Source organism: Hemitrygon akajei, chromosome 10 (assembly GCF_048418815.1).
Source record: "Hemitrygon akajei chromosome 10, sHemAka1.3, whole genome shotgun sequence".
NCBI classification, from domain to species: Eukaryota; Metazoa; Chordata; class Chondrichthyes; order Myliobatiformes; family Dasyatidae; genus Hemitrygon; species Hemitrygon akajei.
In genome coordinates this window covers 64,669,530-64,741,618 of record NC_133133.1, presented here as the reverse complement: position 1 = coordinate 64,741,618, position 72,089 = coordinate 64,669,530, and the positions used below count along the sequence as shown (strand labels likewise).

Below are 72,089 nucleotides of genomic sequence, written 5' to 3'. Positions count from 1 at the left end.
CTTCTTTGTAGAAGTGGCCCACAGCATGGGATGATTGATAAGTTTGTGGCCTAAGGTGGAAGGAGATGAGTTATTAACTTCAAACTTTCTGCATAATCACTTAAAGAGTTGAACTACATGTGCATGTAACGAGAGCTGCATAACTCATCACCTTGTACGTTAGGCCACAAACTTATCAATCACCCCTGCTGTGGACCACCTGGAGGCTCTCTCGTTGCATGCACGAGCAGCTCAACTCTTCGATAATGCGGAAAGTTTGAAGTTAATAACTCATCTCCTTCTACCTTAGGCCACAAACTTATCAATCACCCGTACTGTGGACCACTTCTACAAAGAAGGGATCCGTATGCTCCATGACCACTGGACTGAGTGTGTAATGTAGGAGGGAACTATGTTGAAAAATAAATGTGTTAGGTTTTCTAAAATTGACTCTTTCTACCTTAGATCACGAACTTATCAATTACCCCTCGTGCAATAAAATCAAATGTGACAAAGTAATTTACTCAGATTTCATATTGATATTACTCACTTCATTCAGGATTTCAAAGTGAAAATTAGTGGTATGTTTGGAATGCTTACATCCACTGGGTCAACATCTGTCATCTAAACCTTCCTTTTTTTGCGGCACTGGTTAAAACATGAGGGGAGGATTTATACAAGTTTGCCATTTATAATGAGATCACTGTCATAATTTGCATAGACACATATACGTGTAGGATTCTGCCCCAACTGGTGAACAGTTGAACTCAGTTCCTTCCTGTGGGTGGTCATAAAATGCAAACTTCTTAAGCATAAAGTTTGTGAGAAAAAATGGTGGCCGATATTGAGCAATTTTTACTTTATTGATGCAAATTGTATGTTACTTCATTAAAACGTTTTTCTATTATTCTTGAGAATAGCTTACTCAGTTCCACAAAAGAGATAATTTTAAAAAATACATTTAAGTGTCTGTTGTTTTTAGCCTTGTTAATATTTGGTATTAACCTACTACATCTTTAATTATAATTGTTAATCACGCATAAATATGCGATAGTGACTGAGTACATGTTTCCAAATGTATTAATTTAGTTTAAGGATATAATTTTGTGTTAATAATTTATGAAGTAGATTTTTCATGAGATTGTTTACCAGCATTTTGTTATTTGAACATAAATGGCTGGGATTTTAGTGATGTATTGATTTCCCTATCTCCCACAAGACCGTGCAATTAACCACAAAGTCGTTGTCCCTCTGCTTCAGCTATGTTGTCTGTGATATTGCTAAAAGAGATGAGTGAGTCCTTGTAAATTATCTTCTGCCTCACGATAGGATTTAGGATACTTTCAATTGCTTTAACTACACCTTGCATTGGATTTAATACTTGTAGCAATGCAGGAAAACATTTCAGGGCACTTGTACAATGTGTTTTGATTTTGAAGGAGATTAGGGCAGGTAACAAAAAACTTGGTTTAAGAAAAAAAAAGATTTGAAGAAGTGGCTTAAAATGAAAGAGAATCTGGAAGTTTTAAAGAGGAAATTCCAGAGCCAGTCACTTAGACAACTGGATGCCTGATAAACAAAGATGGAATGATGGGACTTATGGGTATGTGAAAGGATAGAATGGGAAAACAAAAAAATCCAATAGCAAGCACGAGGAAATCTGCAGATGCTGGAAATTCAAACAACAACACACACAAAATACTGGTGGAACACAGCAGGCCAGGCAGCATCTATAAGGAGAAGCACTGTCGACGCTTCGGGCCGAGACCCTTCGTCAGGACTAACTGAAAGAAAAGATAGTAAGAGATTTGAAAGTAGTGGGGGGAGGGGGAAATGCGAAATGATGGGAGAAGACCGGAGGGGGTGGGATGAAGCTAAGAGCTGGAAAGGTGGTTGGCGATAGTGATACAGAGCTGGAGAAGGGAAAGGATCATGGGACGGGAGGCCTCAGGAGAAAGAAAGGAGGGGGGGGGAGCACCAGAGGGAGATGGAGAACAGGCAAACACCTAAATATGTCAGGGAGGGGGTAAGAAGGGGAGGAGGGGCATTAACGGAAGTTAGAGAAGTCAATGTTCATGCCATCAGGTTGGAGGCTACTCAGCTGGTATATAAGGTGTTGTTCCTCCAACCTGAGTTTGCATTCATTTTGACAATAGAGGAGGCCATGGATAGACATATCAGAATGGGAATGGGATGTGGAATTAAAATATGCGGCCAGTGGGAGATCCTGCTTTTTCTGGCAGACCGAGCGTAGGTGTTCAGCGAAATGGTCTCCCAGTCTGCGTCGGGTCTCACCAATATATAAAAGGCCACACCAGGAGCACGGGACGCAGTATACCACACCAACCGACTCACAGGTGAAGTGTCGTCTCACCTGGAAGGACTGTCTGGGGCACTGAATGGTGGTGAGGGAGGAAGTGTAAGGGCAGGTGTAGCACTTGTTCCGTTTACAAGGATAAGTGCCAGGAGGGAAATCGGTGGGAAGGGATGGGGGGGACCAGTGGACAAGGAAGTCGTGTAGGAAGTGATCCCTGTGAAAAGCAGAAAGAGGGGGAGAAGGAAAAATGTGTTTGGTAGTGGGATCCCGTTGGAGGTGGTGGAAGTTACAGAGAATTATACGTTGGACCTGGAGGCTGGTGGGGTGGTAGGTAAGGACCAGGGAAACCCTATCCCGAGTGGGGTGGCGGGTGGACGGGGTGAGGGCAGATGTGCGGGAAATGGGAGAGATGCGTTTGAGAGCAGAGTTGATGGTGGACGAAGGGAAGCCCCTTTGTTTAAAAAAGGAAGACATCTCCTTCGTCCTGGAATGAAAAGCCTTATCCTGAGAGCAGATGCGGCAGAGACGGAGGAATTGTGAGAAGGGGATGGCATTTTTGCAAGAGACAGGGTGGGAAGAGGAATAGTCCAGGTAGCTGTGAGAGTCTGTAGGCTTATAGTAGATATCAGTAGATAGGTCGTCTCCAGAGATGGAGACAGAAAGATCAAGAAAGGGGAGGGAGGTGTCGGAAATGGACCAGGTAAATTTGAGGGCAGGGTGAAAGTTGGAGGCAAACTTAATGAAGTCGACGAGCTCAGCATGTGTGCAAGAGGCAGCACCAATGCAGTCGTCGATGTAGCGAAGGAAAAGAGGGGGATGGATACCGGTATAGACTTGGAACATGGACTGATCCACAAAGCCAACAAAAAGGCAGGCATTACTGGGACCCATACGGGTGCCCATGGCTACATCTTTGGTTTGGAGAAAGTGGGAGGAACCAAAGGAGAAATTATTGAGAGTAAGAACTAATTCCGCTAGACTGAGGAGAGTGGTGGTAGAGGGGAATTGGTTAGGTCTGGACTCCAAAAAAAAGCGAAGAGCTTCGAGACCATCTCAGTGGGGGATGGAGGTATATAGGGACTGCTCTATGGTCAAAATGAATCCAAACTCAGGTTGGAGGAACAACACCTTATATACCGGCTGAGTAGCCTCCAACCTGATGGCATGAACATTGACTTCTCTAACTTCCGTTAATGCCCCTCCTCCCCTTCTTACCCCCTCCCTGACATATTTAGGTGTTTGCCTGTTCTCCATCTCCCTCTGGTGCTCCCCCCCCCCCCGCCTCCTTTCTTTCTCTTGAGGCCTCCCATCCCATGATCCTTTCTCTTCTCCAGCTCTGTATCACTTTCACCAATCACCTTTCCAGCTCTTAGCTCCATCCCACACCCTCCGGTCTTCTCCTATTATTTCGCATTTCCCCCTCCCCCCACTACTTTCAAATCTCTTAGTATCTTTCCTTTCAGTTAGTCCTGACGAAGGGTCTCGGCCCGAAACGTCGACAGCGCTTCTCCCTATAGGTGCTGCCTGGCCTGCTGTGTTCCACGAAAATCCAATAGCACTATGTCTGAAAGTTTTGATCTGATCAGTAAGAAAGAGTTCTTATTCAGAACCAATTCCAGGATGAGGAAGACTTGCTAGGTATAGGCACAATCAATGTATCAAAGATGAAGTAGTGTCTTGTCTGTGGTTCAGCTGATAGCACAAGTCCAGAGATAAACATAAATATACAATAAATTCAATGCAGTATTGAGGAACTGCTTCACTGTCAAAAATGCTGACCTTCAAATTGAACCAAGAATTTCTGACCTCAGTTGAATATAAGATAACTCACACTGCACTTGTTTTTCTCTTCATTAAACATCAGAGCAAACTACTTATTCAGTGCTGGAAGGATACTGTTTGCCGCCAGATGTTGTTCTCCCTTTTAGCCTCCGACTGGCCATTTCACATTCTTGTAGAAAATCTTCCTATTTACCCAATTGCATTGGCTCTCAACTCCCAAAATCATTTTCCTGTCCTATTTTTGACATACTGTCTTACTGTTTTACTGACAATTTTCAAAGGATTCCCTTCTTATTCTTCTTCTGTGTTCCTGAAGCATTTGTCATCTGGAATACTCTACCTTTGATGCCTCTCCTTTCCATTTCTGTATGTCCACAAGCTGCACTGGCACATCTTTCTAACATTTCCCTGTTACATTGCTGTCTGTTGATTATTGACTGCAAGTAAACCAGCCAACCCTCTCATGATTTGTGGAACTAGCTCTCCTCCAGCTGTTTATTCTTAATTGCTACTTGTTCCACTCCAAAACTAATTTGAGATTATAAAACTCTGGTCCAATATGCTCCATTTGCTCCAATGCATAGCCTTGGATAGATCCAGTAATGTTTCTTCTTTCATTAGACAGAAAAGAAATTGATTTGCATGCATAGACATTCCAGGAATTTCTCCCTTCTCTTTCGTGAGCATCATCATTGCTCCGTTCTGTACTGAGATACTTGAAAAAAATGACTGTCCTTTTCTTTTTATAGATGCTGGTCAGCCTATTGAGTCCCTCAGCAATTTTCTTTTTTGTTCACATTATCATTTGTCCATTGTTCATGAACTTGGCTTGGAAATTTGATTCTCATTGTTTCCTTCACAGAGCTTAGCGGCTCATGAAATATATAAAGTGATCAATTCTCTGTCCTATTCTAACTCCAGTCTATTTTTGATGTCTCAAGAACACCCCATCACTTTAATTGAGTCTGTTCATCCTTTGTCCATTTTAAATCATTCTCTATCATTCCTTAATGTGTAGTACCACACAATATTAAACATTCAAATCTTTCCTTTTGAAGAATATCTTGTGGAATTGTCACTTTTTGCAAGAATCATCAGTGTGAAGAACAGAAGAGATGACAATCATCCGGCAAAATGTGTCTCAGCATTTCAGGGAAACTGGTGGAAGTGAGATCATTTTGAAATTAATTTAGTGGATTGAACAGAAGCAAAAATAATTTAACATACAGCTGTTCATAATAGGATCTCTAAGTGATTGGTAAAAACCGTCCAACATTGCTCATAATTGCTGAGTAAAATAATCTTATTGGCACCATTATTTTCAAAGTAATTTAGAAACTATTTGTTGAGAAAATTGATGTTTCATTATCAGTATCTCAGCTTTTTTTATGGGGGTGAAAGATTTTAGAAACTATTGAACTGCATAAGTGTGAGGTTTAGCATTAACTTTGATAAAGTAAATAATACTTATTGAGAAGGCACATTTCGGAGTACTTTTCTCAGCATTTTACTGTACAAGCAGGATGTTACATTATCAGAATCTCAATTTCTATCCAACTTAAATATGTCTGCCCATTAACCATGTTTAATATTGGAGTACACTTCTCATCATTTGTGTGTTGAAAGCCTAAGCTTTCAGTATCAGTTGCAGGGACAGGGCATCTCTTAGGGGACATCCTCAGATATCTGAAATGACAGAGACACCAGTGTATGATGGACGTTGGAGTGAAGTAAAACTGTTGGGAACAGTCGTACCAACACTAAGACCCACTCATCTGAGGCTGGTTTGCACTTTCCTGTAGGTCAGACCCATTGCCTCCTTTGCAGGGGTAACTATGCTGAATGAGTGGAGGTGAGAGCTCCAGTTAATTTAGCACCAGCTCTTGAGTACCTGATGGCAGAGATCTTGGTAACCCAGCCCACAACAACTGGAAGTCAATTAACTTCTAGTCTGATCTATTGCAGGATCAGAAAGACAACTTTTCAGTACAATGTTGGGGATTTCAGCAGGACTGAGCCTCTTCGTTCTATTCAGTAGCAGAAAAATCTGATAGGCTTTGCTTTCCAATTTCACAGCAAACGAGATTTTTTAGTACATAGCAATATTATTTGATAAGATTGATCTAACATTGGCTTGATATGTACAAAAAATAAATATAGTGTTGAAAGCCTATATAACAAGCCAGCTGGTAAGAATCTAAAATGTTTGTGATAATTTGGTCAATGAATCAACTCTAAAAAGTCTGGAAGTACTGCATTATCATCAGATAGAAAACTGTGGTTCCACTGGGAGTTGCTAACTAAGGTTAGTGTTTTTTTTGGCTCCAAGTCTTCCACTTTTCTTTATATTGGCTGAGGTGGTACATTTTACAAGAGGCAAGAATATAGCTCCATGCTGTTGACAGTGGCGAGTAGAACTTGAAGTTGCCTTCCTCAGGCATAATCAATATTATTGATGAGATGGATGCTTATTGAATATTTTTTGACTTGTTTGCCATTTGTTTCCAACACACAAACTGGCTTGTTGAATAAAAACTTTGCTGAAAGTTAAGGAACACTAAGTGAACATTGATATGATTTTCACAATGATATTCTTGTATAGTTGCAACAAAATTATGCAGCTGCCAATGTATTGTTGTGCTTGCCCTCTTTCAGTTAATTGTGAGGCAAGCCAAATGTGAATTTATTGATTTGATTCAGGAACAGAATGATCACTTATGTTACTAAGATTCTTACCAATACTACTGTACTTGTACCAGAATCCTGGGTTTATATAATATCTAGGAAGGAGTGCACCTCTGGTGAATGGGCTTGTTGTGCCATCCTGGGTCAGCCCACTCATCTTTGGACTCCATTGACACTCAGCTTTAACTTGTGGCTCTATCAAGCTGTTTGCATTTGAAAGTGGCCAAACCTGGTGGACCTTTTCAACTGGCCTCATACCCCACTGAGATGGGGACAAGCCCTAGGATGCAAAGTCAGCTCTGGTGAACTGCACAGATGAGATCAGCAGTGAGATTCAATGGGCAGGAAGGCAGAGCAATTCTTCATTGAGAGCAAAGATCACGGCAAGACACAGAAGAAGTCATGGTCAACCACTGCAACCAAGGAATGCTCCAGTTGTGATGACAACTTGTACGACTGGACCCAGACATCTGAGGTTGAAGGTGTGGAATTGTCCTAGTGCAAAGACTTTTCGGCTTTAAAACTCTCCTGCACAGGTTTCTTTGTAATTGCCACTATCACATGGATAACCAATCACAGGCTTCCAGCATTGCCATGATCAGTCTCATTATATATTATTGTTGCACTCTCAGTGCTTTTGTGTGAAAGATATTATGATCAGTATGGGAAATGCTGAATATATACCCGCAGCTAATGCCATCAGCAGTGTAATAAAATCCAAGGTAGATCAATGGCAGTAAGTTGCTTCCAAATTCTTCTGGTGAAATATCACAAATAGTGATATTTTATCAGTGGATTATCTCTTGCCTTTTAAATATGTGAATATTTCCATTGAAATATTCACATATTTGATAATGGGCATTATCAAGGTGGAAGATATTCATATAAAGGAATACAGCCATTAAGGCAACATGTGCAAATACTGTCCATAGACTAACAATGTAATGAATCGTAATGTCCTCACTTATGTATAGGATTCATTGTCTTCTATATTTGTTATATCTTTAGCTGCTGAACGCCATATTTCCTATCCTTACTGCTCTCATGTTGAAAAGTTTGTTTTTAATGGAAAGCTGATTTTTAATGCTAACTTGCTAAATTAAGCTGAAACATCAAGGCAGTTTTTTGAGATGGCCAAGAATTAAAGGAGCTCAAGGCTGTTCAGAATTAGTTGGATACAAAAGCTCCAAAGATGAGTTAACTTAGCCTGCCATTGTTCTGAGAGGACTAGCATATCTGGTGTTTGCAGAAGAAAATAGCTGCTGAGAATACATTGAAAAATACAAATTTAAAATTGCAATCCAAGTTTAAACTATCTTCATTGACAAAACATCATGATTTCCCCTCGATCTAAGCAGAGATGATCGTGCTGATTTATTTGTATTCCCTAGGGTTTCATTGAATAAGCAGTGAGCATTACACTGGTTTCACTTATAAAGAATTCTAGTACATTGCTTGATCTTATCTCATCCATTGATTCCAATGATTAAAGGGAATATGCAATAGCTTCCAATCTAAGAAATGTCAACACTTTACTCTGTGGAAAACATCTTTCTTCTAGGCTCAGATACTGATTGCCTGATACTGTATGACATGCATCAATTTTGGCCAGATATGTCAAAAATGCAGGCAGAGAAAGAGAAGTAGGGGTGGGGATCAATGTCGAAAGACATTGAACTTCTTTTGAAATATTTGCTCTGCAGGAGGAAGTTTTAATCTTTAGAGGTAACAAGGTGGAAACAAGCAACACACACAAAATGCTGGAGGAACTCAGCAGGGCAGGCAGCATCTATGGAAAAGAGTACAATCAATGTTTCGGGCTGAGACCCTTTATCAGGCTTGGAGAAAAAAGATGAGGAATCAGAGTTAGAAGGTGGGAGAAGAGGAGTAAGAAACAGAAGGTGATACTTCAAAGTGTGAAACTGGGAGGGGGGAGTGGTGGAGTAAAGAGCTGGGAAACTGATCAATGAAAGAGATACGGGGCTGGAGAAGGGGTAATCCAATAGGAGAGAACAGAAGGCCATGGAAGAAAAGGGGGAGGAACACCAAAGGGAGGTGATGGGCAGGGAAGGTGAGAGAGGGAAATGGGAATGAGGAATGGTGAGGGAGAAGGGGTGGGGCATTATCAGAAGTTTGAGAAATTGATACACATTAAGGACTGTTTGGGGTCCTGAATGGTAGTGAGGGAGGAAGTGAAAGGGTAGGTGTAGCACTTGTTCCGCTTGCAAGCAAAAGTGCCAGGAGGCAGTCAGTGTGGAGGAGTGAATAGACAAGGGGGTTATGTAGGGAGCAATCTCTGCAGAAAGCAGAAGGTGCAGGGAAGGGAAAGATGTGTTTGGTAGTGGGATCCCATTAGAGATGGTGGAAGTTATGGAAAATTATGTACTGGATGTGGAATCTGGTGGGGTGGTAGGTGAAGACAAGAGAAACCCTATGCTTGGTGGTGTGGTGGGAGGATGGGGTGAGGGCAAATGTGTGTGAAATAAAAGAGATGCATCATTGATGGCGGAGGAAGAGAAGCCGCTTTTTTCAAAGAAGGAGGACATCTCCTTAGTTCTGGAATAAAAGGACCTCACCCTGAAAGCGGATGCAGAGAAGACAAAGGAATTGAGAAGGGGATGGCATTTTTACAAGTAATAGGCTGTGAAGAGGTATAGTCCAGGGAGCTGTGAAAGTTTATTGATTTACAATAGACATCAGTAGTTAAGCTGTCTCCAGAGCCAGAGACAGAAAGATCTAGAAGAGGGAGGGTGGTGTTAGAAATGAATCAGGTAGATTTGAAGGTAGGAGGGAAGTTGGAGACAAGGTAATGAAGTCGATGAGCTCTGCATGGGTACAGGAAGCAGCACCAATGCAATCGCTGATGTAGTGTAAGAGAAGTGAGGGTGGAACAGTGCTTAATCTGCCTCTGCACCTCCACCCTCACTAACGTTCATGGCTCCAAATAGTCCTTACATGTGAGGCGACCCTTCACCAGTGAGTCTTTTGGGATCATCTACAGCATCTGGTGCTCCTGGTGTGGCCAAATGTACATCAGTGAGACCCGACGTGGATTGGGAGACCAGTTTGCTGAGCACCTATGTTCTGTCCACCAGAAAAAGTGAGATCTCCTAATGGCCACCCATTTTAATTCCTCTTCCCATTCCCATTTCAACATGTCAGTCCATGGCCTCCTTTACTGTCATGATGAGGCCACACTCAGGTTGGAGGAGCAACGCCTTATATTCTGTCTTGGTAGCTTCCAACCTGATAGCATCAACACTGATTTCTCGAATTTCTGGTAATTCCACCACCCACCGCCCTTCACCATTCCCCATTTCTATTTCCCACCTTCTCCTTATCTACTTATGTGCCCATCATCTCCCTCTGGTGCTTCTCCACTATTTTCTTTCTTCCATGGCCTTCTGTCCTCTCCTATCAGATTCCCTCTTCTCCAGCCATGTATCTCTTTCAACAATCAACTTCCCAACTCTTTACTTCACCCCTCCCTCACTCCCGGTTTCACCTATCACCTTGTGTTTCTTCCTTCTCCCTGCCCCCACCCCACCTTCTAACTCTGACTCCTCATCTTTTTTTCTCCAGTCCTGATGAAGGGTCTCAGTCCAAAATATTGACTGTACTCTTTTTTTTGCCATAGATGCTGCTTGGCCTGCTGAGTTCTTCCAGCATTTTGTGTGTATTACTTGGATTTCCAACATCTTCAGATTTTCTCCTGTTTTTGAAAGTGGAAACAAATCTTGGCAACTGTATAAATAAGAAAAAAGATGTAAAACAATTAGAGCTTGAAGAGCTAAAAATGCAGAATGAACATAAGTATAACCATAAGATAAAGGAGCAGAATTATGCCATTTGGCCCATCAAGTGTATCCACCATTTCAAATGGCTGATCCATTTTTCTTCTCAGGCGCATTCTCCTGCCTTCTCTCTATACTATTTCATGGCCCGAGTAATCAAGGATCGATAAACCTCTGCCTTATACAGTATATACCAAATGACTTGGTCTCCACAGCCATAAGTATCAGTTAATTAGCTCAAGTTACAATTTATTTTGAGGGCTGGTTCTTTCTTTGAAATAGCCAAGCTATTAATATCTGCTTCTGTTATGGCTTTTAAAGCAGCCAGGTTTTAAATTTGCTTCTTTTTTTAAATGAAGAAGTATGTCAGTTTCTGCCACCCCAACACTGAAGCAAGTTCCTAAATCTACAGCCTCAACTAAACTTGGGAACACAAAAATAAACAAAATAATAATTTGCATTACTTCATTATAATATCTTCATATTTAGCTTCTTTTATACTTTGTAGCCTCATTGATGGAGTTGTTATAGGCATTAATTTAAACTATCATTCAGTTATCTGATCAAACACAAATAAGTGCAAGTTTCCAGTAACATGAAACATGAACTCTTTTGCCTCACTGCCTGACTTGTTGAGTGCTTTCAGCTGTCCATGTTTTTGCTTCTGGAACTAAATGGACATTGAATCTCTAAAATGAATTAGAATTGCATACTTAGTTGGAAAAACTGAATGATAGATCCATCAAGTAAAATGTCTTTGAGAGACAGTGACAGTCTGGATTCTATCAGTCTCAGTTTGCATCTGCTGAAGCATGCAAGAGTGAAGACAACCTGACTGAATATATAAGATCCTGAATAGTTTTGACAGGATATATGTGGAGAAGATGCTTTCTCTTGAGGAAGAATCTAGAAATAGGTTGTCACTGTTTAAAAATAAGGTGTCATCTTTTTTAAGAGAGAGCTTTCTTTTTCTCTCAGTGAGCCTTTGTAATTCTCATCCACAAAGAGTAGCTAAAGCTTAGTCTTAGAATATTTTCAAGGCATGAAGTAGATTCTTGAAGGTTTCATGGGTAGGTAGGAATGTAACTGATAGTCCTATTCCTGCTCCTAATCCATATGCTTGCATATTTGTGTCCTTGTTATAACTTCTACTGAAAGAAAATGCCCATATTCCAGTGGTTTAAAATAGCTACAGCTTAAATTATTGAAAACATATCTACTTTTAATTTAAGAAATTAAAATCAAAATTAAAACTAATACCAGATAGTTCACCTCCATTTAAGGATTTATTCATGCTCTTTGTCCACTCTGGGGACTTTCAGTACTCGTCAAGGCTCAACTTTTCCTATGGAAAACTGAGACCGGCTGCTTTTCAAGGCTTATTACCAATGATTTTTGATTATATGCTGAACTGACAGGGAGAAAGTCCTGATGAATAAATAATGTTGAAAAGACTATTCCTATCAGGCTGGCAGAGCAGGAGACAGATGTATTAATCATTTGATATACAGGTAGCTTTTGGTCTTCCAGAGCATTATTCTGAATAACAATTTTAAGTTGCTGCACTGAGACATTCAAAAAGATTATTTCAAATAAAATCTGCTGGAGAGAGCCTAATGAAATTTAAAGCCGCATTGAAACTGCTCAATATATGGAGTAAAAAAATCCTACTGAATTTAATTTAGGCAGGTTTATAATTATCAAGGTCTGCATATGAAAAATACTTGTAAAATGGATTGATGTGTCAAAAATTTTAACTAGAAATTTCCGAGTAAAAAAAATGACTAGCAAAAAGAAAATTTTATAATTTATAGGTACTGTAATGATTTTTTCAGAGGTATATGTAAATAATTTTCAACAACCCTTTCTAATGGTAGTGAATAATTAACAGATGCTTTTTTTAAATGAAAAATTCAAGGGGAACCTGGTCAGATTTCAATAATTGAGCATAATGTATCACAGATTAGGACATTATCTAAGAGAACTAGCATTCATTTTATTTTTTTTAAAGGCAGACTGTTACTTCACTGGATCCTTTAATAATAAATATTTCAAAGTGCATGTTATTCTTGAGAGTAAAGGTGATCTCGGTATGAAGTGGACAGCTACAGTCTGTGAAATGTGATCTCAGTGTTGATGGAAGCTTCTGGATGGCTTGTATGGATACAGAATCATCTTTATTATCACTAACATATGACATGAAATATATTGTTTGTGGCTTTCTGTGCTTCATTCTGCTCTGTGGTTGAGCAGAAGCTGAGGACAATGAATGGATCTATGATTACACAGTGGCTGTTTCAGCAAATCGAAGCAAGTCAAAGAGAATACTTGAAATTTAAAACAGTCAACAGCCACAATATATCGCATTTCGCTGTACATATATTCAACAGAGGCAAGTTCTTAATCTTTTTGGAGTTAAGAATGCAAATTGAGAGTTTCAGTCTAGTAGCTTACAAGAATAATGTGTGGAACACTAAAAAACATTCTTTATATTGAATGATCGATGTAACTGCCTTTTGATCCGCTAGCCTGTTCAATGTAGTTAGATGCACCAGAACCAGGAATATTCCCAGTTGAAAAAATGTTATCTATGTGTAATAGCTTGTGTATAAAATGAATAAAACATATAATAGAAAATATTTATTTCCTGATAGTGACATTTCCTGTAACGTTATTACCAGGAAAGTTATGGGAGTCAAAATATTTCATTAATAAGAATTTAAGGAGCCTGAAAAATATGAGGAATTTTGTTACAATACCAGAATGTAAGAATAAAGGAAAAATGGAGGGAAAAATGCTGAATCTATTTGGTTACAATTAAAAAATAAGGAAGTTACTATTATGAAATTGAGTATACACTACTAAGCATTACAAAGAGGCAGAAGAAGTGATGTGGATACAGAAATATAACAGGCCATGATAATGAGCAATGTTCATCATTTAAGTATAGGCCACACTAAAGGATTAGTTAAAGAGGCAGAAATTTCAATATGACTGAAGAGGGAGAAAGTCATTACTAAACATTGTTCTGGGAGATGAACAAGATCGATAGGAATTGAAAAGATCAGGAAGTATCTGGAAAATGAATGCAAGGATACATTTTGGGCCAAGGAACAGAAAGTGCAATTAAATGATAAAAATACTTGCTGTAAAAAGCACTAAAAGATTGTGTCACTGAAAAGGAGTTAAAATGGCAGCAGGTTGTTTTGTGTATCAGTGGCCAATAGATGACAACATTTAAGCTGGAGGTAATTAAGGCACATATTATAGAAATTCCCATAAATGTGTTGGTCCCCAAACACGCCTTGAATTTGTCTCCTATGAAATGCCTGTGGTTGCATTCAATATTGACAGATGTACAGCTCCAAGTCACCTCCTGGCCCCACTGACGAGTGATGTCAAAGGATTTTTCTACTCTTTGAGTGTCCCTGAGAATCAGACAATTAGCAACATTTGAATAAAATTAAATTTTAAAAATGAAAATTAAAATAGTAACGCAAAAATGCATTCAATTTATATCAAGTAATGTTACTTCACTTACTTTTTCAGTGAAGGTTGGTAACATTTGTTGCACCTTAGCAGGGTGCATGTGTTATAGCTGTTGTAGGGCTCAGCAACCAGAAAGAAGTTAAATTCACATGCTGAATACAAGAGTTTTCTGAACTCCTGCTGTATTCAATGCTGAACCTAGGGACACAGCGTTAGACCTGAGTAGATCCCAGCATGATGTCACCTCACAAGAGGAGGAACAATAATGGCTAGAATCTTTTGAATGAAGAGGGAAAGTATATTTAATACTATTTTTATTTAAATTATTTTTAAAACTGGTGAAAGATATTAAAGTGGAAGATTTAAATTGTACAGAAAAACAAAAGAAGGCTACCATAGTAGGAGAATGGTTTGAATAAAGCTTAATTGCTAATACAAAAAGGAAACTGAAGCATTGTACCAACATAAAGGTAGTTAAAGAAAAATGTAGGTCATTTTTGAGAAGTATCTCATACAGAATATCCAGTCTCCTCACTGTCAGCAGGCAAAGTAAGGAAAGATTACATACTTAACAGACTCTGAGAAGTACAGATATTATAAATATGAAATAATGCAGCAAACAGAAAATAAACTGACAATTTAATCAACAATGTCCTTTTCAGAACTGCTGGGTTGTCCCTCTGTGGCCCAGGAATACACAGTATCATTAATTGAAGAGTTGAAGAGTTCTACCCTAGAGTACATACATCTAGGAAAATACCCGCACATTTTACTTATGATAAATTACAATTAAATGGTTCAATTTAATTTCAGAAAATGTATACATGTAGAAATTCTTACTCTGCACAGACATCCACAAAACAAGAAACCCCATAGATATTCAAATCAATAGTCGCAGATGAATCAGGAGGCTCATAGTATGCTGCGGGCTAAATCTGTGGCACTCAGGTCTGATGATCCTGGACTAAAAAAGACGGCCAGGTACGACTTACAGAGGGCTATCTCAAGAGCAAAAGAACAATTTTGAACAAGTTTACTGGCAGAATAGGATGCATGCCAACTTCCAGGCTGTAACTTCCTTTGAAGCAAAACCTAACATCATCAGTGGCAGTGATGCTTTTCTTCTAGGTGAGCTCAATGCACTTTAACCATGTTTTGAAAAGGAGAATAAAACTACAATTATGAGGATCCCAGTTGCACACAGTGACCTTGTGATCTCTGTCTTGAAAGCTGACATCAGGTTGTCTTTCAAGAGGGCATACCCTCGTAAGGTGACAGGCCCGAATGAAGTACCTGGTAGGGCTTTGAAAACCTGTGCCAATCAACTGGCAAGTAGGTTCAAATACATTTTCAATCTCTCATTGCTACAGTCAGAAGATTCCACTTGCTGCAAAAGGGAAACTATTATATCAGTGCCCAAGAAGAGAAAGATGAGCTGCCTTGATAACCATCATCCAGCAGTGCTCATATCTACGGTGATAAAGTGCTTTGTAAATTTGGTTATGACTAAAATCAACTGATGTCTCAGCAAGGACCTGGTCCCACTGCAATTTGCCTGTCACCACAATAGGTCTGCAGTGGATGCGATCTCATTGGCTCTTCATAAGGCTTTGTATCACCTGGACAATACTAATACTTATATCAGGCTGCTGTTTATTCACTACAGCCTAGTGCTTAAAACAATCACTCCAGCAGGTCTGATCAAAAAGCTCAAAACCTGGGCTACTGTACCTCCCTCTGCAACTGGATCCTCAACTTCCTCACTGAAACATTGCAGTCTATGTGGTTTGGAAATAACATTTACTCCTCACTGATGATCAAAGGTGGATTCGCCCACTACTCTATTCTCTCTACACCGATGACTGTGTGGATAGACACAGCTCAAATGCTGTCTATAGATTTTCTGACAACACAACTATTGTTGGCAGAATTTCAGTTGGTGAAGAGAAAGTGTACAGAAGTGTGATATATCGGCTAGTTGAGTGGTGCTGCAGCAACAAACTTGCACCTAAAACCAGTGAGATCAGAGATTTGATCATGGACTTCAGAAAGGGTAAAAGGAGAGTACACACACCAGCCCTCAGAGGGATCAAAATTGGAAAGAGTGAGCAAGAGTGGGTACTGATTGCAGATGATCAGCCATGATCAGATTGAACGGTGGTGCAGGCTCAAAGGGCCAAATGGCCTACTCCTGCACCTATTGTCTATTGTCTATTGATCCTTGAGGAGCACTACTAGTTACTGCCATCAGTTTTCTGAATGGACATTGAGCCTATGAACAGTAGCTCACTACTTTTTTCACTGTAACTTTTATATAAAGTATATTTATTTATTTATATACACATAGCATTGTGCCACTGATGCATAACAAATTTCATGACATATACCGGTGATATTAAACCTGATTCTGATTCTGAGTTTTCTCCAGGTCCTCCACTTTCCTCCCACAGTCCAAAGATATAAAAGGTAGATTAATTGGTTATTGTAAATTGTTCTGTGATTACATTACAGTTAATTAATTGGTTTTGTTGGTGTTGCTGGGGTGACGTGGCTCAAAGAGTTGGAAGTGCCCACTCTGCCCTACTTCACTAAATGAATAAATAAATGATTTGAAGGGATATTTATTTCAATTCCAATCTGTTTCTGTACAAGCATTGACAGTACTTCTATAACATTTCATTATGTATCTTTTAAATACAAATATCTTAGCAACAGTAAACCGATTTCCTTGAACAAAATTTCTCTTTCAATACATAACCCTAAAACATCCTAAGCTATCCATTGTTTGCTTCATTATGCATGCTGCAGTGTAGCAACAACACTACGCTGTGCGTTATTGGAGACAAACAACTGAATTTTTAGGGTAATGTACAACTCTCTTTCTGTTGTGGAGGCTGTTTTGCACTGTTGATCAGGGATGAATTTCTTGCCAAATGTCTTTTTTCAGTCAAATCATCAAGCACACCAATTTAGAAATAATGAAGCTGCTTCAAAAACTGCTGACTATATAACCATGTGAATGATCACTGATAATTTATATAAGTATGCTGAGTCATTTCCAAAGAAACCAATAATTAATTTGCATTGTTATTTGGTTTTTCCTTGTTGTTTGTACACTGATGAGGGAATGCCAGATGGTTCTTTGGAAACAGTAATTAATAGAAAACAAACAGATTTCTTTCTAAAACGTAACAAAAATTTTATATGAAGTCCTTCATCTTGTTCTAAAAAAGTACCCTACATCTGTTCAACTAAAAATCTAACACTTAAGTGTTTGGACCCTGAGGAGCAAACTTGTAAACAACTTCGCAAGAGATATGAACAGGAAAAAAATACTCTCTATAGCCTACTAGCTACTGATTAATTAGTTATTGCACATGTGCAAGTTTTATCTTTGTAACAACAAATAGAATATTTCTGTTGGCTGAAATAATCGTGCAGCTTAATTATTAAGTGGCAAGGGCCCTGGAGAAGAAAAAAATTTACATTTAGCCAGATTATGATATATAAAGTATTTATCTCAAACATATGTTGGTATATGTGGAACCAAATTAAACTTTCTCATATTTGCCCCTCCAAGAAAATTCAAAATCACATTCTCCTATCTAGCTGCCCTTCCCTTTGTGCAACACCAAAGGAAATGCAATAAGTCATGATAGAACTTCTACCACTGAAGGTTTTGTTTCCCCATTGACAATCTATCTGGCTTTGATCTGTTATGGCAGGACTGGATGCTCTGAAACCACTTCTGGACTGGCTTTGGCTAATATACAACAACCAGGGTGGAAGGGAATACAGCACACAATCATAAACACAAGAGATTCCGCAGACGCTGGAAATCTTGAGCAATGCTGGAGGAACTCAACTTCTTTTTCTCGCTAATGCTCCTTCCGTTCCAATCCTGATGAAGGGTCTTCGCCAGAAATATTGACTGTTTATTTCTCTCCTAAGATACTGTCTTACATACTGAGTCCCTCCAGCATTTTGTAAGTGTTACTGTAAGCAGTCTTTTATTATTAACATTTGTCCACTGTTCAAGTTTGAGGGAGATCTGACAGAATGAAACAATGCATTTGCTATTGTTCAGAATGACTTGTTTGAACCAATAGTACAACATCAATAAGATTAATTTCTCTGTTCATCCCTTTCCAGAGAGGACAATTTGTGGATGTGATAAATGGATATTAGTGAATTGATTGTCTACCTTTCTGCCCAGTCATGTGAAAACGCACAATTGACTGCAGAGATATGTCTTCCTAACTACTGTAAATAAAAATTCTGAGCTTCTCCACTGTTTGATGTAAACACCACAACCCCATCAATAGGTCAAAAAAAAGAGAGAACTCACCTACACTTCCTTTTCATAAATTTTCCAGTCAGCAATTATAACCCGGAAATTATATGTACATGCAAGTAACAAATACATCATATCTATCTGTTACAATGAGATATTGTGAGGTATGAATGTGGTAACAACTTTATTCTCCTGACAAATTCAAGGTCTCAGGGGTAGTGAACCAACTTCTGAAGCTTATCAGGAATAGGAAGGCAGTCAGCACCTGTTGAATGAGCACTTCAAAGAAGTATTCAGCCCTGGCTGGATGCTTGACACAACTCTGCATAATTCCATGCCATTATCTATTCTTTCGGTGTCAACCAGACAAGAAAAAAAATGAAAGTTATATACAATGAAGAACAAGAGAAGATAATAACTCTGCTAAAATTCTGTGGCTTTGTGGTGAGGAGTTTCAAAGCATCTTCTCCCACACTTAGGATGGGGGCAAATCAGTGATCTCAGCATGATGTGAATGTAACTTTCTTAAAGAAAACAGACAAATCCAACTGAAATAATTACACAAATGTCACTGGCATTTATCTGTTCTCCTCAAATACCCCATCCCATTGACTAGAGACCTGATCCATTGTGCGGATACTGTTATCTAAATGCAGAACAAACATGATCTTCACAATACAGCCATTTCACAGAATTGAAAGGAATACCATCAACTCCTATACATGGACTTTCTTGATCTCACAAAATCCTTTGACTGCACCAATCAGAGGGACTCTAATGGATGCTCATAAAATTTGGCTTCCCCATCTTCACACTGCTTCATGTTGGCATGTAGAACCTCATCAGTGTGTACACGAGAACCAACCTTAGCATAGACTGTTGTCATTTCCCCAATTTTCTCAGCCTTTCTCACTCTGATGCTGCATGCCACCTCAAACAAGCTTTCTGCTGGAGTTGAGCAAATCTACAAGACAAATGGGAAACTGTTCAACAAAACCCATCTCCCCTGTACACCAAGGGCACCTTACTCTAACTGCAGCTCATGAGCAACATTTTTGAATAGATAGAGCAGATGGCAAGCTCCAAGTCATTGACAACTTGCTTATTAAAACGTACACAATGCTGGAAGAACTCAACAGGTCAGGCAGCATCCGTGAGAAAAGAGTAGCCAATGTTTCGGGCTGAGACCCTTCTCGGCCCGAAACGTTAGCTACTCTTTTCTCACAGATGCTGCCTGACCTGCTGAGCTCTTCCAATGTTGTGTATGTATTCTTTGATCCACAGCATCTGCAGTTGTATTTTTGTGTTTTGCTTATTAAAACAACTGAGAGAGTACAATGAATATCAGCAAAACAAAGTTCATCTGCCAGCCTGCTACTCTTGCATAATGCCTTTCAAGTATAACTGCCCACATCAATAAAGTGGAAAATGTGGACCAATTTCTACGCCTCGTGATCTATTTTTATTAGAAGTGACCAGTAATGCTAAAATTTATCATTGTTAGTGAGAAATCACAGGGTTTTGCCAATTGAAGGACAGAACGTTGCAAGTTCAAAATGCCAAACCACAAAATTCATATGATCTATTGGATAACAGTGACTTCCACTCTATATCCCTAGCAATGAGGTTCGATTTCGATATAGTCATGTGTGGCCATGGTATTTGCATGCTTGAACTACATCTCCTAAAATCGACACTATTCCAAAATATGCCACAGCAGAGATTATTGGGTTGACATTTGAAATGGTTTAAAGCTGTTCTCAAAACCTACTTGAAAAACTGTAACACTTCCACCAACATAGCAGTTCTGGGAAAATGACTTGAAAATAGAGATGAACATTGCAGATTGCACTACGATCCTTGGACATATACAGAGGCTGAGCCCACACGTGGTGGAAGGAGCAAACTGTCTCACAACCCATCCATCCAAACCCCAGGATACACACCTGTCCTATCTGCAGATAGAGTGTTGGGATTCCATGATAGCCTCATAAGCTACTACGTGTATGTTATCCATACTTTATGCTTGTTTAACTTTATGTCAACTTATATTTGTCTTTGTCTTATACTTTGCTGTGCTGGAAAAAGTCAAAATTCATGGCAATTATACCCTGTGTATATGCCCCTGATAACAATAAATTTGAATTAGGACTTTCAGACTGGAGTGGAAATAAGTACCTTTGACTCTTAAGGACTATCTGAAAAGAAGAAGAAAAAAAGTACTTAATTTGTGGTATATCATCATCTATCTCAAGAAGTTTTGCAGCTTTTCATTCTCAATGACAAGGAGAAATAAACTACAGTTAATAATCAGTCACTCAATGATATGATATAGTTAAAAATATTATCAGTTACTAGGCATGAAGAAGCCAGATGGTCCATTAACAATTCTGTTAATAATATCAGTTAGGGAAGTCTAACTATTTCTATTGAAATTCAATTATGATATTCTGGTAAGTAATTCTAAGGGGTCTCAAGCAACTGACATGTCACTTGACTGATATAATTTTTCCTAAATTCATTAATCTTCCTGTGGAGAGAATAATTATCCTAGGAATTAGTTGAACTCCAATAGGGAAATGCCCCATCAGTCATCAAAGTACCGTACAGGTTCTGAAGGTTCCTGACACTATGGGATACATGCAGTGCCACAGTGAGTTCCTTCAAATATCAATACTTTCACTGATATTCTTGTGGTCTTCTAACTTACACAAATCTGCTGCATACAAATCTGTCAGAAATATGAAAGTGAATGTCAGTTATTTCCTGTTGTTCACCTTGGTTTTTCAACCTACTGTCAACTTGCACATCTTTTTTTAAATGAGCACAATCAAGTATACCAACTCATGTGAATACAAGCTAATTTCACAAATGACTAATCTGACAGAGGAATAATAAATACAAGGAGGAGTGGAATTTTCTATCAGTCACAACTGATAAATACATAAAAGACTAAATGCATGAACCTTCATTTCTGAAACATGTTTCCATTAACATCATAAACTGCAAAATGAAAGTGCAGTGTAGTTGTGTTACTAAATTGCGTGGCCAGTACATTTGACAGGATAATTTTACATCATGTGTTTTGTACAACTAATGCTTTTGGAAAACAGCATGGCCTTTGATTTCCTGCACTCTATCACAAGAGTGTTCTTCCAGCTGATGAATAAGAATCAAGCACGATAGTGATAAACTAAAATTTAACATGGATTTGTATTCATAGTACAATTTACTTATGAAAACAATATCAGCAGTGAAGCAATATTTTGTCTTACTAGAATTTTGTTGAAAGCCAATAATGTGCTTATAAATTGTTTACAGGCTTACACGTAGTCACAAACATTATTGATATCTTCAACAGATCAAAACAAACTATACAACAAAAACAACTACTGCAGTCCTTTTACATCTATGTTAAGTCATAGATGTTAGATGCCCCAGTTATCACAATTCTAAACAAACTAAATCTAAAATGGAGTGAAGCGTTTGTCAGAAAAAAATACAAAGACTTGCCACTGTGTTTGTCAGTTCTGACTTCAGAATGTTGTTGAAGCACCCTAAAATCAATAAACTACCTTTGAGATATTTAATTATGCTGAAGTTTAAACACAAAAAAATCAATATGAATATGATTGGCTTCAAGTGAAGCTGATTAAACCACTTCCAGATATATACAAAACATGTACTTCCAATGTAAAATCATAGTGTGACCATGGATCCACTGGGTTTGACCCAAAAAGGTAGGAGACTCAAATGTTTTTGAACAATGAAAACAGCTAAAACAAATAGACTTAGTGAGTTCAACTTAATATGATCAAAAGCAAACCAATTTGTGATGGACCCACTTGAAAATTATTGCAGTCCAAAACATCAAGCATCACCTCATCCATAGAGCAAGCATTATTCTGCATAAGTGTCTGCTGATCAAACAATCTTGATATTGTAAGATCTATTTGTCACTTCTGACAAATATAAGTAAATGCAATTATCAGTGGCAAAATACTTATTACCGTAAAACAAGCATAAATTGAAAGAGAAAATTCAGCAATATGTGGTCAAACAGCATCTGTGGAGAGAGTCAATTATATTGATGGTTGTTTACTGGAACATGAAAACCTAGGGGTAAAGATTGGGCCATAAAGGGCAGGGTAAACAGAACACAGACTGAAAATTGAGAGGGATTAAATAATATGTGTGGATGGCAAAAGGAAATCATGAAGAAAGAAGATACAAAGGAGATGTTAACATGAATTATCAGAATCATTAAATTAATTTGATGAACTTAGTTCTGAATTGGAAAACTGGACAGTGCTTGGAATTCTGTGGAGTTTCATTGGAACAGTTTCAAAGGCCCAGGACAGAAAGGTGAATGTGGGAGTGGAACAGAACTGAACAACGAGGACTTGTTGCTATCAGTAAATTCTACCTTGCTATCTTGATAAATCTGATCACACTACTCTTGTCCTTCTGACTGTCAATGAAACAACCAGGTTTTGTTTTTTTAAAACTTTGGTAAACCCTCACAATTTCCAGAGTTCCTTTTCTGATAGTTTTAAGTTACTTACTTGCTATTTGGATGCTGGTAAAATTTTAACTGCAAACTTCTTGTGTATCTCATTTTGTTAGAAATCGAACAGTGAGCTAAACTGAATGAACACAGTTGAACAAGTTACAAGCCCATGGAAAAAACTTAGCATGGATAAAGCAGCAGCTGATTGGCAGGATGCAAAGAGTGGGAATAAAGGGAGCCTTTTCTGGTCGGCTGCTGGTGACTAGCGGTGTTTCACAGGGGTCTGTACTGGGACAGCTTCTTTTTACGTTATGCGTCAATGAATTGGATGACGCAATTAATGGCTTTGTTGCAAAGTTTGCAGATGATATGAAGATAGGTAGAGAGGCAGGTAGTTTTGAGGAAGTAGGGAAGCTATAGAAAGACTTAGACAGATTAGGAGAGTGGGCAAAGAAGTGGCAGTTGGAATAAAATGTCGCTAAGTGCATGGTCATGCATTTTGGTAGAAGAAATAATAATGTAGACAATTTTCTAAATGGAGAGAAAATAAAATATTCTGAGGCACAGCATGACTTGGGAACCCTTGTGCAGGATTCCCTGAAGGTTAAATTTCAGGTTGAGTCTGTGATGAGGAAGGCAAATGCAATGTTACCATTCATTTCAAGAGGACGGGAATATAAAAGTGAGGATGTAATGTTGAGGCTCTATAAAGCACTGTTGAGGCCTCAGGGAATACTGTGAGCATTTTTGAGTCCCTCATCTTAGAAAGGATGTGCTGAAACTGGAGAGGATTCAAAGGAGTTTCACAAAAATTATTGCAGGATTTGAAGGCTCTGGGCCTTTATTCACTAGAATTCAGAAGATTGAGGGGTGATCTCGTTGAAACCTATCAGATGGTGAAATGCCTTGACAGAGTGAATGTGGAGAGTCTAAGACCAGAGAACACTGCCTCAGAATAGAGGGGCATCCTTTTAAATGGAGATGACAAGTTATTTCCTTAGCTGGAGAGTGGAGAATCTATAGAATTTCTTGCCATAGGTAGCTGTGCATGCCAGGTCTTTATGTATATTTAAGACAGAGGTTAATAGGTTCTTGATTGGACAGGACATGAAGGGATATGGGGAGGGGCAGGAGAATGGGGCTGAGAGGAAAATTGGCTCAGCCATGATGAAATTGCAGAGCAAACTCAATGGGCCAAATTACTTAATTCTACTCCTGTATCTTATGGTCTTATGGTGTTGACTGTTTGTTCTAATAGTAATAAAATGTTTCCCCATGCATATCCTCATGCCACATCTATATAAACTGGGCATAATAAAGAAGAATGTGTTGACATGCCTTGGCCTAACAATTTAACTCCTGGTCACTTTTCCAGGTTTTGATTGCCAGTATGAAATTTACAGCTTTCAAAACATTTTAAGCGTGCTCCAGGATATTTTACAGATCTCATTGGACTAGACACCTATTGTCCACAAGAAACAGATAAACTGGAGAGCATTGTGTGTGTATCTGACTATGCTTCCACTCAAAAATATTTTATTCATTTGTGAATGCATTCATTCTCCTTGTTATCATTTCCTTCTGATATTTCAATAATATTGTTCATGTCAAAAATATTTCCATTCACTGCAAATATGTACCAAAATGCTTTCTTGTCTTACTCACCTGATCCTCCAACATTTCAAGCCTGAGTGTACTGCCCTCACTAAGGTGTTGTAACATAAACTAGTCAGTCAGCTAAATTCCATTCAAAAATGTCATGAAAGCCAGAAAATATTCTCCTAGCTCTTTATTTTTATTGCAGAATCAATGGCATGACAGTGAATAAGGACTGAACAAACAATGCTTCTGCTGGGTAACAAACAGAATGGTTTTAGGTTGAAACATCTTTCACTTCTACCATAGACATCTAGTCTCCTGCCAGTCATTGTGGTTTTCTATTTACGACTTTCTGACTGCACAGGAAGTGACCTAATACAGATCAACAACTGCTCATTAAAATAAAAGCTGAATGTGCTTAAACACATAGTAAATCATGAATGTCTTGCCAAAGAACGGAATCTGATCTGCCATTTTCTGAGAGTTCTGGTTGAGCTGACTCTCGAACCCTTGAAACTTGCTGAGCTTTGCTTTGACCATGCTCCCAAGCCCTGTCAGCTTCACCTGATGTAGCATTGTATGCTCATCACTCTTACGGTTCACAAAGTCCCTGACCATTTGTGGTGAACTACATATACCTGTCTAGACATTGGCCCCCCGCTGACTGCTCCTGTGGCTCCTCCCACGGACACCGGTATAAAGGCAATTGGAGACACAGCCCCGGACTCAGTCTCCAGGATGTAGTGTGGTGGTCAATTGCTGCTTGTTCTTTCTTCCAGCCAATTAAAGCCTATATCTCGCCTCACGTCTCTGAGAGTTATTGATAGTGCATCAATTTTATTGGCTGGAAGTTTTAAAACATGAAAAGTATTTTACATCCGGAAAAATTAGACTTGGACCCCCAAGCTCCAGAAGCAGCTCTTGCCTTTGAACTCTGGCTTGCATGCTTCCAATCATACTTGAAAGCGATTCCAGTGACTGAGCCTGCCACAATGTACAAAATCCTCCTATCCAGAGTAAGTCCGAAAGTATTCTCCCTTATCAGGGACCTGCCGACCTACCAAGGGGCACTGGACGCCCTCAAAAGACAATACCTGCGGCCGGTAAACACTGTCTACGCAAGACATCGCTTAGCGACGCGGCGACAGCGAACCGACGAGTCGAGTGGGGAGTTTCTCCGAGCCCTACAGACACTCGTGTGGGCTTGCGACTGCAAGGGACTGACGGCGGAACAACATGCAGAGCTGCTAGTACGAGACGTCTTTGTTACGGGGATCAGGTCAGTGTACGTGCGCCAGCGGCTGTGTTCGGAACCACTCGTCTCGCTATCCTTGGGTATGTCGTGGAGAACGGGGTCATTAGCCCTGATCCCGACCGTATGTGCCCCCTATTAGAACTCCCTCTTCCCACCACCCTCAGAGCCCTCAGACAGTGCCTGGGCTTCTTTTCCTATTACGCCCAATGGGTCCCTCATTACGTAGACAAAGCCCACCCCCTGGTCAAGTCTACCACATTTCCCCTCTCTGCCGAGGCCCGCGCGGCCTTCAGCCGCATTAAAGGGGACATTGCCAAAGCAACAATGCATGCGGTGGACGAGACCATTCCCTTCCAAGTAGAGAGTGACGCCTCCGATTTCGCACTGGCTGCTACCCTCAATCAGGCAGGCAGGCCAGTAGCATTCTTTTCTCGTACCCTTCAAGGCCCTGAAATTCGGCACTCCACGGTGGAGAAAGAAGCCCAGGCCATAGTGGAAGCTATTATGCACTGGAGGCACTATCTCGCCGGCAAAAGGTTCACCTTGCTGACCGACCAGCGCTCAGTTGCGTTCATGTTCAGCAACCAACAGCGGGGCAAAATCAAAAATGATAAAATTTTGCAGTGGAGAATAGAACTCTCCACCTACAACTATGATATCCTGTACCGGCCTGGAAGGCTCAATGAGCCCCCTGATGCCCTATCCCGGGGAGCGTGTGCCAGCGCACAGCTCGACCAGCTATACGCCCTCCATGCAAATCTTTGCCACCTGGGGGTCACCCGATTTTACCATTTTGTGAAAGCCCGGAACCTGCCGTACTCCCTTGAGGACATCAGGATGATGACCAGGGACTGCCAAGTCTGCGCTGAGTGCAAACTGCACTTCTACCATCCTGAAAAGGCACAACTTATCAAGGCCACCCGCCCCTTTGAGCGACTGAGTGTTGACTTTAAGGGCCCCCTTCCCTCCACCGACTGCAGTGTCTACTTCCTCAACATTATCGACGAGTACTCGCGGTTCCCCTTTGCCATCCCCTGCCCTGACACCGCTGCCACATCTGTCATAAAACCCCTGCGCCAGCTCTTCACTCTGTTTGGATATCCCTGCTATATCCACAGTGATAGAGGGTCCTCCTTTATGAGAGACGAGCTGCGCCAGTACCTGCTGGCTAGGGGCATTTCTACTAGTAGAATCACGAGCTATAATCCCCGGGGAAATGGACAGGTGGAGAGGGAGAATGCCACAGTGTGGAAGGCCACACTTTTAGCCCTTAAGTCAAAAGGGTTGCCGGTCTCTCGATGGCAGGAGGTCCTCCCCGAGGCACTCCACTCTATCCGCTCCCTGTTATGCACGTCCACCAATGCCACCCCTCATGAGCGCCTATTTTCTTTTCCCAGGAAGTCTGCCACTGGGACCACCCTACCGGCTTGGCTGACATCCCCAGGGCCAGTGCTGCTCCGGAAACATGCGAGGAGCAATAAATACTCTCCGCTGGTCGAGAGGGTTCACCTACTACATGCGAACCCCCAGTATGCCTACGTGGTCTTACCAGATGGGCGGGAAGACACAGTCTCTGTCCGTGACCTGGCACCCGCAGGAACAACAGAGCACTACCCCGAACACTCCACGGTAACTATGAACCCTGTACCCGCGGTGACACTGCGCACACCAAGCCCTACACAGACTCCTCGCAACACTCCTATACTGGGCGTCTCGCACACGCATGAGGGATCACTGACGCCTAGTGGGCTGACACCTCCAGTCAGGCCGGAACCAGCACAACCACCGTCTCCGGTGCACTCACCACTGGCACCTGTGCAATCACAGCCAGTGCTACGTAAATCGCAGCGACAGATTTGACCAGCTGATAGACTTAACCTGTAAATATACTTGTAAGAAACTTCACCCCATGGGGACTCTCTTTTAAAACAAAGGGGGGGGTGAATGCGGTGAACTACATATACCTGTCTGGACATGCCCCCCCCACTGACTGCTCCTGTGGCTCCTCCCACGGACCCCGGTATAAAGGCGATTGGAGACACAGCCCTGGACTCAGTCTCCAAGATGCAGTGTGGTGGTCAATTGCTGCTTGTTCTTTCTTCCAGCCAATAAAAGCCTATATCTCGCCTCACAGCTCTGAGAGTTATTGATGGTGCATCACCATTCAACAAACTCATCACGATTCAGGACCTCCAACATGTTTATTCCACTGGCTCCTTCAGACTTAGTCAGAACATTTTAACAAATTTGCAGCCCTGTTACACAGGAGCCACCCATACTGTATTTAACATAATATCATCCTGAAAACAGCAATCATCTTTCTATAACCAATCTTTTTTTTACTGCAATTGAAATTATTGTCATTTTTGATTCATAGGCTCCTCTTGGATAGAGATCCATTCCAAATGAAACAGATGAAGCTTTGAATGGTCTTTAAATTTATCCATGATCTGTTCTGTAGGCATTGTCAGAAGTACCAGACTAATATTTATTCATTTTTAGACCTTAGTTCTAAAATATTCAACAGATATATTAATATAATATGCTCAAACTGTTACGACAGCTAATGTTGCTTTTGGTGCTGGTTATGCTGGAGAATGCATGTGGTATGGAAAGTCATTCAGCTGCCCATGGAGCCACTGCGAGAACACAGGGATTCTTCATTTTCAAGTATTCCAGCACTCGTTGCAAAGTGGAGTCACGGCAAACTCATCACCTTAACCTGAACTGATGTTCTATTTAGCAAGCCACAGACGGGAACTATTAGCTTTGTAATTTTTTCCTACTTATACTACACTATTACAAAAATGACCTGTTCATCTTCTATTGCCTTATCATCATAACTAACTATTGGGTGAAATGCATTTGTATCTAAATTACTGACTGATGCAAATAAGTATAGTTGCAGTTAATGCTGTAGCGAATGGGCATTCACAGATGTGCCATCAAAATACCAGACTACCCATAGTTTTGGGAGAAAGTAATTGGAGTATTTTTAGTTGAAAAAAATTAACCCTTTTGTTTTGATTGCATGTCTGGATATACAAAATAACACACATGCACAAGATCAGCATTTTCCAGAACCTCATTATACTTCAGTAAAGGCTACCTGCACACTGCCAGAGGCCGTCTGTGAAACATCAATATTCTCTTCTATTCAAAGTCTGCTTTTATGAATAAGAATTCTATGAACTTCCAAAACACTGATCAATTTATACCTCTCTGTATTCACTTATAACTTTGATATAAACATTTTCTAAGATACGTTCTGCAATACATTCAGTATTTTTCCAATGCATTTTGTGTAAAAAATTGTCAATAACACTTTATGTGACAAAAACTATAAGTATCACAGGAATGTTCTGTGCGTCTTTATTTTAATACTGATGCAATGAATTGCTTGAGCCTAAAATCTGACAGAATCAAAGATGCAAAGTACATTTATTATCAAAGTCTGTGTGCAAAATGCAACCCTGAGATTCATCTTTTCCCACAGGTAGTCATGTAACTCAGGAAACCATGGAACCTGTTCAAAGAAAACAACAAACCCACTTCCATCCCCCATGCACAACAAAAAACAAATTGTGCAACCGGTGACAAATAAAGTGTGAGGTGGATAAAGCCAGAATATAAAACACAAACACAAAAGACTTCAGGAATATTTAATTCATTGTCTGCAGGCCACCTTGAGTCAAAGTTGCCCATAATAGCAACATAAAAAGGAGTAACCAGAAGCCAAAAACACATCGTAACATGAACTACACAGTCCAATCCACTAAGAGCATTGACTGAACCTTGCCCAAGAACTCCTGCACCACCCTCCGACACAATAGAGGGACAAAGAGGCTAGTAGACGGAACTGCCCACCCTCTCGCCTTCCGTACTCGCCTCGATTACTTCAGTCTTCGTCAGTGCTTTATTCGATGAGAAATGGCATCGATCATAGGTTTGCGCTCCGTCTCCAGGCTTTCTGGCCTCGAGGCCGCACATTTTTTTTGAAGCCTCCTGGAGCACCCTCAGATACAGCGAAGTGCCAGTTTGCTCAACAGGCCTGGTAACACACCACCAGAATGCAGAGCACAAGCTCCAACTACAGCACAATGACATTTGAAAGAAAAAGATATAAAAGAAGTGAAAGAAGTAACAGCAAAATGGCACCTGCCCATCTTTTAACTTCGGTGTAATGAAATCTTGCAACGTAAGAGATTATTTTTACAAAGGGGAAGAATTCTACAACTGTAATAGTTTGAGCTACTTCATCTCTTCTAGCACTCCCCAAAGTCTAAAGGCAGCTTTTTGTTAATATCAACAATCTATGCAAAATTGTAGGACAGAGATTAGAAAACATATTACCAGCAAATTTTAAATGCTAGTTCTGATTTTATTCAGTGAGTGTACTTATCATGTAAAGTTTGTGCTGTATTTATTCATTTTATCATGAGTGCAAAATAAAACCTTCTTAAGTTGACACATCCATTAATAAACTCCAAATCAGTTCACAACAGCATATTAATACAGGCCCAGTGAGTGTGCTGTCAATAACCACGCATGCAAGGTATTAGTTTAGTAGGAGAGTTAGCATGTAACACTTGGAAACTGATTTATTATTGATAATGTGGAGTGGAAATGAGTAGCTGATCTATGGAGACTTGTGCATGTAAAATCAGGCCACATAGCTGTCAGCTTCGCAAAACAATGAGGCACAGAATCAATCACCTTGACACATAACAAAACTATTAATCAGGATAAAGAGTTTTTCTCTTCTTAACACCAACTTTACTGCTGCCTGCTTAATCAAGAAAATGCAAACCATCCGGAATATAGTTTTGCCTTAGATTTACTATTACCTTTTGAATTATTCTATTTTTGCATCATCTAGTTGTGGTTAATTTGGTTTGCTTGAATTTTTTTTAAGGTGCAAACACTTTACTCCCTCCTTTAGCATTTATCAGGTGCTGGCTCAAACTAAGCTACAGTATGTCTATAATAATGCAAGATTGTTATACTGCAAAGTATCCTTGGACGTCTGAAGTTACTACTTGTGTCCCTTCTTGGAGGTAGGTTAAACAAGCACAGTATCCAAGCCAATAAATTGCCTTAGCAAAGCAGTGATTGTTGCCATGTTACACCAAACCAAAGTTTTCACGCAGAGGTAGTCAGTAAATGGGAATTTGTTCAAAGGAAATGGCTAAGGCAAGCTCATTAATGATATGCAAAAGGTATTTTGACAGGTACTTGGATTGAAAAAAGATAGAGTGATATGGGCTAAATACGGGGAAATGGGATGAGCTTATATGGGACACTTGGTTGTCATGATCCAGTAAGGCTTAGAAAGAAGTGACAGCTTAGAAAGAGGTGACATAGGATTGGAAGATGTCAAATCCTTTTGTTAAGAGTTAAGAAAATGCAAGTGTAAAAGACCCTGTTGGGAGTTATGCACTCCAAACTATAGCAAGGATGTGGGCTACAAATTACAATGGGAGATTAAAAAAAGGCGAATAAGAAGGATAATAAGATCATATGACCATAAGATATGATAGTCATGGGGGATTTCAATATGCAGGTGGATTGAAAAAAATCAGGATGGCACTGGATTCCATGAGATGGAATTTGTAGAATGCCTATAAGATGGCTTTTTAGTGCAGATTGTCATTGAGCCCACTAGGGATAAGGCAATTCTAGAGCAGGTGTTGTGTAATACATCGGATTTAATTAGGGAGCATGTGGTAAAGGAACTTTTAGGAAGCAGTGATCATAATATGCTGGAATTCACTCTGCAGTTTGAGAAGGAGAAGGAAAAGACAAGTGTATCAGTAAAAGAGGTGTGAGTGAGGAGCTGGCCAAAGTTGTTTGGTAGGGATAATAACAGAAAAACAATGGCCTACTGGAAGTCATTTGGAAGGCACAGGACAGATACATGCCAAAGATGAACGTTTATTCTAATGGGTGGATTATACAAATGTGCTGACGAAGGAAATGAAAGACAGCATAAAAGCAAATTAAAGAGCAAACAACATAGTAAAAATGAGCGGAAGGTTAGAAGATTGGGAAGTATTTAAAAACCAACTAGAGGTAAGCCATAAGGAGAGAAAAGATGAACCATGAAGGTAAGCTAGACAATAATATAAAAAGATTCCAAAAGTTTTTTTTCAATTACATAAAGAGTAAAGAAGTGGTAAGAATGGATATTGGACTGCTGGAAAATGAGGTTGTAATGCAGAGCAAAAAAATGACAGATGAACTTAATGTATTTTGCATCAGTCTTCACTGTGGAAGAAACTAGCAGTATGCCAGAAATTTGAGAGCGTCAGGAGTAGAAGTGAGTACAGTTGCTATTACTAAGGAAAAAGTGCTTGGGAAGCTGAAAGGTCTGAAGGTGGGAGCATGATAAAGTAGACCAGTGCTAGCATGGTTTCCTTAAGGGTAAATTATGTCTGACAAATCTGTTGGAGTTCTTTGAGGAAGTAACTGGCAGGATAGACAAAGGAGAGTCGGTGGATGTTGTCTACTTGGATTTAGGTAAGGTGCCGCATATGGCACTGCTTAAAAAGATAAGAGTCTGTGGTAATACAAGAAATATACTAATATGGATAGAAGATTGGCTGAGTGGGAAGGGAGCAAACTTTGTATATTTGAACTGCCGTGGCAGAAGAGTAAAAAGTTAACTTATCTTCAAAGGACTGGAGATGTGTCTGAACACTGCGGATGATAATGTCTGCTGCCCTGAACAATGTCGGCCGCCAAGACCGGGAAGTGACGTTAGAATGTGGTGCATCAATTGCATCTTTACGATGCTTGTATAGACATGGAAGGAGCACATGTAGAAGCTACATTAATTTTGCTCAAGAAGAGTGAGAGGCTGAGGCTGCCTTACCAGAGGCAAAGGTGTATGAATCAGCAGCTGACTTAGACACTGGGGACTCATAATTGGAATCAGTCATGCCCTGCCATCACAATAGCCTATGCATCTTACTAAAGAAAATGTCCAAATACATTTTAGACTTTAAAAAATGGTGCTTCAGCTCTATAAGGAGAAGCTATCCCCACCATTCAGTCAACATGTCTTTTACATTATCCAGGTGTTAACAGTCAAGGTTTACAGCAGTAAAGATCCACAACATCCCCTTCTGCACTTCCACCACAGCAAAGATCTCAATCAAGAGTTGCTACTGATACCAATCCTATCTGCCCAGATATTGACAGATTGAACTTCCAGCCATCCTGGGACACACATTGGGCAAGCTAGTCTCTACAGTGCTCTCTTTCTAGTCACAATGGAACTAAAAGTATTCGTCAACCAGTTTGCTAATTATTTGTACTGGAAGTCAACCTTTTGCAATGCTGTGGAAGGACTAAGTCTCAAAGCTAGCAAAGAGCTAGAGCTTCTCTGTAAGTTACTTGGTGGGAGTCACTGTAACATACAAGGATGATTAGGGCATTGCACATTAGTAATCCAGCTAAGTATTTACAAATTCTGTGGCAGGTGCTGGACAAATGCAATGGCTCTCCACAGGCAATCAATGAATCTCTCTTCTGCAGACAAAGTAATTTTCCAAAGCTCTGACACAAAGAACCATGGAAGCTACTGGAGATTGCAGATCTGATGTCAGAACTGCAAACCACAAAAAAATTAGGGTCATCTACTAGTACTGAGTTACCTGGACATAGTAAGAGGAATAAATCCTATAATGAAGACACTACTGAGGAATATGTAAGAACAGTGGATAACTTAAGGGTTCAGGCATAAAATGAAGCATCATGCCACTTCTGCCATTTTTGTTCTTTGTGACATTCATCTGCAGTCACGCAGAAATGTGAAATGACCTTAGTTCTGTGCTCTCAATGTCTGACATCATCTTATTCAAAGAAAGTCTCTGGCAAAAGCATAGAAAGCCACAACCCCATTCACAGTCCACAAAACTGAAGCAGGAAACTCTATCATGAAGATCAATAGACAATGCCCTATCCATAGGAAACATCACCCCTTAAGGAAATCCAGAAGATTCAGAGAAAACTGCTTGCGGACAGGAGATACTTTCTAAAGGAACATTATCTTTCAAGTATTTCAATAGTGCAGTAAACAAAAGCCTTTAAAGCTGTGATACACTGCACTGAGTGCAACAGTGTCCAGTATATACTGTATTAGAACCTTATTCAGGGCCAGTATCTTGGGCTATTACTGATTTAGCCCACCCACAGCAGAGCACAGCGGGGAACCAGCTGAGCATTCATTAAATGTAGCTACTTCCTCATGCACAAAGGTATGTGCAGGAATCCCTTCCAAAGCAAATCCTGCTCTAAAATAAGACTGGGCAACATCGATCTGAAAAGACATCCTGAGCAAAAAATACAGGCATCTGTGATATTAGATGATTAGAGCAATGTGTCATTGGTAAAATCAACATTCTTTGACATATTTCGGATCCAATGTTCTGTTTTTTCATACACTCTAAAGACACGTGTAATGCCCTGTGGAAGATATTTACTGATATGCTGTGAAGTATTTGTATTTTAACAGTTTTATGCAAGAGCAGTGTGTCCTGCTGGTAAGAGTGTTTTGGCTTTGGTTAAAGATATGGAGACATGTTGCCTAAATTATGAATTTTGTGTCAGTTAATCAGGTCTGTCTGGGTATGTGCCCAGTGGGATGTGAGAGAAGATTCTAGAGAGTAGGACAGGATAAAATTTCTGGACAGTAGTCTGGTTTGGAGTTTTTGGTGGGTGGTGTGGGGAGAAGGGCTCCAGGGAAGATGACTGGAGGATCCCACCTGAATGGGAGACCCTAATGCAAGGAGTGCTTTGTAAGATGAAGGATTCCAAAACGATTAGTTCTACTAGTAAAGATATATACGCATTTACTACAGAAATGAGCTCCAATGTTTATGTGCATATGGGACTGATTTAACTGTCATGGGCCTTATTATATTTCTTTCCTTTTCCTGTTAACTGTTCAATAAAGTTGAAAATTGGTAAATATACTCCCTTTATAATTGTATGCTGGTGTATGATCAGTCATTTCTTGGCAACCGATAATTGTATATGGGGCTGTATTTATAGGGCATTTGCTACTATCAATGTTCCTTAATTGGAACATGCTATCTTTCCTTCACACATTGAGATGACAACCAGAAATGAAAGATTATTGACACCCTCAGTTTCGGGGTCACTGATACCAAAAAGCTCTTTACACATCGTGGCATGCTCTCAACTATCGGCTATGCATTTGACTCTCTTGGATTTGCTGCTCCAGTCAGTATCCAGGGACATTTCCTGTTAAGAGCGTTGATCTCAGACACTTGTGGATGGGATGTCACACTCCCAAAATAGGAACAGGAGCAGCAGGAACAGTAATGCTCTTCCTTTTGGGATCATAAAGGGTTGACGACTCTAAGGACCAACACAATAATTCTGCTATCTACAGCTCAAAATAAAGAGGTCTGCACCTTCTGGGATGTGTCAACTAAAGCTGGTGTTTCATACCTGAAGATCACAGATGCTGCAGGAGGTAGGGAAGTTGGATTCATCCTTGGTAAGGCAAGGCTTGCTCCCAAATCAGTTCTCACCATAAGCACAAGAAACACTGCACAATAAATTTTTGCTGGAAATTCAAAGCAAAACTTAGAAAATTCTGGAGGAACTGAGCTAGTCAGGTAGCAACTATGGAAATGTATAAAGAATCAACATCTTAGGCCAAGACCCTTCTTCAGGACTGGAAAGGAAGGGGGAAGACACTAGAAATGAAGGGTTGGGGGAGGGGAAGGAGGATAGCTTGAAAATGATAGGTGAAGCTAGGCAGGTAAAGGGCTGGAGAGGAAGGAATCTGATAGGAGAGGAGAGTGGACCATAGGAGAAAGGGAATGAAGAGGGGCATCAGGGTGGGGCTAAGGTAGGTAAGAAGAAGCCATAGTGGGGAATAGAAGAAGGGGGAAAGGGAGATGACTTTTCTTTTAGCAGGCTTTTTCCACTGAGGCTAGGGGAGAAAAAAAACCAGAGGACATGGGTCATGGGTAAAGGGGGAAAAGTTTAAAGGGAACATTAGGGGGGGTCTTCTTCACACAGAGGGTGGTGGGAGTGTGGAATGAGCTGCCAGATGAAGTAGTAAATGCAGGCTCACTTTTAACATTTAAGAAAAACTTGGACAGGTACATGGATGAGAGGTGTATGGAGGGATATGGGCCAGGTGCAGGTCAGTGGGACAAGGCAGAAAAATGGTTCTGTACAGCCAAGAAAGGCCAAAAGGCCTGTTTCTGTGCTGTAATGTTCTGTGGTTCTCTGGAAGGAGAAATCGATATTCATGCCAGAAGGGTGGTGGCTACCCAAGAGGAATAGAAAGTGTTTCTCCTTCACTCTGAGAGTGACCCCATCGTGGCATAAGAGGGAAACATGTCAAAACAGGAATGGGAATCGCTAAAACGTTAAAAAGTTAAAACATCTGGCCAGCCAGAAGTTCCGTTCCTGGTGGATGGAACAGAGGTGTTTGATGAAACAGTCCCCTAATTTATGATAGGTCTCAGTGATGTAGAGGAGGCACATCGGGAGCATCAGTTGCAATAGGCAAGCAGAGCGGATTTGCTGGTGAAGTGTTACCGCACCCGGAAGGACTGCCTGGGACCCTGAATGGAGGTGAATGGGCAGGTCTAGCACTTTGGCCACGTGCAGAGATTAGTGCTGGGAAGGAGTTTAGTGGGGAGGAATGAATGGACAATAGAATCAGAGAAGAAGCGATCCCTGCAGAAAGCAGAGAGTGGGGTGGGGGAGGTAAAGTTGCCTTCAGATCTCATTATATCAAGGCTTGAACTCTGTGCTGCTGTTCTAGCAGTTGAGATGGCAGAGATGATAACTAAAGAGCTTGACACAAAATTAGATGATATCATGTTCTTTACTGAAAGCAAGGTTGTGCTCAATTATATATTTAATGAAAGAAGGAGATTCTATTGTTTATCTATATAATAGGATCCAACTTATCAAGCGATCAATCCAGAAGAGAAAATGGAACTCTGTTCCTACTGATCAGAACCTGGATGACCATGCTGCAAGAAAGTTCCAAGCTAATCAGCTTACCCTCTCCTCAAGGTTAAAAGACCCACCTTTTCTTGCTGATCCTCACCAGGAACATCATTAAGGCCGATATTTTCAAAGTGGGAATGGATAAAGACTGTGTAGTAAGACTGTTTACAATATCAGTCTCTGAGACTCTGAGACTGTCCTTTTTATTCCAAAAATTTAGTGAAATGACCCTTTGTCTTTTTGATTCAGTAGTTAAGCTCCCTATAGATGAAAGATGGGGAGTGTTCTTGCCTCTATAGGTGCAGTTTGTTTTGTATAAAAATCACTTCCTGTAGATAAGCTGCTTTTATTACAGGTCCCCCCACCCCCCTTTACAAAGGTAGAGCGTTCCCATGAAACCTTTCTTAAGCCAAAATGGCGTAAAGTGTAGAATCATTAATTTATATGGGAAAAATTTTCGTAAAAGCGAAAATCCTCTTTGTAATGCGAAAACAGGTTACTAATATAGGTCTTTTGTAAAAGCAAAGTGGCATAAAGTGAACATTTGTAAAGCAGGGGACATCTGCATATCATTTACATGGTTTAATTTGGATTTCCATTTGAAGCACACAGTGGAAAGACATCCATCTGCATCATCTCTTTATTTGCCCTTGAAACAGCAATATCTGTGTATCTTGTGCGTTTGTTAATATTGGTAAACATTTAGTAGATATATTTTATAGGAAGTATGATGCTTAACATTTATCATTATTAAAATATTGCACCACAGGTTTACTCTTGTTTACAAGCATTGGTATGTAGTATAGTGTATGTGTATCACCTTGGTTAACACGTATTTTGAGAAAATGTAACAGTATTCAGGCATGTGGTAATTCTGTATTGAATTAATGTATATTTAACTTAACTTACTGCATTTTCACAAGTAAGATCTCATTAAAAACCCTGAAGGTTATTTTTAAAAGGGTATTTAATTTGCAACTTAATTTTGTGCACACACAGTATGAGGGCTGTCGAGGCAGAGTCTAGGACCAGAGGTCACAACCTCATAATAGATGGACATCCATTCAGAACAGAGAAGAAGAGGAGTTTCTTTAGCCATTGGGTTGTGAATCTGTGGAAGTAATTGCCACAGGCAGCAATTGTGCTCCTAATTCTGTTCCTATGAAAGAAAATTAATGTCAAAGTTAAATTTATTTTCAAAAACAGAAGTACATACACACACAAGTACTATGAAAAACATGCTTGCAGCAACATTACAAGAGCATAGCATCATATAAGCAGCATTCAGAAGAAAATCATTAAACATAAATTATATCCAACTTTACAGGAAATGACACAGAGAGAACAAAGAAAAAACAAAGTAGGCCATTTTCGTGCAAATTTATCAATGAGGTTACAGAGTTGCTAAATTGTAGAGATTAATGTTCTGCAGGTTGGTTTGAAGAACCAAATGGTTAAAAGAAAGTAGCAATTTTTGAACCTGGTAGTGTGAGAATTCAGGCTTCCATACCTTCTGCCAATGGAGGCTGCAGAAAGATGGCATGGGTTGGAATATGGGGATTTTTGATGCTAGGTTTTGCCTTTTTGAGGCAGCACCTCCTGTAGATACTCACAATGGTAGGGAAGTACTTGTCCATGTTAGGCAGAGTCCTCTATACATACCAATCCACATAGAGGGATCAGAAGTGGAGAGAGTGAGCAGTTTCAAGTTCCTGGATGTCAAGATCTCTGAGGATCTAACCTGGTCCCAACATATCAATGTAGCTATAAAGAAGGCAAGACAGCAGCTATACTTCATTAGAAGTTTGAAGAGATTAGGCATGTCAACAAATACACTCAAAAACTTCTTTAAATATACCGTGGAGCATTCTGACAGGCTGCATCACTGTCTGGTATGGGGGGGGGGGGGGGTGCTACTGCACAGGACCAAAAGAAGCTGCAGAGGGTTGTAAATCTAGTCAACTCCATCTTGGGTACTAGGGTACTAGCCTATAAAGTACCCAGGACATCTTCAGGGAGCAGTGTCTCAGAAAGGTAGTGTCTATTATTAAGGACCTCCAGCACCCAGGGCATGTCCTTTTCTCACTGTTACCAACAGGTAGAAGGTACAAAAGCCTGAAGGCACACACTCAATAATTCAGGAACAGCTTCTTCCCCTCTGTCATCTGATTCGTAAATGGACATTGAAACATTGGACACTACCTCACTTTTTTAATATACAGTATTTCTGTTGTCTGCATGTTTTTTTAATCTATTCAATATACGTATACTGTAATTGATGTACTTATTTATTTACTATTATCATTACTTTTATTTTATTTTTCTCTTCTACATTATGCATTGCATTGAACTGCTGCTGCTAAGTTAACAAATTTCACATCACATGCCAGTGATAATAAACCTGATTCACTACTTCCTGTAGCTTCTTATGTTGCTCTGAATTTGAATTACCGTACCAGACCATGATGTCACTAGTCAGGATACTTTCAACAGTACATCAATAGAAGTGTGTCCGAGTGTTTGATGACAAGCCAAATATCCTTAACTTCCAAAGAAAATAGAGATGCTACTATATTGCTGCATTGAGTATAAATACCCCTTCATGTTCCCTGTACAAGATTGTGGAATTAGACATAAAGATAATTGAAACGTATATACATCAAGAAATATGGGCTCCACTTTGAGCTGAACATAGCTTCTTAAAATTTGTTGAGCACCCATCTGAGAAATGTGTCAGCACAAAAAGGCAGCCAGATATCAGGGACATGCACTAAGGGTTACAGCTATGGGGAAGAGGGAGGATGTAGGAAAAGTTGGTAGAGTGTGCAAAAAGGCTGTTTTTCAAATCTTTCCCAGCGTTTAGTTACTATACCCTGCTTGGTAATATTCTCTTCTCTTCTTCTCTCTCTCTTCAGTTGTCCATCCGAATCCGATGACGATGTCTGCTCCTTTAATGGTGAGATCTTTGATGACTATACAGTCCTATTCTAGACCCACAAGCTCTATTGCAGGTGGGACATGTATATGTGGTAGTGGTGGTAGTGATGGCAACCATGTCTGAATTTCTCCCGGCTCTCTTCTGCTGTCTTCTGGTTGTTCTTTCCATCTCCAGAATACGAACCCCATCCCTACACAGCTGTCACCAATTGTTACGGTCAGCAGCAACACCCTCCAGGTCCTCAGGTCTGATCTTGCACTTCCTTAAAGCATTCTTCATCTGATCCTTATAGCGCTTCTTCGGCCCTCCAGCTGAGCGTGGACCATGATTTAGCTGGCCGTATAACTCTCTGCGGGTTAGCCGACATGGGGGCATCCTTATCACGTGCCCCAGCCGCTGCAACTGATGCTGGGTGATCACGGCCTCAATACTTCTGCAGTTGGTCTTTACAAGTATTTCAGTGTAAGGCACCCGTTCACGCCAAGTAATTCCCAGGATGCACTGAAGGCAGCTTATGTGGAAGCGCTCCAAGCATTTGATGTGACGGCTGTAGGTTACCCAAGCTTCAAGGCCATAAAGGAGGGTGGTGACACAGACCGCTTAGTATACAGCGACCTTTGTGGAGGGACAAAGGCTCCTGTTCTGAAAGAGAGCTCTTATGGGATGTCTTCCTCAGGTTTGGCTGTCCCAAATAAATTTGTTAACATCCTCCGCCAGTTCCATGATGGGATGACTGCTCCGGTGACCATAGGAGGACAAAAGTCCGAGCCCTTCCTTGTATGCACAGGGATGAGGCAGGGGTGTGTGATAGCACCAGTGCTCTTTAACATCTTCCTCTTGTGTGTTACCAAGCTTCTACACAATGAGATTGAGGGTAACAATGGTGTGGCAGTGGATGTCAGATTAGATGGCAACCTCTTTAACATCAGGAGGCTCCATGCAACCATCAAACTCCATAGACAGAGGGTCCTGGAGCTGCAGTTTGCAGATGACTGTGCTCTTGTGACCCATCCTCTGGAGGATCTTCAGATTGTCTTTGCTGTGGTGGTGAGAGCGTACAGCAAGATGGGGCTTACTGTCAATACCACCAAGACAGAAGTGGTTTGCCAATGGAGTACTAGTGTCCCACCCACCCTACCTGCCTTCACTGTTGGTGATGAAAAGCTGTCAATAGTGCCATCTTTCAAATTTCTGGGGAGCATCCTCTCTGAGGATAGCGGCATTGACAACGACATCCAGAGCCTCATTAAACAGGCATCAGCTGCCTTTGGAAGACTTTGGTGTAGCGTTTTTCAGGACAGGAACCTTGGTAATATTATAATTCTTTTCTAACCTAATGATTGAGAGAACTCATTTGTCAATAACTCTTTAGTTAGCCACAGAGAGTTTCTCTGAATAACTTTTTTTAAAAATTTCATAAGGTATGTTGCTGAGAATTGAAATTAATGATAACACGTGTCATTACCTATTAGCAAACTCGTCAGTCTAATCCCCTATTCTGTTTCAGCAAACTCATCTATTATACCTGTGCAAGTTTTCTTTATTTTAATTCAAGGCTTATTTCTAAGTGTGTCACTGAATGTTAAATTTTACATTATGATCAGGTTTTCCTAACGTTCCCCTTACTATGAAATTACTAATTAACTCTGGCCCATTACATAGGGAAATATCTAAAACAGTCTATTTCCTGAATGGTTCCAAGACATTGCTCCAGGAAATTATCCCAAATACTTTCTCAGCCTTGGTCATAAATGCAACTATATCTCAGCTGTGACTATTAGATCAGCCTATTCATCTGTGTTTGTGCCATTAATTTGTCTTCAATGTTATAAATGTCTTTGCTCATTTAGGTAAAGCATCTCTGTTTTAATCTTTAACCATTTTTCTTAAATTAACCTAATTCACTGATGCATTATTGCCATTAAAATTACTGAAGTAAAAGAAAAAGAGTGAACAAATTATGATGTAAGTATATGGGGCTCTGTATTTGAAACTCAGATCCATTGCCTTGAAGGAATTGTATTTCAGAAACAAATCTTAATGTACATAAGCTAATGGTGAATTATTTTCCATTCAACTCTGCTTTATTGAGGCACTCTACCTTATTAATCTACTTATTGGCAACGATATATCCTCCATAATCTCAATCAGCACAGGTGCACTACAGGGCTGTGTGCATAGCCACCTGCTCTATTCACTTTACACTTATGGTTGTAAGCAAACTCCAATGCCATATTCAAGTTTCCTGATGACACCACTGTTGTATGCCAAACAGAAAGTGGTTATAAGTCAGCATATAGGAGGGGGATTGAAAATCTGGCTGAGTGGTGCCATAGCAACAATGTCGGCAAGTTTTGACAAACTTCTGTAGATGTGAGGTGGAGTGTATACTGACTGGCTGCATCACAGCCTGGTATGGAAACACCAATACCCTTGAATGGAAAATCCTACAAAAAGTAGTAGATATAGCTCACTCCATCATGGATAGAGCCCTCACCACCATTGTGCTCACATACATGAAGCAGTATCCATCATCACAAACACTCACCACCCAGGTCATGCTTTCTTCTCACTACTGCCATTGGGAAGAAGGTACAGAGCCACAGAACTCACACCACCAGGTTCAGGAACAGTTATTATTCCTCAGCCATCAGGGCCTTGACTAAGGGAATAATTTTACTCAACTTCACTTGTTCCATCATTGAAATGCTCCCAAAACCAATGGGTTCACTTTCAAGCACCCTTCTCAACAGTTATTGCTTATTTACTGTCATTAGTTCTTTCTTTTTTATTTGTACGGTTTGTTATCTTTTGTGCACTGGTTGAATACCCAAATTGGTGCAGTCTTTCACTGATTCTATTATGGTTATTAATCTATTATGGATTTGTTGAATGTGACTGCAAGAAAATGAACCTCAGGGTTGAATATTGTGACATACATGTACTTTGATAATAAATTTACTTTGAACTTTGAATTGCTACTTCAAGCAATGGCATTGATATTTTTAATTTTCTTAATATAAAAATATATTTTTCTTAATTTTCTCTTCATTTGTTCAATTCCACCATTCTAACATAAAACCATGGCTACAAACGTATTCACTTTCTAGGAGGTAACTGCATTTTGCAGAATTTTTTAAGCTACCAACACTATCTATCCAGTTGATGATGAACAAAAATAAAATTCCTGTATCCACACTTTGAAGTTCACAGTCAACTCTTTGATCAGCTTGGCTCCATGGTATTAATATATCCATACAGTTTGATCTTCTATTCATCCCAAGCTCTCACTGCTGCTAAAGATGAGACCTACCTTTCAGACTTAACATGTTTTTCTTATAAGGTTTGCAGATTCACTTCTCCTTTTACTCTGATTCTTCAGCATTGCATCTCACTACCAATATAATATTTGGGCACTATTCTGGACTAAGTCCTGACATATTGATCAAATTCAGCAAGATTTCTTAGAGATGGCAGCCTTAAAGAAATGAAGCAATTTTACAGATACAGCTACACATAATATGTAAGGAGATGCCTCAAAACAAAATGTGGAATGGCGTCACTAAGCTAAAGGCTTAGGTTTGCCCCATTGTTTCTTACATAAACACCCCTCACTCATACTAGTTATTTTTGGACCAAAATCAGCCATTTCCATAGTTGAAGAACTGTCATGTTAGGACAGTGATTATGGGACAGGTATTGATAATGTGACCGGTGCCAAAGTCAGGGATTACCTGTGTATGAAAATGAAAATTCTGGCCTGCAGCACTGGTGTTGACCCAGGTTGATAATGACATCTACACTGTAGACTGTTGAGTGTTTACTGTTCAGGGACTTCCACAGAGCTATCCACTGAGTGCCTCTGCTATCTATCTAAACTTGTTAAGAGTTAACAATGTAAGCGATTTGCCATTTTTCGAGCTGTGACAGAAAACAGGGCCAAGGTAAGCAGATCCTGGTAAGGTCATTGAAATAGTAACAAGAAGACTCACCACAAAAGCTGCAGCCCATCACTTTTTCTTCAGTGGTCCTATCTATGAATTGGAAGAGTGGAAGGAAAGTGGTTGAGACAGAGTTGGAGGTGGCAGTAAGCAAACAGATATGGTAACATGGTAGGTAATGGGATTAGTGGTGATGAAAACAGAACATGGATTAACCTAAAACTAATAAGTTAATTGATTAATGGCACTGAGTACAAAACAATCAAAATTGTATGTCTCCACACATACAAGCACATCTACTTTCTTAACTGTGGCAATCAGACAGGCATCTATATGCACATCTTGCTCTGAAGCTATTGATTGAGACAGAAATACCTTCAAGTAAGCAAGCACTTCCACTTACTTATTTACAGAAGTAGCTGCTGACCATTTGGCTGGAAAGTGGAGTGCTCTGAAAGGTACTTTCAGCAATGGTGTCCTCCACTACAATGGATAAACAATCAACGCATCCCTTTTATAACTTTAAGACATGCACCTAAATATTTGCCACCACGCCAGGGTGCACGGGGTTCACTGGGCATTGCATTGAAGAGGAGGAAACTAACATTAGATTATTAGAAACATCTGTGGATGCTAGAAATGCAAAACAACACAAAATGCTGGACGAACTCAGCTGGTTAGGCAGCATCCATAGAAATGAATGAACAGCTGATGTTTTGGGCCAAGACTCTTCTTCAGGCCTGGAAAGGAAAGGGTAGGTGCCAGAATAAAAAGATGTGAGGAGGAGAAGGGGGATAGCTGGAAGGTGCTAATTGAAGCCAGAAAAGTAAAGAAAAATAAAGAGCTAGAGAGGAAGGTATCTGATAGGGGAGAAGAGTGGATCATAGGAGACAGGAAAGGAGGAGGAGACTCTGGGAGAAGTGATAGGCAGGTGAGAAGAGGAAAGAGGCCAGAGTGGGGAATGGAAGAAGAGGGGAGTAGGGACATTTATTTTATCTGAAGGAGAAATAAATATTCATGCCATCAGGTTAGAGACTACACAGATGGAATACAAGGTATGGCTCCTTTATCCTAAGTGTGGCCTCATCTTGGCACAAAGGGAGGCCATGGCCAACATGTCTGAATGGGAATAAAATCAGAATTAAAGTGTCTGGCCACTAGGAAGTTCCGTTTTTGGTGTGTGGAAAGGAGGTTTTCAATGAAGCAGTCCCCCAATCTATGACAGATCTCACCAATGTGGAGGATCGGGAGGACCACTGCATCATTTCAAAGGTACAAAACTCAAAGCATCGTTTTATTGTCAAGTATGCATTACAGTACAACTCTGATATTCATTTTCTCCAGATAGCCATGAAGTACAGGAAAAAAAACATGGGCACCTTTGAAAGAAAAGACATCAACCCCCTCCCTGCATGAAAAGGAAAAGGAAAATGCGCAAACCCCAAACTCCTCACACCTCCCGCACAAAAGCTGACAGATTGCCCACACTGAAAATGATGCTCAGAACATCAGGTCCCAAACCCCCACACCCTCCCTCGTGAAAGTACAACAATAACATCAAACCCGCAACCCCTCCCTCACAAAAAATATCAATAACATCAAACCCGCAAACCCCTCCGTCGCAAAAAAAAGTGACTATATCAAAGATTCATTTTATTGTCAAAGTATGCATGTAGAATACGTGGTGAGGGAGGGGCTGAATAGGCATGCGTGCAGAGCTCAGTGCTGGGAGGGAGATTAGTGGGTTAGGATGAACAGAAAGGTAATCACAGAGGGAGCGATTCCTGCAGAAGGTGGAGGGGAGTGATGTCAAAATATGCTAGGTGGTAGGAACCCTTTGCAGATGGCAGAAGTTGTGGAAGATGAGGTGTTGGATGTGGAGTCTGATGGGGTGGTAGGTGAGGACAAAAGGAACTCTTAAGGCAGAGAGAAAATGGGTTGAGCACAGATGTTTGGAAAATGGAATAGATGTGTGTGGGGGCAGCATCAATGACAGAAGAAGGGAAACCGATGTCTCTGATGTCCTGGAATGGAAAGTTGCATCCTAGGAACTAATGTGGTAGAGGCTGTTACAATACATGTCCGGCAACAATGAATATAGAATTGAATCTGGATTTTATAAACAAATTAACATTTATTAAACTCTGCTAAACAAAAATGTAAAGTAAACAAAGGACTAAATTAACCGGAAGTTAACTCCTATACGGTAACTCTGGAACAGTTCTTAAAGCGGTAAATGTGAACACAGTCTTAAAGTGGTAAATGCAAACACAGTCTTAAACATGACGAATACGAAAATCCAAGTGATTTATACAGTCTATTAGGAGAGACTTCCCTGAAATAATGAATTCCTGGACAACGTGACGTTACTGCTGATCCCAGCCGAAATATGCTGAAATATATCCGAAGGATTCACAACGAATGAAAAAAAACGGCTTAAAGGAACTGACCTTTTTCTTGGCAAATGAACACTGCACAACCCTTTCTACTGTTACAGGTAGGGGTTATCTCAGATGCAGGTCACTATTTCCTGAATGAAGATTCAATAAGGTTGATCCCGTAGTAAACCACCAACGACACCAACTTTACTCGATCTTTCGGGTTCCCATAATTCGGTAAAGTCTTCACTCTCCAATATTTAGACTTTAAAATTAAATCAAAGATACATCAAACAACTGGCAGCGATTAGCAAAACTGCCGGCACAACGATTCTGTACCTTACAGTAGAAAGTAAAGCTCCACTTTAAAATGAAACTGCGTCATGAGACCAAATACGCAGCATAACGGAGTAACTGACTAGTTAAATGATGACTCAACACAAAAACTCCTGCATCACAGCAGGCTTTCCCGTTTTATACCTGTTGGAAATTACATCACCCCACCAACACAAGACCATTACATTACGCTCACCAGATACTCAATTACATCATGGTCATAAGATAGTCACAAGATACCCATGGATTATTTAACAAGGCAAAGGAACTAAGAAAAGGCAATCCTGATGAAGAGTCACAGCCCGAAACATTGATTATACTCTTTTCCCAAAGATGCTGCCTGGCCTGCTGAATTCCTCTAGCTCTTTGTGTGTGTTGCGTGGATTTTCAACATCTGCAGATTTTCTCTTGTTTAAGAGAAGGGGTTGGCATTTTTACAGCAGACACATTGGGAAGAGGTATAGTCAAGATAATCATGGGAATCAATGGGATTATAAAATACATCAGATATGGAGACAGAGGGATTAAGAAAGGGGAGGGAGATGCCAGAAATGAAGCAAGCAAATTTAAAAGCAGGATGGAAGTCAGAGGCAATTTGATGAAATTGACGAACTGGTACATGAAGCGGCACCAATGCAGTTGTCAATGTTGTGGAAGGACATTTGGGGAACAATACCAGGCATCAAGCACTTCCACTTCCTCTTTGTGATCCATCTCTTTGTTGTTAGTGATGAGTCTCACCACCATCATGTCATCGACAGACTTGATGATGTGATTACTAGGGTGTTTGGCTGTGCAGTGAGCAGAGTGTATAGAAATGGGCTCAGCACAGAGCTCTGGGTGGGCACCTGTGTTGAGGACAATGGGGATGGAGGTGTGATTGTGCATTCTGACTATCCATACTTTACAGCACCAAATTAATTACCAGCATGTTTTAAGAATTTGGATGGAAATTGGAACATACAGAGGAAACCTATAGAGTCATAGAGATTATGTGCAAACTCTACATGGACAGAACCCATCGTCAAGATTGAAGCTGGGTCTTCAAAACTGTAAGGCAACAGTGCAAGATACTGTGTCATCATGCTTTTCATTCCTCGTTCCATTCACAGAAAATCATATTGGCATTCCGAATGTCTTATATTTTTAAAATAGAGCAAAAAATTCATTGTTTCTTTTGTATTTCTTTGTTCTACTGTGAATTCCTGCAAGACAATTAATTTAAGTGTAGTATATGGTGATATACATATACATTGACAATAAATTTACTTTGAACTTTGAATTAGTAATAAGAAGTATTTGACATTATGCAGTAGATCTGTATTTTGAATATCAGATAGTCAAACCCCTAATAACTTTCAAGAAAAATATTACAGGAAAGATCAGAGCATATGATGAATATATACTTATAGCTACCCATTTCTAGTTCAAATATGGAGGCAAAAAGTGTAAGTAACCCTGGGTTGCATCCAGGATTTCCTGACTTTGTGGTTGCCTTTAGAACTCTGTATAAACTTCACAATCAAAATTCCAGAACACTAGAACACTAGAATACTATAGCACAGCACAGGCCCTTCAGCCCTTCATGTTGTACTGATCTATATATTCCTTTCAAAAAATTACTAAACCCACACTATCCCATAACCCTCTATTTTTCTTACATCCATGTGCCTGTCCAAGAGGCCCCTAAATACCCCTAATGTTTTAGCCTCCACCACCATCCCTGGGAAGTCATTCCAGGCACCCACAACCCTCTGTGTGAAAAACTTACCCCGGATCTCTCCCCTAAACCTCCCTCCCTTAAATTTGTGCATATGCCCTTTGGTGTTTGCTCTTCGTGACCTGGGAAACAGGTACTGGCTATCTACCCTATCTATGCCTCTCATAATCTTGTAGACCTCTATTAAGTCCCCTCTCATCCTTCTACACTCCAAAGAGAAAAGTCCCAGCTCAGTTTGTGTCTGTCCAAAAAATTATTGCATAGAATTGAAAACATACAGTATCTTCTAAAAAAGGAAAATAACTTCTTCCAAATCATATAATTATGTTCTTTGAAATGCAAGTATCAGTAAAAGCAGTATCCAAGTGAACCACAGTTAAAAGCCTTTCCTTCCTACTTTGTAAAGTGAACGTGTCATCTTTGCGTGTGTGACAAAGTAAGTGCTCTGTTTTTAATTTGCACCTCAACTTCATGGTGTGCAAGCTCTTTCATCTATTAAATACTGCAATTTGAATGTCACCAAGTTCACTGCAAAATAATGAGCCCAGAGGAAAGCTTTTGTTGCTGCATATGAAAGGTTTTTTCACGTTCTCTTGTTAAAATGTCATTTCCCTATATCATTGACCAATTAGATCAGTTTGAAGTACTATATTTCTGCAAACAGGCGATCATTGAATCTTGTATTTCTCTTAAAGCTTCAATTTTTACATAGCTGTTCATCAGGAGTTGACTTTATGCTGCTATCTATCACTTCTTCATCTGAGATAAAAGCCAGTGAGAATGTCAGATTTTATAAAAAACATGTCTGTGCATATATTTCAGTTAAAGTGGAATTAATTCAACAATTTGAAAATATTAAATAATCTTTTGGCCTATGCAGATTTTATTCATTTGTATTGCTGAAATTTATATGGGTGCAGGCATATTGGAATTTTAAGAGCAAACACGAGGAAATCTGCAGATGCTGGAAATTCAAAGAACAACACACACAAAATGCTGGTGGAACACAGCAGGCCAGGCAGCATCTATAGGAGAAGCACTGTTGACTTCGTCAGGACGAAGGGTCTTGGCCCAAAACGTTGACAGTGCTTCTCCTATAGATGCTGCCTGGCCTGCTGTGTTCCACCAGCATTTTGTGTGTGTTGTTATATCGGAGTTTTAGTTTGTTTTTCTATATGGAATGTGCTTTTTTGTTGATGTAATGTCTCTCATAGTTGCATAGTAGCATAGCAGTTAGCATAATGTTTTACAGGACCAAGCAACTGGAGTTCAATTCTGTTTGTAAGGAGCTTGTATGTTCTCTCCGCAACTGCACGAGTTTCGAGTGATGACACAAAGCTGGGCGGCGGTGTTAGCTGTGAGGAGGATGCAGGGTGACTTGGATAGGTTAGGTGAGTGGGCAAATTCATGGCAGATGCAATTTAATGTGGATAAATGTGAGGTTATTCACATTGGTTGCAAGAACAGGAAAACAGATTATTATCTGAACGGTGGCCGATTAGGAAAAGGGGAGAAGCAACGAGACCTGGGTGTCATTGTACACCAGTCATTGAAGGTGGGCATGCAGGTACAGCAGGTGGTGAAAAAGGCAAATGGTATGTTGGCGTTCATAGCAAAAGGATTTGAGTACAGGAGCAGGGGGGTTCTACTGCAGTTGTACAAGGCCTTGGTGAGACCACACCAAGAATATTGTGTGCAGTTTTGGTCCCCTAATCTGAGGAAAGACATTCTTGCCATAGAGGGAGTACAGAGAAGGTTCACCAGATTGATTCCTGGGATGGCAGGACTTTCATATGAAGAAAGATTGGATCGACTAGGCTTATATTCACAGGAGTTTAGAAGATTGAGGGGGGATCTTATTGAAACATATAAAATTCTAAAGGGATTGGACAGGCTAGATGCAGGAAGATTGTTTCCGATGTTGGGGAAGTTCAGAATGAGGGGTCACAGTTTAAGGATAAAGGGGAAGCCTTTTAGGACAGTGATGAGAAAAAACTTCTTCACACAGAGAGTGGTGAATCTGTGGAATTCTCTGCCACAGGAAACAGTTGAGGCTGGTTCATTGGCTGTATTTAAGAGGAAGTTAGATATGGCCCTTGTGGCTAAAGGGATCAGGGGGTATGGAGAGAAAGCAGGTACAGGGTTCTGAGTTGGATGATCAGCCATGATCATACTGAATGGCAGTGCAGGCTCGAAGGGCCAAATGACCTACTCCTGCACCTATTTTCTATGTTTCTATGTTTCCTTTGGGTTCCCTGGTATCCTCCCACATTTTAAAGACATATGACTTAAGGTTAGTAAGTTGTGGGCATGCTACTATGTTGGCACTGAAAGCATAGTGACACTGGTGAAATGCTACTAGCACTTCTTTGGACTGTGTTGGTTATTGATATGACACATTTTGCTGTATGTTTCAATGTACTTGTGTCAAATTAGTTAATATTCAACATTTAATCTTTAATCAATTGGAGCTGGAGCCAGGTTCTATACTTAAGCCTTTTAGAATTCTTGAAGAAAAAATAATCCTCATGCCAATGTCATGGGTTTGTCCTGGATCTATTTAAAAGTAGCAATGCCTTCAATGCATCCAGTCACTCAGACTTGAATTTAAATACTGTGATTTGGCATTCCTATCCACAATAGTTCCAATTTGGGAAAAAGACGAAATCCCAGTTATGCTGAGACTGGTCAGTTGTTTGCTGTCTGTCAAAGTTTGGGCAAAGCCAGGCAAATATCCTAGTCTTGTGTTGTTAATGTGCTCTCCCATTTATACTGCATCTATCAACAAGACTAGTCACTATTAATCACAACAGAATTATGTTGGAGTTGGGTTTATTGAGGTTTAGTTTTTATATCAGAAACCATGGTGGACAAATGTGAATATAAATTAATGCAGGGATATACAGTATACATAAGTGTTCTCTGATGTATATGATATATTTAACATTTAATTCAAAAATCACTGTACTGTAGGTTAATGATAAAAAGGAGAAAATATGGTCATTCAGGCTTTATGAAATGGCTTCATGGGTGAGGAAACTAGAAACCCAGTTGTAGCCAGGAACTGATCTATGTTTATTATGAGGATGCAGCAATATATGCAATATTAGCATTTTAGACAAGGTCAGAATTAGCTAAGAGTATTTTGCATTTGCATCCTTGCAGTTATGAAAAGAACAATCACACAACAATATTTAGTTTCATGTGAATGTTTTTTAAAGTTTGTGTGTTTGCTTGTCAGCATTATTCAACATTATTTGACTTCAGGTTGATGTCAGTCAGAAAGTTTGGGAAGTGTTTATCAGAGGATGGGTTGCTGCCTTTTAGGTTTCCATTGAAATCCTTTAGAATAGGAATACAGTGCAGGTCTGATAACTGAAATGGTGAGTGATTGACAGCTTGGGCTCACAGTATGTACTGAGCAGAATATGTTTCACAGGATAATCTTCCAATCTACATTGGTATTACCAATATAAATACATTGTACAGTGAAGAGAGAATACAGCAGGTTACATTGGAAGATGCACACTTACTTGGTGATTTGGCTGGAAGGAATACAGGATTTTGTGAATGGAAGAGGTGAAAGCATTGCCTACTCTCTTTAAAAAACTTTTGTATTTCTAAAATATTCCAATTTTTGTATTATTCAAGAAGACACCATGAAAGAAATAGTACTTTTTAGAGTACAGATAGAGAAAGTTAATGTTCGTTTATTGTCATTAGCCTACATATCCAGGGTATAAATGCCATGCAATTTAGCCTTCTGAGTAGCAGCACATTACATTACAAACATGACAAGCATAAGTTAACATGAATTGAGAAAGGAAGATATATATTTTAATTACATTGGCATATTTGATCAAGGGCAGGCACCTTGAGTGGTGATAGGTGGAACATGAGAACAAAGAAAACCAGATTCTGAGAGGGAGGGGAAGAGATGAAAACATAGGTATAGAAAATAGGATGGACGTGTAGACCCTATCCACTGCACTGAAGGAGATTCATCCATTAAGGAAAAAGGGAGGCATACTGGGACCATTGATCCAGAAGACGCTCTAATGGTGATATATTTTTAAAAAAGGAGTAGGACCCAAGTTCTTGTTGGCACTGCAGAGGTAGTAGTTACAAATTGTTTGAGAGCTTATGTCCATGAAAGTCAGATGGCAAAGAGAAAGATTATTTATGGTAAATCAAGAGGAGGAAGATATTACAGCAATGTTGAAAATATTAAGTGCAGGAAACAACAGGATGTTAGTGGGACTGGAGGGCTTGATTTCTTAGGACAGGTTGTACAGGCTAGTGTGTAGGTTAGATATTTTCCTGGAGCATAGGTGGCTGAGGGGTGACCTTGCAGAAGATTATCAAGTCATAGTGAGATGGATAAGGTGAATAGCCACAGTCTTACCCCTGGTCTTTTCCAAAAATAGAGGGCCTATATCTAAACTGTTTACTGAACAATTTAAATGTGACCTCAGGGACAACTTTTTCCACAGAGGGTGGTTCCTGTATAGGCTGAGCTTCCAGAGAATGTAGAGGTAATGGATAGTTACTGCACTTAAAATACAATAGACAGGCATATAGATGGAAAGATTTAGAGGAGTATGGACCAAACCAGGCAGATGGGGCTGGTTTAGTTTAGCAACTTGATTGGCATGGAAAATTTTGGCTAAAGTGTCTGTTTTCCATACTACTTAGCTCTATGACACCTTAACTTGGAGATTTTTCTCACCGACATTCCAGAAACAAGCAAAAATCAAAGAAATTCAGCCAATTATATTATGTTGATTTATGAAGGCAAGGTTCACTAACGTCCTGAAATCTTTGCTAAAGATGTCAGCTTATTAGTAGGAAGTTGAACTAATCTGGGGTTACTATCTCTAGATGGAATTTTATTCAGAATTGTTAATGAGTCATCTATGGACTGAATCATGTACATTTTATGACAATTTTATACAGAAAAATAATTTAAAAATAAAAAAATGGAATTGTTATCTATTTTTTGTTTTTAAAGTTCAAACAAAGCATTCACTACACACATTCATAAACATGCATAAGTACGTACATACACACACACACACACACACACACTCAGAAGCTAACACACTGCTATACACATACACACTTTCCCTCACAGGCATGTTGGCCAGGGAGGAATTAAAACTTGGAAGGAACATCAAACTTGAATGAATCAAGAACAGTAGAATCATTCAAACCAAATGTCTTTGTTCTTATCATGAGCTACATAAGACCATAAAACATAGGAGCAAAGTTAGGCCATTCAGTGTATTGACTCTGCTCTGCCATTCTATCATGGCTGGCCCCCTATCCCATTCAATCCCATACATCTTCTTTTGCACCATATCCTTTGATACCTTGACCAATCAGGAAACTATCAAATTCCACCTTAACTATACCCACAGAAATGGCCTCCACCACTGTCTGTGGCAGAGAATTCCACAGATTCACTACTCTCTGGTTGAAAAAGAATCTTCCTTACCTCTGTTCTAAAAGGTCACCCTTCAATTTTGAGGCTGTGCCCTCAAGTCTGGATACTTGCACCATAAGAAACATCCTCTCCACATTCACCCTATCTAGACCTTTCAATATTCAGTTGGTCTCAATGAGATTTCCCCTGCATTCTGCTAAATTCCAGAGAGTTCAGGCCCAATGCTGCCAGCTACTCCTCATATTAACCCCTTCATTCCCTGAACCATACGCATGAACCTCCTCTGGACTCTCTCTAATGATAACACATCCCTTCTGAGATATGGGACCCAAAACTGTTAACAATATTCCAAGTGCAGCCTGATTAGTGTCTTATAAAGGCTCAGAATTATCTCCATGCTATTATATTCTATTCCCCCTGAGATAAATACCTTCTTTACCACAGACTCAATCTGTAAATTAACCTTCTGGAAATCTTGCATGAGGACTCCTAAATCCCTCTGCACCTCTGATGTTTGAAACTTCTCCCCATTTAGATAATACTCTGCACTCTTGTGCAAAAATGCATTATCATATATTTTACCAAAAATGCATTATCGTATATTTCCCAACACTGTATTCCATCTGCCATTTTTTTCCCATTCTTCCAATCTGTCCAAATCCTGCTGCAATCGCATTGCTTCCTCAACACTACCTACTCCTCCATCTATCTTTTTATCATCCACAAACTTTGCCACAGAGCCATCAATTCCATCATTAGCAAACAATGTGAAAAAATAGCAGTGTCAATACTGACCCTTGAGGAACATCACTAGTCACTGGCAGCCAACCAGAAAAGGCCCCATTTATTCCCACTCATTGTCTTCAGCCCTGTCAGCCATTCCTGTATCCATACTAGTATCTCTTCAGTAACACCATAGGATTTCATCTTGTCAAGCAGCCTCATGTGTGGCACCTTATCAAATGCCATCTGAAAATCCAAGTAAGTATCCACTGCCTTTTGTTTGCCCACCCGGCTTGTTACTTCCTCAAAGAACTCTAACAGATTTGTCAGGCAAGATTTCCCTTGACAGAAACCATACTGACTTTGACTTATTTTATCATTAGTGTCCAAGTACCCCAAAACGTCATCCTTAATAATGTACTCCAAGACTTTCCCAACCAGTGAGCTTAGGCTAACTAGCCTATAATTTCCTTCCTTCTGCCTGCTGGAGACCTATATCAATGCCAAGCTGCCAGTCCCATTGACATCTTCCCTCAGAAGAGTTTAGCGATCTCAACCAGCACCCTTGCATTAAATATGCAATTTTTATTGATCCTTGAACAACTGAGTTTAGCCATTGCACCTTGGAAAACAAGTCCAGGAAAATTTTACCCCTCATAAACATGAACTTTTCAGTGATTGTGTATTTCTTGCTCACCCATCTACCAAAATATTTTGAATATCTCTTGTTTCATTCATCAGAATTTCAGTCTTGTCTCAGAGTGTCTTTGGTAAAAGCCATAATTTATGGGTCATTTACTAAGAAATGTTCAGTTTTCCAACTGTTGACATAAGTTAACAGACTGGAGATCAACCAGAAGGTGTAAAAATTACATTGTTCTTTGGGACAAACACTACCCATCATAATGGAGTTGCTAACCTATTAATAATATGTCTAAATCCCTCAAATTGTCTATGAACAACTACAAATATTCTGAAATAAAGCACAGCTGTATGATGGTATTGGGTTTGCTGACCACAAAGTTCTAAACTTGAACGAAGACCTTAAGACCTATCTGGAATAGAAAGTTATTGGAAGCCTCACTAAAGGGAAGTCACACTGTAACCACCAAATCTTCAAAATCTAGTTCATTTCCCTCTCTATCCTCACAGCAAGTCTAGCTACCAAAATCTATTATTTGAGAGGGTATCCCATCCCTACAAAGGAGGAGATACTTCCAGCTAACAAAATAGTTTAAACACAGCTCATTTATTTTTAATGAAACACATTTACATCCAGACAAAAATCTTAAAACACAGTTAAAATTCTGAGGTTTTCCATCTTAAAAGAGAATATTTCAAATTTGCAAACTATTTCTAACACACAAAAGATTTAAAACAGAGAGTCAATTCATAATAAAACATACCAATGAGTTGCAGATGAACAAATAGTCCATTGCAGAAATTGAAGGCAGAGGAATGGATTCTAATCCACCATTGTTTTGTTGTTCTGCTTGGTATTCTTTCCCAATACTAATAAGCTTGGCTACTCTTTACATTTATATTGTTTTTTTTCTGCCATGTGGGTGACTTCATACATATGTATATGATATTTTCAGATGCTTTTTTACCCAAACATTCGCAAAGCTTCTGGAATCACAATTCCCAGATTTCCACATAATGCTATGAAGCATACAAGCCTTCCTACTATTAATAGTTCAGTTATTTCATGTGCTAAGTGATAGGATCAATCTGGTCTGCAAGCTTCTTTAAACTAAATAACTTAGCCATATTTGAAATAATCCTATGTTCTAAAAGCAGCATGTTTGTTTGTAAAGCTGTCCTTCTAACTTCATACTGATTATTGCTTGTCATTTACATTAAAAAACTGAAGACTGCTCACATCTACAAGAAGGTAAGCAAAGAATATTAGTTGGAAGCTTATCTTACTCAGAAATAACCCTTTAATCTCCAGAAGTTTCAACTGCTATGTTAGAAAGCCGAGTTTGGCAAACTATCCACTGGCCCTGGATAGTTAATATTCATCACACCCCACTCTTGCTGTGAAGATTTCTAACCTAGTTTCTCCTTACCAAAATTAGTTCTGAGATCAGATTCCTGCCAAAACTTCTCTTGGAAGCAGACTATCACTCCACCAACTGTTCTGGTAGGTTACCAGTGCTAGAAGAACTCTCCTTGATCCAACGCTCAAAACCTCATTGACAACTTCCCAAAATCAAGGTTTCAGTGTGAATTTTTTGCTGGAGTAACCACTTCCTTAATCGCAGCTGCACAAACATCTGCACCTCAAAGGGTTCTTACCATTCTAATTTTCCATAAATGTGCGACAGCAATGCATCAATCCTGAAATCACAACAGAATAGCTAAAAAGGTTATCAGGAGTATAGCATTCCCCAGGGGTAGCTATCCTTCTCCTTGCAGACCTTTTACCATTGTACAATATATCACACAAGATATAGTAAGAAAACTGGTTTGAATATAAACTTCAAAGATGTAAACCATGATAGTGTAATGCCATCATTAACAGTGAGCAACATATTTACTAATAATATTATATAAATTCTTAATAACCACATTATAGAAAAATTTACTCATACTAGAAATTAAATATGTAAAATTGAAACAGGTGAGTGAAAAATGTTTGCCAATTTATTTTTCCATGGCATTGTGTTATTAGACTGATTGTTTGCAACAGACACATACCCCCAGGATGAGGCAAGAAACACCCATACCCATACGTAACATTAGTGGTGGTCAAGATGGCATCAGCAGACACTACCATGGGTGACATCTTCCAGATGGTCTACAAAACCGTTTCTACAATTCTTTTACATTTTCTTTTTTCTTTTACATGGGCAATAGTACTGTGAGAGCCTGTAATATGCACTTTGATGGTGTGTTTTTGGGCCGAATGAGCAATCTAGTGCTTTGCTGTCTCCAAAAAGAAGGCAAGTGGCCTTGAGGCCAGGAAGCTTAGAGATGGGGTGCAAGCCCAAGATCACTAATCTCACTGATTAAAGTGCTGAGGAAGATTGAAAACATTAAGACGAGCGGAAGCCGAGTGAGTATTCAGCGCCATCTAAAAGTCTCTTGCTTACTGCTGCAGGAGTAAGGTGTCTGCATGGGATGGTCTCTTTCTCTTGCTCTTGTCCCCTTGGAAGGGAAGGCAGCCTATATTCGGAAGAACTCTGTCTCTCCCTTGAAACAAATTGCACAGTAATATGGATCACAATAGATGTGTCTGGTGTAAAACTGAAAATGGAGTTGGATACATGGTCAGCTTTGTCTGTAACTTTAGAAGCTGACTACAACAGTGATGCCAAACACTTACACAGGTGAAAAAGTGTCTCCCAAAGGTAAACTGTAAGTAAATTTAATGTACGGAGGCCAAACACAGTAGTTAGATACTTATATGTTGAAAAGTGGAGGGCCAGCACTTTTCAGACATAAATGGTTGAGAAAAGTCCAACTAGACTGGCACTGATTCAACGCTCTCAATATGTCATCAGCAGGCAATGGTAGCCCAAATGGTAATGCTAACCAGAGACTGTCATAGCTGCTTAATGCTAATGAGAAGGTGCCTGAGAAGGGGATTGGTAAATTCAAAGGCATGAAGGCCAGAATTGAACTGGATGAAGCAGCAATTCCAAGATTCCGTAAAGTGCATTCACACTACATCCTAGTGTCCTAAACTGAATGTTTGGACACGTCCGCCATTCTCTCCAAGGTTGAGTGGAGTGATTGGTCCACATCTATTCTCCCAGTGATCAAGAAAGAGAAGGCTGGAGCCATAAGCATATGTGGGGATTTCAAAGTGAGCATCTACCCAGTGCTGCATACTGTGCATTATCCCCTGCCCTGAATAGAAGACATTTTTGCTTCATTGCCAAGCAGGAAGAGGATTTCAAAGACTGACTTGTCACAAGCCGATCTGCAAATGGAGATTGAGGAGTCAAACAGGAAGTTCTTCACAACCAACATTTACAAGGGACTGTTCCAGTATAATCAAATCATCTTTGGTATCGCATCAGCTCCAGCAATTTGGCAAACAGCAATAGACCAATTTCTTCAAGATATCCCAGGAACACAAATATTACCTTGATGATATCATCACACACTGGCAAGAATGATGAAGAGCACCTCCATAATTTTGGTAAAGTGCTAAACAGGCTGACTTAGCTTAGTCTGCACTAAGAGAGAAATATGAGTTTTCAAGAATAAAATCTTATATTGTGGACACTGTCCTTGTCGAGTATGGCATACATAAGTCACAAGAGAAGATGGAAGCAGTGCTACAGGCACCCAAACCAGAGAATGTGTCACAACTCGAGTCATACTTGGGCCTTGTAATCTACTACCTCTGGTTTCTCCCAAACATTGCTACAGTGCTGCACCCATTGAATGCACTGCTGCAGACAAGAGCAGAGTGGGAATGGTCAGAAAGATGTGAAAAAACATTCAAAGAAACAAAGAGACTATTAACATTGAATGAACTGCTCACCTATTTTGACTCATCTCTGCCCATCAGACTGATGTGCGATGCATTCCTTTTCATCACAGTCTCTGAAAGCTGGATCTGAATGTCCAATTTTATTTGCTTCAAGATTACTTATGAGCACAGAACTATGCACAGATCGCCTGAGAGGACCTTAGTCTAGTATGGAGAATAAAGAAGTTCCACCACTATCTCTATGGACAAAGTTTACTCTACTGAAAGACCTTGTGTTCATTTTCAATCCCATTGATACCTGCTCCCTGGTTGCCCAGTTATAACATGGGGCACCTTTCCTAGGAGCCCACTCTCGTGAAATAGAGTTCAAGGGCACCAAACAACACAGCAACTCTGATGGCTTGTCACATCTTCCATTGTTGACACCTGAAGAATAGAAGTTTTCATTCTGGGGCCCAGCAGAGGTGCTCCACACAGCACTGGTGGACCAGTTGCAGGTAACAAATTCTGAAATATGAAGAGAAACAACATTGTCAAAAGTCTATGATATCACCATGGTAACAGAATTTTCAGTGAGACTAGACCATTATCTAAGTGTCAAAGGGCACTGATGTGTGGATCTCGTGTTGTGGTTCTCTCTGGGCTGCACACCAGAGTGTTATAAGATCTGCATGAAACCACCTGGACACTGTAAAGATGAAGATTCTCACCCAGAGCTACTGTACATGTGTGGTGGCCAGGAATAGATAGACAGATTGCTGGCTTGACTAAACGCTCTTCATGATGCCACAAGGTTCAAAATGTTCCACCCCCCCCCCCCCCCCCACAGGCGCCGTTACACCCACCCTTGGGAGTAGCTGTTTTTACCATGGCAAAGAGTGCATATTGACTTTGCTGGGCCATTCATGAAGCCAGTGTTTCTGATTGCTGTGGATGCTCGTTCAAAGTGGCTGGAAGTCATGCCAATGAAGTCAACTACCTCAGAAAAGACTGCTTCTGCTCTGAGGACCACCTTCTCCAGAAGTGGCTTACCTGAACAAATTGTAAGTGACAACGGTCCACAATACACATCAGAAGAGCTCAGACAGTTCATGAAGAAAAATGTAATCAAACTTTTCAAATGAGCTCCTCACCAACAAGCAAAGAATGGATTAGCTGAATGGTTAGTCCAAAACTTCAGGAAGTCCATTAAATATAAGGACAGGGAGGACGTATCTCCATAGCACAAGGTGAACAACCTCCTTTTTGGATATCCTAACTCTGTTCATTTGAAGACAAATCAAATACTCACAATGAGCAGGAATTTGAGATCTCACATAGACCTCCTGAATCCAGATCTACAGAGGGAAGTGCAGAATAAACAGTTCAGCCAGTTGCCAAGTAAGTCAGCAAGGAACTTTGAGGTTGAACAGGAAGTCCTAGCATTTGATTATCCAGAAAATAAGTGGAAACCCAATAGGAAAGCTACAAGAACTAGACCACTGATGTACAGGGAGGATGTTGGAGATCATACATAAAAACTTTACCAGCAGCAACGCGACACTTGCAACAGAGAAATCTGTCTTTGACAAGATATCTGCCACACCTGATACTACTCCACAAATCCAAAGGTACTATCCTGAAAAAAAGAGTGTCACCCAAAAGACTCAATATTTAATACATTGTAGTAATGTACTGTTATTGTGAAAACATATTTATTGGAGTATCATTTGTTAAAGAAAAATTGAATGTTTTGTCACATATACAGTTTTGTTACATATTCAGAATGGTTAGAATGTTTTGTTTCATATTCAGTTTTATGTTATATTAGTCTAGAGGGCGAGGTAGTGTGATGAATGGATCTATTTCTTTTAGCGCAATGATCCCCTTAGCACTACTTGTTGGCTGATAACCTAGACATGTGCATTGATCTGTTGCCCTTTTTGCTGCAAAGTGAATTTACCAGTTAATCTCTCCTCAGCATCCATGCTTTTATAAAATTGATATGTGGTTGTATAGACACAGCACATTCAATTTTGCATTTTTGCTTTCTCTTTCTTGTTGCAGGGTGCACAATTCATTTTTTTTTGTGCATGGGGAGGGAGGTCGATCTTTTTCTTTGAACGTGTTCCATGGTTTTCTTTGTTTCATGGCTGTCTGTTGAGAAGATGAATTTCAGGTTGTATTCTACATAATACTTAGATACTTAGATAACAATGAATCCTTTGATCAGAACTAGGAAGAGGAGAGGAACAAAGATAACATGATTAAGTCAGTTCCTGCTCTTCACTGTTCTGGGGTTGAGAACGAACCCGAAGAATAGTTAAAATGCAAATACAAGGCACGGGATAACAAAGCAGGCATACAAGAAATACCGGGTGCTGGTTAGCTATTGGAGTTAGCAGATTCTCAGGAATGGAGCCATTATACAAGAGGCAGAGGTCACCAAACTTCAGTCCTTGCAGCCTGCAATGTTTCAACAGAAGGAGCATTACAAAAATAATAATCCCATTTGTTACGAGAATTGTTCATTGGAAAAGTGCAAAAAAAAACAAATCTGTAACCAAATTTAAAACAGTATCGATCGACCCAGAAACTGTATTTGCTGCTGTGGAAAGGAAATTTGCAACAGCTTGACAGGTCTTTGCTATTCTTTCAGCTAGGGTATGAAGTTAGGTAAGGGTCTTAATTAGACTCTTGAACCAAAGGGATAACTTCACGCACCTCAATCCTGCAAACTTGTGAGATGAGTTAACTCGTTCATCTGATTGTGACAGTTCAGTTACTTCAGTCATGTATTGAGAAAGATGGGCTTGATTGGACGTAGATTCTTCTATCCATTATGGATAAATATCATGTTCTTTTAGAATAGCCATTGTTTTATCTATTGCAAATCATTCTTTGAAACTGGATATTGTCTTTCTGTATGGGGATGCACATCATTAGTCAACTAATAAATTGACTAATCAGTCATTTCCTTTATAAACCTTGAAAAGTGAATGATCCTCTGACAGCAATATGTCCAAACAACTTCTGTCATCAGAAATATCTACCCTCTGAATGAACAGAAGGATTACATCAGAACCATTATGAGAGTAAATACTGCTAAGGCATGGCTGGACAGAAGGTATTACTCTAATATTTTGGGAAAATATCGTGAAAATTTTTTAAAGCATTTTTTTTTGCCCGTGGATGATAATATCATGTAGCTGGATACATTATCAATAATTCAAGGTTTGTCCATGCTTTTAAAATTGTCCAACATAGAAACATAGAAAACCAACAGCACAATACAGGCCCTTTGGTCCACAATGCTATGCCAAACACATCCCTACCTTAGAACTACCTAGGCTTTACCCATAGCCCTCTATCTTTCTAAGCTCCAAATACCTGTCCAGGAGTTTCATAAAAGACCCTATTGTATCCGCCTCCACCACTGTTGCTGGCAGTCCATTTCACACCCTGACCATTCTTTGTGTAAAATACTTGCCCCTGACATCTCCTCTGTACCTGCTTCCAAGCACCTTAAAACTGTGCCCTCTCATAGTAGCCATTTCAGCCCTGGGAAAAAGCCTCTGACTATCCACACGATCAATGCCTCTCATCATCTTATACACTTCTATCATGTCACCTCTCATCCTTCGTCACTCCAAGGAGAAAAGGCCAAGTTCACTCAACCTATCCTCATAGGGCATGCTCCTCAATCCAGGCAACATCATTGTTAATCTCCACTGCACTCTTTCTATAGTTTCCACATTCTTTCTGTAGTGAGGTGACCAGAACTGAGCACAATACTCCAAGCAGGGTCTGACCAGGATCCTATATAACTGCAACATTACCTCTCTGCTCTTAAACTCAATCCCACGATTGATGATGACCAATGCACCGTATACTTTCTCAACCACAGAGTCAACCTACGCAGCAGATTTGAGTGTCCTATGACTCAGACCCCAAGATCCTTCTGATCCTCCACACTGCCAAGAGTCTTAACATTAATGTAATATTCTGCTATCATATTTGACCTACCAAGATGATCCACTTCACACAAATCTGGATTGAACTCCATCTGCCACTTCTCAACCCAGTTTTGCATCCTATCGATGTCGTGCTGTAACCTCTGACAGCCCTCCTCACTGTCATCAATAATCCTTGCATGGGGTACCTTATTAAATGCCTTACTATAATCCATATACACTATATCTACTTCTCTACCTTCAGCAATGTATTTAGTCACATCCTCAAGAAATTCAATCTGGCTCGTAAGGCATGACCTGCCTTTGACAAAGCCATGCATCATATTATGCTTCTCCAAATGTTCATAAATATTGTCTCTCAGGATCTTTTCCATCAACTTACCAACCACTGAAATAAACTTACTGGTCTATAATTTCCTGGGCTATCTCTACTCCTTTTCCTGAATAAGGCAACAACATCTGCAACCTTCCAATCCTCAGGAACCTCTCCCGTCCCCATTGATGATGCAAACATCATGCCAGAAGTTCAGCAATCTCCTCCCTTGCCTCCCACATTAGATTGTGATACATCTCATCTCATCTGGCCTCAGAAACTTATACAACTAGATGCTTTCCAAGAGCATCAGCACATCCTCTTTTTTCATGTCTGTATGCTCAAGATTGTAGATCCCTACAATCCCCAAGATCCTTTGTTGTAGTGAATACTGAATCAAAGTATTCATTAAGTATCTCTGCTATCTCCTCTGATTCCATACACTATTTTCCACCGTCACTCTTGATTGGTCCTATTATCTCAAGTATTATCCTCTTGCTCTTCACATACTTGTAGAATGCCTTGGGGCTTTCCTTAATCTGGCTTGCCAAGGGTTTCTCATGGGTCCTTCTGGCTCTCCTAATTTCATTCTTAAACTCCTTCCTGCTAGCTTTCTAATCTTCTGGATCTCTACCATTATATAGTTTTTTGAACCTTTTGTAAGCATTTATTTTCTTCTTGACTAGACTTTTAGCAGCCTTTGTACACCACAGTTCCTGTACCCTACCATCCTTTCCCTGTCTCATTGGAACATACCTTTGCAGAATACCATGCAAATATCCCCTGAACATGTGTCCTGACGAAGGGTCTCGGCCCAAAACGTCAACAACGTTTCTCCCTATAGATGCTGCCTGGCCTGCTGCGTTCCACCAGCATTTTATGTGTGTCCCCTGAACATTTGCCACATTTCTGCCATGCATTTCCCTGAGAACATCTGTTCCCAATTTATGCTTCAAAGTTCCTGCCTGATAGCTTCATATTTCCCTTTACCAATTAAATACTTTCCTAACTTCTCTGTTCCTATCCCTCTACAATGCTATGGTAAAGGAGATAGAATTGTGATCACTATCTCTCCCACTGAGAAACCTGACACCTGACCAGGTTAATTTCCCAATACCAGCTCAAGTACAGCCTCTCCTCTTGTAAGCTTATCTACATATTATCTGCACCTAACAAACTCTACCCCATCTAAACCCCTTGCTCTAGAGAGATACCAATCATTATTTGGGAAATTGAAAATCTCCCACCATGACAATCCTGTTATTATTACACCTTTCCAGAATTTGTCTCCCTATCTGCTCCTTGATATCCCTGTTACTATTGGGTGGTCTATAAAGAACACCCAGTAGAGTTATTGACCCCTTCCTGTTTCTAACTTCCACCCACAGAGACTCCATAGACAATCCCTCCGTGACTTCCTCCTTTTCTTCAGCCCTGACACTATCTCTGATCAGCAGGGCAAATGTTGCCCCCAGCTCATTTGCCTCCCTCCCTGTACTTTCTGAAGCATCTAAAGCCTGACACTGTAAGCAACCATTCCAGTCCTTGAGCCATCCAATGGCTCCAGGTACTGATCTACGCTCAAAGCTCAACTGCTTTGTTCATGCTGCTTCTTGCATTAAAATAGACACATCTCAAACCATCGGTCTGAGCACATCCCTTTGCTATCACCTGCCTATCCTCCCACTGCACTGTCCCCAAGCTTTCTCTATTTGTGAACAAACATCCCCTTCCTCCTTCTCTTCAGTTCAGTTCCCATCCCCCAGCAATTCTTGTTTAAACTCTCTCTAATAGCCTTAGCAAACCTCCTTGCCAGGATATTGGTTCCCCTCAGAATCAAGTGTAAATTGTCCTTTTTGTACAGGTCACGGCTGCCCCAAAATAGGTCCCGATAATCCAGAAGTCTGATTCCCTGCCCCCGCTCCAATCCCTCAGCCACACATTTATCCTTCACCTCACTCTATTCCTATACTCACTGTCGCGTGGCACAGGCCGTAATCCAGAGATTACTACCTTTGAGGTCCTGCTTCTCAGCTTCCTTCCTAACTCCCTGTCGTCTGTTTTCAGGACCTCCGCCCGTTTCCTACTTATGTTGTTGGTACCAATATGTACCACGACCTCTGGCTTCCCACTTCAGGATATCATGGAAGCGATCAGAAACATTCCAGACCCTGACACATGGGAGGCAATCTACCATTCATGTTTCTTTCCTGCATCCACATAATCACCTGTCTGACCCCCTAACTGTAGAGTCCCCTGTCACTGCAGCCATCCTCTTCCTTTCCCTACCCTTCTGAGCCACAGGGCCAGATTTTGTGTCAGAGGTGCGGCCACTGTTGCTTCTCCCAGGTAGGTTAACCCCCGAGCAGTAGTCAAACTGGAGTACTTAATTTTAAGGGGGGGCAGCCACAGGGGTACTCTCTAGTTTCTAACTCCTGCCCTTCCCTCTCCTGACTGTTACCCACTTATTTGTCTCTCAAGGCCCCAATGTGACTACTTGCCTCACCTCCTCACTTTCCCTGACCAGACAAAGGTCATCGAGCTGCAGCTCTAGTTCTCTAACGCAGTCCCTAAGGAGCTACCGCTCGACACACATGGTGCAGATGTGGCCTTCAGGGAGGCTGGGAGTTCCGGGCTTCCCACACCTGACACCCAGTACAGAACAACAGCCTCACAGATGCACTTCCTGTTTCTATTCTTTACAGGTAACCTCCCTTGCCTCGACCCGTTATAAACGAAGCCCTGTTAAGCCAAAGCCCACCTGCTCTGTCTACATCTACTCTGTTGCCCACTCTGTCTTCTTTTTAACCTCTTCCCGCCAGTCTAACTCATTGATGTCCATGCCCCTTCGCAGTCATTCCCCGATCAAGCCGCCAAAGAAAAAATGATCGCCTTATATACTCTTCCGGCCGGTCTAGCTTGCTGGCATCCACACGCCTGCGCAGTTGTTCCTCTATTTGGGGTGATGTGAGGAAGTGACCATTCAGGAGGCACTCTAAGGAGTCAAAATGGATCGTCAATGACTCAGTATCAAAGGAACTATTTACATGTCATTTCTGATGTGGAGAAAACCATATCAAACAGAGATCAGACATTGTTCTCTGTACCTGGACTGCTCCTCAGGGTCTCTGAGCAGAATTCCCATAAATCCAACATCACAAGGCATTTTAGATTATAGGCCAAACCAACTGTGAAATCATCACATTCACCCTTATTTCACACAGCTTTAATAGTCTTTCATAAATAATTAATGACATAATTCGATTCCTTGATATGTAATATCTAATCCCTTAAAATAGACTCAACTAGAATTAACATTTGAAATAATAGACTTCCCCCTTGCAGAAACCACTGGACTACACTACCCTACACTATACTACCCGAAATTTATAGTTTAACTAAAAAGGCTGTTCAGAAGAGCTCACACATCCTCTAAGTTACCACTCGATTACCCATTCTGCAGCTACGGATCCTGAGGGGAAACAACAGGTGAGGAAGACAGAGCTATATTTAGAAAATATGTTTAAAATGTTAAATAAAGAAATATTATATGTTGTCTCCCTTCTTTGCTAGTGTGCACATCTAGCAGAGATTAATGGACTTGCTTTTCAACTCTAGTACTCAGATCACTCATAAATGGACAACAACTCAGCCACATTGTGACAAAATAGATAATTTTAGTAAAAAAAAGCAAACACAGATAAAGTAGTGTGCTTCTATGTTAAATGCTCACTGAATAGCTGCACACTACAAACATGGGGCATAATTTACTGAATACTTCTGGAATTTTAATTTCATCAACATTCTAGTGGGCAAGGTAGCCTTCAGTATTTTTTAAATATATTATCAAAGTACATATATGTCATCATAAACAACCCTGAGATTCATTTTTTTTGTGAAATGCACAACAAACCTAAAAAACACAATACAGTCAAAGACTGTACCCAACAAGGGGAACAACCAGTGTGCAAAAGACAACAAACTATGCAAATACAAAAGAAAAAAAAGTCAATAAATAACAATGAATATAGAGAGCATTAGATGAGGAGTCCTTGAAAGTGAATCCATAGGTTGTCGGAATTTTTCAGTGTTGGCGTGAATGAAGTTATCCCATCAATTACGATGCAATCAAACCCTATGCCAGAAGCTGTTGCATATTTCCGACCATAGAGTAATTCACAGTCAGGGACTTCAATCAGCTTTTCTTGAAGTAAATCTCTGCCCAATTATTATCAACATATAACCTGCAGCACCAGGGTCTCAACACACTATACTACTGCTATACTACCATTAGGAGTGCTTACCATTTCATGCCTTGACCGCATTTCAGGAAACCAGATCACTTGGCTGTACTACCTGCATTCAAGCAGAAGCTAATAAACAAGGCTCCAGAGATAAGGACACCAAAGAAGTGCTCATGGGAGGCAGAGCAATGGATATGGGATTACTTTGAGTAGCAGACTGGGCCATGTTCAAGGACTCAGAGGATCTGAATGAATAGACCACAGTTGTCATGGACTTTATTAAAATAGTCTTAGATTACTGTGCCACCGCAAAATCGTTCAGAATATTCCCCAAGCAGAAGCCTTCAACCTGAAATCTGCTGAAGGCCAGATCAGTGGCATTGAAGCCTGGCAACCAAATAAGATGTAAGAGGCACACACAAACTCAGGAACGCAGCAGGCCAGGCAGCATCTATGGAAAAGAGTAACCATTTGAAGTTTCAGGCTGAGACCATTCTGCAAAACTGGAGAAAAAGATGAGGTCAGAGAGGAAGAAGATGGGCAGGAGGGTAGAGTGGGGAAGTAAAGAGCTGGGAAGTCATTTGGTGAAAGAGGTAAAGGGCTGGAAAAGGGGAAGATCTGAGAGTAGAGGACAGAAGGCCATGGAAGAAAGGGAAGGGGAGAAGCACCAGAGGGAGGTGATAGGCAGGTAAGGGGTTAAGGTCAGAGAGGGAAATGGGAATGGGGAATGGTGAGGGGGGAATGTATTACTGGAAGTTTGAGAGTTCGATGTTCATGCCATCAGGTTGGAGACGACCCACACAGAATATATAAAGTGTTGCATCTCCAACCTGAGTGTGACCTCATCATGATAGTAGAGGAGACCGTGGACTGACGCATTGGAATAGGATTGAGAAGTGGAAGAAAAATGGGTGGCCACTGGCAGATCACGCTTTTCTGATGGAGAGAGCATAGGTGCTCAGTGAAGTGGTTTCCCAATTTATGTCAGGTCTTGCTGATATACAGGAGGCCACACCGAGAGTACTAGATACAGTAAATGACTCCAACAGTCTCACAGGTGAAGTGTTGCCTCATCTAGGAGGACTGTTTAGAGCCCTGAATTATATTGAGGGAGGAGGTGAAGAGGCAGGTGTAGCACTTTTCCACTTGCAAAGATGAGTGCCAAGAGGGAGGTCAGTGGGGAGGGATGAATGGACAAGGGAGTCCCTGTGGAAAAACAGAGTGGGGGTGGAAGGAAAGATGCGCTTAATGATGGGATCCCATTGGAGATAGTGGAAGTTATGGAGCTTTATATGCTGGATGTGGAGGCTGGTGGGGTGTTAAGCGAGGACCAGATAAACCCTATCCCTGATGGAGTGACAGGAGGATGGGTTGAGTGTAGATGAGGCAGGATATTGGGATGAGGACAGACATCTACAAGATGCAGGATGTCCAGGTATAATCTCCAGAAAACCATCTCCCATGCAAAGTGGCAAATATGAATACTGAAGGATGCTTGACAGCTGTGTGTAGGGCTTGAATGCTATTACTTCTTACAAAGTGAAAACAACCTTATGTCTACTTCTATTGTTTGCTTAATTCCATATCTCTGTATGGGAACTTTATAAATTGGGCACCCTACCTCATTCCCATGTCTACCTACGAGTTAAAATATCCCTGTCATCTCCCATAGTTTTACACCTTGAATGATATCAGAATTTAGTAGTGGAACATTTATACCTGTATCAAAATGGTACGTTCAAATATTGCAAAAAACACAAGCTTTGGCATATTGAAAGGTAAAGCTAGGCATGTCCAAAACATGGATAGAATTCCTATAAGTTACAAAGACATCTGAATGATTTGTAGGCAAAGTAATTGTCCATTAAATAAATCAAAGGCAGTGGAAGGGATTAAACTTACCCTTCTTCGTGTTATTTTTCCTAATGTTCTTTATCATTACTAATAAGACTGACTACTCTCTGCATTTATACTGTTTTTCCCTCACATGGGTGACTTTGGACATATGCACGTGATATTTTTCAGATGTCATTTTGCACAAGTGGTCTAAAAGCTTCCCGAGACACATTTTCCAAACTTCCCACACTTAATGTCATGAAGCTGATGCTCTGAGCATAGGAATATTCCAATTATTAACAGATCAGCTATTTGCTGTGCTAAGTGATAGCATCTATCTGATCGGCAAGCTTCCTTGAACTAGGTAACTTAGCCACATTGTCTGGATTAGAACATGCCCAGTTAAATAACCCTCTTACCTTACACTGCAACTCTTGAAAAATTAACCCAGGTGATGTGTGCTAGTATTTTATATTCTATAGGCAGTGAGCATGTTTGCAAAGCTGTTGTTTTAACTTCAGTCTGATTACTTGCCATTTACATTAAAAACTGAAGACTGACTCCTGTTTATGACAAGAAGCTTAAAAAAATTTAATTGAAAGTTTATCTTAATCAAAAACAACCCAGTGATCTCTTGAATTTTCAGCTGCTTTGTTAAAAAGGTGAGTTTGTCAACAAATAAGGTGCTTTGCCCCTGGACTGTGAACGTCCATCACAGCTGAATGACAAAATGTTAGTGGTAAATGTTATGTTTTCATTGAAAATTTAAAATGAATTGCTTAATGATATCAGGGATAAAAAGAATAACCTCTTCTCCTTTCCATAGATGCTGCCTGACCTGTTGAGTTTCTCTAGCATTTTGTGTGTGTTGCTCAGATTTCCAGCATCCATGGAATTCCATGTTAATAAAATCAGCAAACATGTTAGTTAGAAATGCTCTCTTTTCATCTCTCCTTTCCCTTTCTACTCTTCTCCCTCATTCTCCATATTCCCCTTCCTTTCTCTCTCTCTCTCTCTCCCCTCTCTCCTTCTCCCTCTCTTTCTTTTCCCCCTCCCTTTCCTTCTCCCTCTTTCTCCTTCTCTCCCTTTCCCTGCTTCTTAACCTGATGAGCTTTCTAACAGTTTCTTTTCAGAATTCAAGAATCTATGATATTAGTAAAGTGAAAGCAATACTGGAAGTTAAGAATAGTAGACTACTGAAGAATGTAAAAAATATTTTCTCTACGTTACGTGCCAAGTTGAAATGCTCAGAAACCAGTTTGGCAGTGGGACAGGTGTGAATTCACCCTCAGCAATAGGCTTGGCCCATGATTCCAACTTTTGAGCAGTACATGCTTACCTCTATGCATAGAGCAGATGGTGAATGACATAATTAATGAGTTATCATCTGAAATACTGAATCCAACGCCAGGCATTTTGTTCAAGTATGAAACTTAGTTACTTGAGTTAATGGAAAATATACTGCAAGGCTACCTGAAAAAGTTGCTTTGGAAGGCATCGGAACTTGAGGTAAGGAAGGATAATCTGAAGATGAGGATGAATAATTTGTAGCTGTGTATGATTTGTTGTTGCTCTGACATGAACTTTTAATTCTAAATTGCTTTTTATAGACAACAACATCTGCAAGTGCAGTAGATGGAGACATTCTGGAGGGTGCTTTGTATATCCAGAGAATAGGTCAATATAGAAGAAGGGAAGGAATGCTAGCATGCTAGAAGGGTATAAGTGGCACAGACAATGTTCAATTGCCAAAGTCATGTCCCTATGCTGGGGGGGGGGGGGGGTTCAAAAACAAGAGGAGATAGGTTTAAGATGAGAGGATGGAAATTTAAAAGGCATCACGGGGGTACATTCTCTACACATTGGTAGTCATGGGATCAGATTTAGAAGGTACTTAGATGAATATTTAAGTAGGCAAGACATAAAAGGACAAAGTAATAATGTGGGCAAATGGGATTAATGCATATGGGCAAAAGGTCAGCAGGGATGTAAATAGGTTAAAGGCCCTATTTCTCTACTCTATCTCTCTATGATTCAATGACCAAACTACCTCTATTGGCAAACCAATATTTTATCTTCTCCATAATATGGAGAGTTTCCCTTGTAGGAATGCCCAAAATAATTTTGCTTTGCCTCAGCAGGAAGTATTAAATTCTTTCCAATGGTCATCGTGGTCTGTAATATATGAATGTACAGCAGTATTGATATGCATACTGATTATCAAATTCGTGTTTGATAATGCCACTACTAAAATACTCCCGTTCTGTTGACAGTGTTATTCAAGCTCACAGATAATTTCATTATACATAGTATATCTTCTTCTGTTTTTTTTTGCTTTCACATCAAATGATTTCATGATAGTTAATCTGAAAGAAGTCTGGATACAAACATCATCAGTAGACTGATCAGTAGAGGGGGGCAAAGGAGCAGTATAGGAGGAAGCTAGAACAAAAGCTGCAGAAAAAAGCATGAAGGAGGTGTGGGATGGGATGAAGATCATCACCGGATGCGGTGCAAAGCGGGGGGCAAACATAAGTGGAGATGTGGAGAAAGCGAACCAGCTGAACAACTTCTTCAATAGGTTCGACAGCACAATCTCATCCTCACCGCAGAACTCCACACCAGGCTTACTTCCCTCACAGGAAAATAGCCACTCACAGGAGACCTTGTCCACGCCCAGGATTACGGCTGCACAGGTGGAAGGTCAACTGAGGAAGATCTGTACCAGCAAGGCGGCGGGACCGGATGGAGTTTCCCCACGATTACTGAGGGCCTGTGCGACTGAGCTGGGAGAACCACTACAGCGCATCTTCAACATGAGCCTGGAGCAGAGAAGAGTACCCAGACAGTGGAAAACATCCTGTATTGTCCCGGTACCGAAGAAACCACAACCAAAGGAGTTGAATGACTTAGACCTGTTGCCTTGACGTCGCATGTGATGAAGACCATGGAGCGGCTGATAATACAGAATCTGAGGCCACAAACCAGGCACGCCCGGGATCCTCTTCAGTTTGCGTATAAGGAGAAGGTGGGAGTGGAGGATGCTATCACGTATTTGCTGCACAAATCCCTCTCTCACCTAGATGGGGTCAGTGGTGCT

General features: G+C 40.3%; 1 long non-coding RNA gene across 1 annotated transcript; it reads right to left on the bottom strand.

The window, feature by feature from the left end:
* Positions 1–37,660: 37,660 nt before the first annotated feature.
* On the bottom strand, positions 37,661–55,796 carry LOC140734077 (uncharacterized). Its single transcript, XR_012100464.1, has 5 exons — positions 55,600–55,796; positions 46,041–46,233; positions 43,994–44,073; positions 43,642–43,683; positions 37,661–37,870 (listed from the first exon to the last, which is right to left on the bottom strand). It is a non-coding gene; the product is annotated as an uncharacterized lncRNA (long non-coding RNA).
* Positions 55,797–72,089: the final 16,293 nt, after the last annotated feature.